The sequence below is a fragment of the Coffea eugenioides genome, chromosome 3 (genome assembly GCF_003713205.1).
Source record: "Coffea eugenioides isolate CCC68of chromosome 3, Ceug_1.0, whole genome shotgun sequence".
NCBI classification, from domain to species: domain Eukaryota; kingdom Viridiplantae; phylum Streptophyta; class Magnoliopsida; order Gentianales; family Rubiaceae; genus Coffea; species Coffea eugenioides.
In genome coordinates, this window is record NC_040037.1 from 22,030,747 (window position 1) to 22,102,835 (window position 72,089).

Sequence of the window (72,089 nt, forward strand, 5' to 3'; positions counted from 1 at the left end):
TGTTATGTTGATGGAGTGTCAACTCAATGTTAAACTCATGATCAAGCTGTGGAATAGCTCCTAAGAGCTCCCGTATCCTTACTCGATGTGTGATTTATTCTCCGTACTTGAACTTGCACATGGAATCGTTGTTAACATTCTTGTCTTGTGAAATTGGCTTTGATATGAACTTGTTTGCTTGCATGGTTTTCTTGACCTCACTGAGCTTTGCTCACCCCATAAGTTTATTTTTCTTAACAGGTTTTGAAGCGGAGTTCCATACTCGAGGAACTTAGTTTCTTTGTAGGATTTTCGCTATTTTGTATAAGAATGATTTGATCTGTGAACCTTATAGATTATTGTACTTGGGATTTACTATTATAATTTGGATGGAAGTATTGGGTTTGTACTTATGTAAGTTTGACTGGTGGATATAATAAACTCCATCTATGGTTTAAGAGTGAATGCTTGTATTTATATTTCGGATTTTGTAGTGATTTTTGGCGAGAGTTAGGCAGGGGTTCCGCCGATACTCTTGGGTTTGCCCTAGGGAGAAGTGGGGCGCCACAGTTGCTATCAGAGTCTAGGTTTAGAGATCTATTTGGGAGATATTTTAGAGGCTTTACTCTTGAGAATAGGAATGAGATAACTTAGTTATGCCTTAAGTTGATGTTTGAGTGAATTAGTGAATTTAAGTTTCTAATCTTGAGTTTTGTGGTTGTTTTGTAGGAATGAAGAACGGTAATGGAGGTCATGCGGCTAATGGTAACGGAGATGCTAACGGTCATGTGGAATCTCTTAGACCTATCTGATATCAAGTACTTGGTGGAGGACCTTGTGTTCGATACTCACCTTTCTCTAGGTTCCCTCTTTGTCCCTGTAGGGAGACGCATTCCTACCCTAATGATCTAGTACTGTCTATTAATGATGAGCGCCGACAGTTAGTGATTACTAATAGGACACTACTTGAGGAGATTGAGGAGTTAAGAGCTATGGTGGAGGATCAGGGTACTAGGATATTAGAGCTTGAGGGGACAGTGATCGATGAGCAGGTTAGAGTTGAGGCCGCTCATGACCAGGTTCAGAGGACTAGGGCTCGACTAGTTAGGGAAGTTGATAAGGTCCAGGAGCAGGCCGCTGGGATTTTAGCTGACACCACCATGCTGATAGATGGGGTGGTAGGTGGAGTCGAGAGCTCAACTCATGAGGACACTTCTGAGGAGGAGCCTTTTAAGGAGGACCCAGAAGAGGAGGTCTAAACTAGCGGTTCTGCTATAAACTAGGTTAGGAATGTTGAATCTTGACTCTTTTGTAGTTGGGATTAGTTGGGGTGATGCTTGTAAAGTTTATGACTTTTGCTGCATGACTGATTGTACTTTTGTGGCACATGTGTGCTATGTTTTTGTAAATGCTCCATGATTTGTTGATTATGTACGAACCTTGAAATGTTAATATATGCCAATTATTGTTATTATAAATGTTTCCCATATTGACATTTGTCTTTAAGTATTCTCTCGTGTAATTGCTTCTATTCTTGCATTTATATATAATTAACACTATGGATACGTGAGGTCAAGGTCGGGGGCGCGAGCGTAGACCGCCCCAACCCTCTGAGAGTATTTGGTCTTCCGGGGCAGTCTTGGAAAGGGGATCGAAAGGTGAAAATAAGGACCAAGTGGCTACCGCTATCAATAGGATGACTGATATCCTTGAATGTCTGGCTGACCATCAAGGACTTGGTCAGCAAAATCAGCCTATAGGCCCTGATCATCTCTGGAACGTTTTCTTAAGTTTGCGCCACCCAAGTTCCTGAGAGGAGCTGACTCGGATGTGGCGGAGAGTTGGTTCGAAAGGATGACCGATATCCTTGCCGCATTGAACTACACGGAGGGAAGGCGAGTGATTTTCGCTATTTTCCAATTTGAGGGCGCGGCTAGGTCTTGGTGGAATGTCATTAGAGCTATATAGAAAAGAGAGCAGACCCCATGGACTCACGCAAATTTCAAGAGGAAGTTTGACGAGAAGTTTCTGCCTCCAATAGTCTAAGAGAAAAGAGATGATGATTTTATTAGACTGAGGCAGGGATCTATGAGTGTGGCCGACTATGAGACCCAATTCACGAAACTCTCCAAGTTTACACCTGAGTTAGTGGTCACGGACTGAAAAAGAATAAGACGGTTCATACAAGGGATCAATGTGGAAGGCCTTGGAAAAGGCCCAAAGAGTGGAGAGTGCTAAACTTCAGGTGAAGGCTTTTCATGCTAAGAAGAGGAATGCCCTAAGTAACAGTGGTGTAGGGCAGCTGGATAAGAATGCGCCAGCCCCAAAGGTTGGAAGGGGCATGGGAGGAGTAAGATCAGCTGGAGCTGCAAGGGGATCTTTGGCTAGAAGAGCAGCTAGTGGGCGTGGCCAGTCTAGGGTTACCTCACAAGAAAGTTCAGTATCGACGTCTCAAATGGGATGTGGATATTGTGAAAAGTCAAACCACACGGCGGATGACTGCTGGAGAAAAGCGGGGAAGTGTTTAAGTTGTGGGAATGCCGAACATCAGATTGCCAACTGTCCGATGGCTCGTCGGGCAGGAGGTGGTTCGCAACAGTCTGCTAGGCAGACTTCCAAATAGTCAAGCGTGGGGGATAATCGCCCGAGGGTGCCTGCCAGAGTCTATGTTTTGGATCATTATCAGGCCCCTGAACCTACGAAAGTTATTGAAGGTACGATTCCGATATTCCATCGTCTAGCTAAGGTTTTATTGATCTCGGGGCAACCCCTTCCTTTGTCAATCCTATATTTATGAAAGGTGTAGATGTTAAGTTTGAGAGACAACCATATGATTTAGAGGTTAGTACGCCTACTGGAAATCAGAGATTGTTATCTAGTTGAGTTTATAGGAATTGTGATGTCTGGGTTGATGAGCGGAAGCTGTTAGCAAACCTCATGTGTTTAGAAATTAAGGGTTATGATATTATCTTAAGGATGGATTGGTTAGCTCATTATCATACCCAACTTGATTGTAATACAAAAAAAGTGGAATTGCATTTGCCTGGTGAGCTGACTTTAAGATTAGATGTATGAGGTAGATTTGCATCTTCAACTCTTATTTCGGGGATTAGAGTTAGGAAATTGCTGAGTTAGGGAGCAAAAGGATTCTTAGCTTTTCTGATCAATACTACAGGAGATAAGGTAAAATTAGAAGACGTGCCAGTGGTGAGAGAATTCCCTGACGTTTTTTCTAAGGAATTAGAATCCTTACCGCCCAAGTGAGAAATAACTTTTAAGATTAATGTGACTCTAGGAACAGCACCTATTTCCAAGACACCTTATAGGATGGCGCCAACTGAACTGAGAGAATTGAAACTTCAATTGCAAGATTTATTGGAACGAGAATTTATCAAGGAAAGTGATTCATCTTGGGGTGCGCCAGTGTTGTTTGTTAAGAAGAAAGACGGAAGTTTAAGGTTGTGTATAGATTATCGAGACTTGAATAACGTCACCATTAAGAATAAGTACCCTCTACCGCACATCGATGAGTTTTTCGATCAGCTGCAGGGAGCTATAGTATACTCTAAGTTGGATCTTAAACAGGGTTACTATCAATTGAGGATCCAAGTGGAGGACATACCTAAGATAGCTTTTAATTCGAAGTACGGGCATTTTGAATTTGCCGTGATGCCTTTCGGGCTGACTAACGCACCTGCTACATTTATGGATTTAATGCATTGAGTCTTGAAACCATATTTAGATCAGTTCGTAGTGGTGTTCATCGATGATATCCTAGTATATTCTAAAACTCGGGAGGATCATGAACGACATTTGAGGATAGTATTGCAAATCCTAAGAAAACATCAATTGTTTGCGAAGTTTAGTAAGTGTAAATTTTGGCTGGAAGAAATGACATTTTTGGGTCATATTATCTCTAAGGATGGAATCGCTGTGGAGCCGACTAAGGTGGAAATGATGTCAAATTGGAAACAACTTGAGAATTCAACGGAGGTTTCGAAGTTTCTTGGGTTTAGTTGGTTACTACCGTCGTTTCATTAAGGATTTCTCCAAGATAGCGGGACCTATAACTGAATTGATCAAGAAGCATGGCAAGTTCATATGGAAAGCTAAGTGTGAAAGGAGTTTTCAGGAGTTAAAGAGACGATTGACTGAGGCACCAGTTTTAGCTCTACCTAATGAAAATGATGGTTATGTGGTATTCACAGACGCATCGAAAGAAGGTCTAGGTTGTGTGTTGATGAAGAATGAACAAGTTATAGCCTATGTGTCGCGAAAGTTGAAACCCCATGAGCAGAATTATCCAACTCATGACTTGGAGTTAGTCGTCGTAATATTTACGTTACGTAAATTGAGATATTTCCTATATGGGGTGACATTTGAGATTTTTACCGACCACAAGAGTCTTAAGTATTTGTTTTCTCAGAAGAAGTTGAATTTAAGACAGCGTAGGTTGGTGGAATTGGAGGACTATAATTACACAATTAATTATCATCCGGAAAAAGTTAATGTAGTAGCGGATGATTTGAGTTGTAAGTACAAATAGCAGGATTGATAGTAAATGAATGGCACATGCTAGAGGAAATTAGTGTTTGGAATCCTCGTCTGCAGTCCACGAAAGTTGTTTTGGAAAATATTGTATTAAGGTCTACTCTATTGGATAAGATTAAGGAAGTACAAAAGAAGGATCCAAAAATACAGAAATGGTTAGAGAAAGCTCAGAAAGAGGAGTTTTCAGACTTTAATATTAGAGTCGAAGGAATTCTTAGGTATCGAAATCGACTGGTGGTATCGAAAGATGAGGATCTCAAAAGAGAAATATTAGAGGAAACCCATCGTTCTAAGTATACGGTACACTCTGGAGGGAATAAAATGTACCAAGATATGAAAAATCTCTATTGGTGGGAATGCATGAAAAGAGAAATTGTCCGGTTCGTTCAGACATGTCTAGTATGTTAGAGAGCATCAGAAGCCTTCTAATTTATTGCAATCGTTAGAGGTGCCCGTGTGAAAATGGGAAAATATTACCATGAATTTTGTACTAGAATTGCCAAGGACGCAAAGAGGACATGACGCGATTTGGGTCATAGTAGATCGATTAACTAAATTTGCACACTTCTTGCCCATTAGTATGAAATATTCAATGAAAAAACTAGCAAAGTTATATGTGGATGAAATTATAAGGTTGTATGGAATTCCTGTGAGCATAGTGTCGGATCGTGACCTACGCTTTGTTTCTCGATTTTGGTAAAGAATGCAAGAGACATTATGTACCAAGTTGAACCTCAGCACCACTTATCATCTTTAAACAGATGGGCAATCGGAAAGGATAATTCAGACTCTCGAGGATATGTTGAGGTCTTGTATTCTAGATTTTGGAGTTAATTGGAACCAATATTTGACCTTAGTAGAATTCGCCTACAATACCAGTTTTCATTCTTCTATACGAATAGCTCCATACGAGGCTCTCTATGGCCATAAGTATCGGTCGCCGATTTATTGAGATGAAATAGGAGAGAAGAAGGTCTTAGATTCGATCGTGATTCCTTGGATGGAAGAAGCTCGAGAAAAGGTCAAGTTGATTCGACAAAGGATTCTAACCACCCAAAGTCTCCAGAAGAGTTATGCTGACAATAGAAGGAAAGACTTGGAATTCGAAATTGGAGATCAAATATTCCTTAAGATTACACCTCTAAAGGCGAGTTTGATGGCGAGAAAAGGGAAAAAATTACAACCGAAATTTGTGGGACTGTACACCATTCTGCAACGAGTTGAAAATGTATCTTATAAGTTGGATTTACCAGCGAGCTTATCCCGTATTCACAATGTGTTCCATGTGTCGTTTCTTAAGAAGTATCACCCTGACCCGTCCCACATACTTCAACCGGAGAATCTAGAAATTGATGAGCCTCTGACTTACGAGGAGAAACCCGTGAAGCTTTTGGACTGGAAAGTGAAGGAATTAAGAAACAAGCAAATTCCGATAGTGAAGATCTTGTGGAGAAATCATGGAGTCGAAGAAGTTACGTGGAAAATTGAGGAGGAAGTTCAGAGGAAATACCCCGAGTTATTCTCTAGTTCAGGTATGAATTTCGAGAATGAAATTTTTCTAAGGAGGGAAGGTTGTGAGGACCAACATTATCATTTATATATATATATATATATATATATGTACATTGCAATTTTTAAATCAATTTTATTGATTTCATTTAGAAATTTATTTGATTTTATTAAGTCAATTGCATCGACACGAAAATTTTCAAAGTACATTGTGCACGTTTAGATTTTTCGATAATTGCTTTAGTTGGATGTTTAAATTTCGCACGCGAGCCTAGAGTCGACTTTTAGACATAAGTTTCGAATGTTAGGACATGTATTTGAGGTATATAAGTGAGAGAAACTGCGATTGTAGTGTCTCGTCGCGCGAATCGACTCCAACGTGACGAAAAGTTACTTTATGTCAATCAAATGTCTCTCTCGTCTTTCATACTTTATTTCTCATCAATGCCCCAAAGTCAAAAGTTTACATCACTCAAACTCTCTGCCCCTTTTCTCTCTCCATTTGGCCGAACTCCTCTTGCTCATTTCCTTCTTCATTTTGCTCCCAAAGTTCTTCTTCCTCCTCCATCCAAAATCACCAAGAGAACTTGCTCAACTCCTTGTTAGCTTAACTTTGAACTTGAGGACTATCTTGGAAATGAGAGAGGGTCGGTTGTTTAGGGCTGTCTCGGAGAGTTTCTCACACCAAAAATCTAGGGTTTTCTCTTGTGTTTGGAAGGTATAAAAATCTCTCACAAAACTCTTGGTTTTTTGTTTCATTTCTAGGCTTTGAAGTTTGTAGCTTCCTTCTTATTATTGTTGGTTGGATTTGGTTGGTTGAAGTGGGCTCTATGAACTCCCACCTTGGTTAAATGAGGGCTGCCATGATGCTTATGTGTGTTAGTGTGTTTGTGATGAGTTTTGATGTTAGAAACTAGAAAAGGAAAAGAAAGAGAGAAACCGAGAGAAGAGAGGGAGGTGCTGACCGAATGGTCAAATCTGTTTTGGGGTGTTTTATTCCGAACATTTTGGTGCTATTAAACCATCAATTGCTCAATAAATGTTGCCAGAATCTTGGTTTAAAAAATAGAGCGAATTGGGGCTGATTTCGTTAGACAAAACTTTTGGAAAAGAAAGAATGATAGGGTTGGCAGATTTGCTTCGAAGAATTTCACAAACTTTGGTCATTTTGTTAACTGCCTTTCCATGCGATTTTTTGCCTAAATTTTGGTAGAGAGTTAGTCCATATATTGAAGTTTAAGTGTACCAAATTTGGCATAATTACAATACCATTTCCATGCCCAAATGATGCCCCAAAGATTACTCTTCAAAACTGGAAAAACGTAGTGACAGGATAGCTTTACACCCTTTACTCTATCGGCCATATCTCTTTGCTCGAGAGTTGAAATTGAGCGCCGTCAGCAGCGTTTGAAACTAGACTTCAAGAGCTTTCCAATGGTGTATTGCTTGCATGCTAACTCATTTCCTATAAATACCATAAATTTCGCAAAAATGGCTGTTTTACCAAACTGTTTTCATGTCTTTTGCTCGTTTTGGTGACTTGTGGCTCAATTTAGCCTATTTTACTCAATGAATCTTGGATTGAGCTCTTCTCAGGAATTGTAGTACTCTGAGATTAGTTTCCATAGCCATAGTCTTTGCCTAATTCCGATGAGTGTAGCCTTAGATTTGGTCCAAACAAGAATTAGTGGCAGTCCGGCCTTGGAAGATTTTAAGTGATTGAGGTGAGTCGATTAGTTAGTGATTAATGATTAACTTTGGCTCAGGTGACCGAGATCTTGCTAAGGAAGAATCTACTGAAGCTTAACTCTTGTCTGCTTGCTTGCTTGTCTTCTAAAGTGAATCATTGGTGAGTATCAGGTGCATGACTTGATACCATACTTGTTACTATCTTGCTTGTACTACATGTTTGAACTAGATACATGTATTGAAATTGTTAAGGTGGACGTGTACTTTATCTCGTCCTACCTCTTATACTTGTTTCGAGCTTGCTTGCTTGAACTTGAATAATGAACTTGTACTTGTACTTGATTGATGATGGTGCGTTGTCTCATCATCCTATTTGATACTTGAACATGTTGGGGACGCCCAAAACTCATCGGTAAATCTTTTACTTTGGGCCGGCAAGGGCTCGACCGAGAGATTGGCAAGCCTTGGGTCTTGACTTGTTTTCGTCGGTTGGAATGCATTCGCCGACTAAGTATACTCGAGTATTACCAACTTGCTTGTTTGACGGGCGGGCCCGGTACAGGGGGTGAAATGGTGGATGGAGAATGTTGTAAGTGGTGACTACGAACCGATCTTGTTATGTTGACGGAGTGTCAACTCAATGTTAAACTCATGATCAAGCTATGGAATAGCTCCTGAGAGCTCCCATATCCTTATCCGATGTGTGATTTATTCTCCGTACTTGAACTTGCACATGAAATCGTTCTTAACATTCTTGTCTTGTGAAATTGGCTTTGATATGAATTTGTTTGCTTGCATGGTTTTCTTGACCTCACTGAGCTTTGTTCACCCCATAAGTTTGTTTTCCTTAACAAGTTTTGAAGCGGAGTTCGATACTTGAGGAACTTAATTTCTTTGTAGGATTTCCGCTCTTTTGTATAAGAATGATTTGATCTATGAACCTCATGGATTATTGTACTTGGGATATTACTATTGTAATTTGGATGGAAGTATTGGGCTTGTACTTATGTAAGTTTGACTGGTGGATATAATAGATTCCGTCTATGGTTTAAGAGTGAATGCTTATATTTATATTTCTGGTTTTGTAGTGAGTCCTAACGAGAGTTAGGCAGGTGTTCCGTCGATACCCTTGGATTCGCCCTAGGGAGAAGTGGGGTGTCATTGAATATAAAAGTCAAAAGAAGTATAGCATCTAAGTACAAAAGGATTCTTCCAAGTATAATTTTGGGTCTCGGCTTAACTTCTGGCTACTCCCCACTCCTGTCTTCCCCTCCTATAAGAAAAACAAACTAATGGGTTGAGCAAAACACAGTGAGGCTTCCCAAGCAATTAATAATCAATAAATACGTAACATTAATCAAAATTAAGCAAGAAAAAACATTTCACTGAACAATCACTTTCAAAAGGATACGGTGCTCACATTAGAGTCACTTCAATACACTACACACTTCAAAGACTCCACCTTATATCCTCCAAAATAGTAAACACTTCTCTCACTTAGATGGCGATAGCAATTCAGTAATCTGTTATTCTGTGGTAATACTAGAGCATACCGAAACACTTATCCAAAACTACCGTCTTATCCGACCAACCCCTTTTGCTAGCTCAAATAGTCCGTTGAACAAAGGGTTTTGGAGCCCAATTTAGTCGGTATGATGAAGTACGTACACTACTTATAGTCATACACACTTACAATAACACTTGGTCAATTATCAACCTTCAAACTCAAACTAAGTTGAGTGCAATAAAGTACACTCCCAACTTAGAAGGTGAGGGGCAATTGAAAACACTTCACAATAAAGCACTAGCATAATCATATAAACATCGTTTAAGTAACACATAGGCAATTTAAACACACAAATGTGATAACACTCACCCAAAGTATTTTGACTTTATTCCTCGGTGCTTGAACCCTCCTCCGATTCTCCCTCGGCTCCTGAAATATTTATAAACTTATTAGTCTACTTATTGTTTTTCTAAGTGTTGAAGTTAAGGCCCACATGATTATTTTGACTAAAGCGTATATATGTAATCCAAGATGTTTAAATGTATACATATATATATATATATATTTAGAGGGAGATTTAAGGTGATTATATGGCAATAAAAGTTGGGATTTAGGTTCTAAGGATCATTTAGAATCGAGGTTCAAAGTTAGTAAGTTTCTAGAATTTGGCAATATAGAGATCTTATGAATTTCCTTGATGTTATCCTAAATTTTGGATGAATTTTATAAGTAAGGTAACTTAGAGAAGTTTTGGTCAGTTTTAGTTCATTTCTACCCTAGAAATTCAAAGTTAGAGACTAGAACCTAATTACTAAGTTTGGATTGTTCAAAACAAATTTTAGCAGGACATGCTTCGTGTTTTTGGTTCAAGGTTCATTATTTCCTTTGTTCAAACCTCCTAACATCCAACCTGCACTTCACCTTTATACCTAATAAGTTGTTCTTAGTTCAAAATTTGATTAAAATCTCTTAAAATTTTCAAAAAACAGCTTGGATTCCTCAACTATCCCAAACTGTCCAAAACGATCTCATAAGCTCAACTAGCCCCAAGTTTCTTCCCCAAAACTGGACATTTCTTCTCAAATTAAGGTGTAATATACCGAGCAAAACCGTGTACCATAGGGTTATTTTAACCAATATTTGCATAAATTTCAGTTCACAAGATGGAAGTTAAGATTGAGAAGAACACAACCAGTTAGTCAGGTTTCAAAACTAAAATTTCAGCCGTGTATCTTCCAAGATTTTCCTTGAATCTACCAAGTTATTAACCAAATCCAACATGCAATCACCTAACACACTGAAATGAAAACATGTAGCTTCGAAAATCTAGAAAAACTTTCCAAAAAGCTCTGTTTTAAAACAAGAATTATAGCTAGACTCCCAATCAGGCAACTAACAATAGTCTCACAACCATACAATTCTTATATAGACATTCCAGCCCCATCAAATGAATTTTCACCCAAGAAAACTAGCATGCAACACTAAATAAAGACGGTACTTAACATATAACAGGAGTTTCCTAGCTTAAACTCTTAGAAATTTTGTAGGAAAGGTTGAAAACCAAGCTTTCTTTCCGCTTGGCCAAAACTGGAATTTCCAGCAAGAAATCAGCTATAAAATTCTAATTTTCACCATAGAAACTCATATGCATCACCCTAGAAACATTATACAGGGCTTAAAGCATGAATTCCAGTTATAATCTACCAAAATTTTTGGAGTAAAGGACCAAAATTGCAGCTTTTTCCTCTCGTTCTGCTGTCCAGAAAATTTCCTGCCTTGATATTGCTCACAGTTCTATCTTTTCTTGCTTAACCTCTCAAGTATCACATGCATGATAAAATTCCAGTAAGGAAGGATATGGAGAATAAATTTTAATTACTACTTCAGCAAAACGTTTGGAAAGAAGGTTGAAAATTTTCAGCTATAGGCCATCGGCTAGCATGCAGTTTTAAACCAGATTTTCCAGCAACGAGTATCTTGCAACTTGCTTAACAGAATTTCAGCGTAGTCTCTCTTCAAAACCAACACTTGATTCACCTATTTTCTAGTAAAACTCTACATGCAGATGGATATAAGGAAGTTAGAGTCTAAATGAAATGTGTGCAAACACAACCCCTCATGTTTTAAAAAAGAAACAGTCGTAATTTTGCAGCTTCTATCTCAGGTTTAATACCACCACTAAATGCAAAACGTTCCAATTTTAATGATCTTTTCCCTCCACTAAATTCTTGTTTTCTTTCTGTTACTTCATTCCAAAACTTCATCAATCCGAAATAGAAGGAAAATAAAAGGAACTTAGTGATGCTCACCTCTAGTTCCTCACAGTTTCTCGGTTGAAACAATTCTTCTGCTCCTACTTGATGCTCTATCTACTGAGTTGATGTTCCTTGTTGTCTAACTAATGCTCAGAAATTGCAGGGAGAGAATTTTTCTCAGCTTTTGGTGAGTAGAAAAAGGAGGGGTGGTCGTTTCTTTGTGTTTCTCTCTCTGTTCCCGGTGAGTAAAGGAGGAGGAAAACTAGATGGTTTCGTTCTCTTTTCTCTCGGCCAACTATGCAGAAGGAATGAAAGAAATGTAGTTGCTGTTTCCTTTCTTGTTTCTCTCGGCTCTTGTTAGCCAAGAGTGAAGTGATGGCTTCTCAATATATCATGCAAGAGGAGAAGTGTCCTTCATGCACTCACTCTTTTTTTTTTTTTTCTATTGCTACGACAAAATCTAACTAATACCAATGTTTTATGGGGTAAAAGATACAATTTCTCCTAAGGTGTATCGATTCATTTGTTTATTAAAAGGAACAATGAATATGTAAATCAATCAATAAAAAAAAGGAAAGTAACATGCACTAATTTTTAAATACGACATGAAAATTTTCAGGCTCTCACACTCTCTCCCCCTTAAAAGAATTTCGTCCTTGAAATTCTCTTTTGTGCTTGTAAAAGCTCAAGATAAACTAACGATAGGATCCCGTTAAACTCATGAAATTACGAATTTTAGTAGGGTTTTTCGGCCGTTTCCACTTAACAATAGTCTCTACCTTAACTGGATCCATAATCATTCCATCCTTAAAATGATATACCCTAGAAACGACAATTTCTCCCTTCAAAACTCACATGTATTGAGCTTAGCATATCACTGATGCTCCCTTAAAGTTTGTAATACTATCCTCAGAAGATGCTTATGTTCCTCCCAAGTTTTCAAATATACCAAAATTTCATTGATAAATATCATCATGAATTGATTCAAGTGTTGCCTAAAATTCAATGCACTAGGTCCATGAATGCCGTGGGGGCATTAATTAGTCAAAAGGGCATTACTACAAATTCATAACGTCCATATCGTATATTAAAGGCCATTTTAAGCACATTTTCCTCCTTAATTCATGGTTGATGATATCCCTGCCTGAGATCTATTCTTAGGAAATACCACAGCTCATTGTAATTGATCAAATAACTCCTAAGGTCAACTAGTGCCATACGATAAGGAGTCTTAAAAATGAGATCTGCTTTAGGCATCAATTCAATTTTAAATTCTACCTCTCTTTCAGGAGACAATGATTCTAATTTCTCGGGAAAAAATCTGAATAATCCCCTACCATTGACATATCCTCAACTTTCACCTTGTCTTTCAGGGTGTTAATTAAGTAGGCAAAATAATCTTGTGCCCCTTTACTCAACATTTTTCGAGTTCAGATCTCCAAAATCAAGGCAGAAGAAACTAATCTACCCTTCACATCCAATTTTAGGGTTATTTCCCCAAATATACAAAATTCAACTAATTTAGTTCTACAATTCAACTTGGCGTGATATCTAGTTAAACAATCCATACCTAAAATGACATCATAACCCTAATGTCATCACTCCCCAAACTCTATATCTCTCACAACCAGTCTATATACAAACAAGTAATAACTAATTATGCATACATACAATTGCAGTTAACTACAACTCAGAAACACATTCACTCCATATATCATTACCACAAAACAAATTCATGATCAATTAAATTACACCACATAACAAAGTCAAGGCAGAGGAAGCTAATCTATCCTTCACATCCAATCTGAGGGTTGCTTCCCCACGTATACAAATTTCCATTAATTTAGTTCTACAATTCAACTTGGCGTGATACCTGGTTAGCAATCCATACCTAAAATGACATCACAACCCTGACGCCATCACTCCCCAAACTCTATATCTCTCACAACCGGTCTATATACAAATAAGTAATAATTAATTATGCATGCATACAATTGTAGTTAACTACAACCCAAAAACACATTCACTCCATATATCATTACTACAAAACAAATTCATGATTAATTAAATTACATCACATAACAAAGTCAATTACAACATATATCAAGCTCAAGTACACTTTAATAAGAAGTCAAACAAGTCTTTAGTATAAGTACATTCAATATCCAAACAAACATGGCAAAGTTCGAACTCAATCATCCCATAAAAAGTTTTAACCTTGTGGTTTATTAGATCAGTCCAGAATAGAGTTGATGGATTCCATCTCTTCAGCTGGTTCAACTTCATTTTCAACCCTAGGAGCTTCTTCTTGTTGGCCTTCCCTATCCAAATTCAGCCCTATAACCTCTTCAATCACAACCTCCCATTCTACCAAAATTCCTTCAATTTTGTCACTTACCTATCTTAGTACCCTAGTGAGGTGGTCATTAGTCTCCTGCAACTAATCATGCAATGCAATAGTTTGCTCTTGCTCCTCTATCACTTTAGTTTCTAGCTCTAGAATCCGTCACTTCGCATCCTCATGAATTCTCTCATTTCTTACATCCTAATATGAGCTCTCTCATTTGCTATTACTAGCCTCTGTCTCTTATCCATTTAAACTAGTATCACTCGACCCAGATAAGAGTTAGTCCTTGAACAGTCACAGTGACTAGTTATCCGATGCCCTAGAACATACTGCCGAAAGGGCGCACTTGGTCCATTCTGAAACGTGATAATGACTTGCAAATGGTAACATACTAATCACATGGTAGATTTGTCAAACAAACCTCACCTCAAGTTGAAAACTCTCCTCACGGTTTAAAGCTATTCAAGCCGTACAGTTCTTACTTAAACTACTATTTCACTCAAATTTCAGGGCTAAAAAATACCATATTTTTAGGTAAGAGGTGGCATATAATCCATTTATCATTAAAGGACTAGTAAAATTAGTCACCTTAAAATGGAGAATTTGCACTAATCTTCAAGATCTCACCACTGCCTTTTCACCTTTAGCTTTCAAAACTAGTCTTGGTCTCTTTAGTTTTATTTCCCCAAATTCAATCATGATATCTAATCACATCATAAAACAATATACTAGATCCTTCCCAAATACACCATTTAATGAAATATCTAGTACTCAAATACAAGAATATGAAAATAGGATAATTCACAACTCAAACCAACCAGCCTTAAGAGTAAATCAACCACATTTGAAATTCCTGCCCGATATACAATTCTAATTTTCCCAAGTATCATGATAAAATTTTATGCCTAATGTACTAACATTTATGCTTCAATAGTCCTATCCTAACTTACGCTCAATAAGACCAATTAGTCCCTTGCACTCATTCACGTAATCGGGACCGTAACACCACGTGGCCCAAGCTCACCCTGCACAGAGACCACTCGAGATTGCTATGATATCACCTGTGACGACCCCCCTCCCCCTAAAGCGTACCTTAAGGTTTAGCGAACTGCCGGCCCGACTCTCGCAAGACTCACTCACTCGCATTAATTTGAGAGACAATATTTCACTGACTAAAGCCATTAACAGTCCATCATACTTAAGCACATCCCAAACAAAAGTAAAGTTGTCTAAACCTTATATATATATATATATATATATATATATATGTATCCTTGAAGATAAAAGTCAAAATAAGTATAACATCTAAGTACAAAAGGAATCTTCCAAGTACAATTTCGGGCCTCGGTTTAATTCCAGGCTACTCCTCACTCTTGTCTTCCCCTCCTGTAAGGAAAACAAACTAATGGGTTGAGCAAAATCCAGTGAGATTTTCCAATCAATCAATAATCAATAAACACTTAACACAATCAAGTACAAAAAGAACACTTCATTGAATAAAGTAAATAACACTTCATTGAACAATCACTTTCAAAAGGATACAGTGCTCGCAATAGAGCCACTTCAATACACTACACACTCCACCAAACTTCTTTTTATAATCTCCAAAATAGTAAACACTTCCCTCACTAAGATGGCCATATCAATTTAGTAATCTGCTATTCCATAGTAATACTCGAGCATACTAAAACACTTACCCAAAACTACCGTCCTATCCGACCAAGCCCTTCTGTTGACTTGAATAGTCTGTTGAACAAAAGGGTTTTGGAGCCCAGTTCAGTAGATACGATGAAGTACGTACACCACTTATAATCATGCATACTTATAATAACACTTAGTCAATTATCAACTTTCAAACTCAAATTAAGTTTGTGACGCCCCCACTTCTCTTTAAAGCGAACCAAAGGGTATCCGTGGGACGTCTGCCCAGCTCTCGCCAGGATTCAAGGCAATTTCCGTTCAAGTTTAACGTAATACTATTCAACAACACCAGATAAAGTAAGAAAGTACGAAAAACTTCAAACTTAACATTACATAAAAATTATCCAATCCTTGCCTCAGATTTTCAAAAGTACATCAAAACCTGAAATGTACTACATCCAAATACATCAAATATCCAAATCATACATTAGGTTCTCAAAAGTTCAACTAATAAGAGATCTAGTCCAAAATACATTACAAACCCTAATACAAGAGTACATCAAAAGGGAGTTCCTTCGAGTCTCATTCCAAACCAATTTCTGTTAAGGAAAACAAATCTACAGGGTGAGCAAAACGCTCGTGAGGCCAAGAACACACATACAAGCGCATAGTCCAAGTAACAAGCCCAAATAACAGGTCAATTGGTAAAGTGCAAGAAATTAACAATTTCAAGAAAATGTAAACAGAAACAATTCAAGGATATGGTAACTCTCATGAGCTAAATTCCACTTGCTTTGTCAAGGTCAATCGTATACCTTCTCGCGATGACTCTCCGTCAACCAGGTCGGTGATGCCCCCACTTCTTCCTAAGGCGAACCAAAGGGTATCTGCGGGATGTCTGTCCAACTCTCGCCAGGACTCAAGCAAAAATACATTCAAGCTTATAGCGGTACTACATATCCAAACCAAATATTATAAATGCATCTAGTGCGGAAGCGTTCAAACTTAACAATATCCATCCATTATCCAACCCACACATCGGGTGTTCATAATACATCGTAAATCCCAAAATATACCTCACATATATCCGAATGATACATTAAACTTTCAAAAGTACAACCATAAAGGGGTCAAGCCAAATTACACTTGAAACCCTAAGCCAAAATACGAAAAGGGGTTTCTCCAAGTTCATTCCCTGTCCAGACATGTTAAGGAAAATAAATCTACAGGGTGAGCAAAACGCTCGTAAGGCCAAGAACACACATGCAAGCACATTGTTCAAATAATAATCCCAATTTATAAGTCGAGCAATAATAATTCAATAATTAACAATTTACTGGAAAGGTAAGCAGAAACAATTCAAGGATACTGGAACTCTCAGGAGCTATATTCCACGTGCACAATCAATAATCTCCACGAATTGACACTCCGTCAATCGGGTAGATTTAGTCCGTAGAACTCCACTTAACCTGTCCCCTTTCACCTTACATACCCGTGTTTCGGGCCCGCCTGTCATTGGTTTGTGGCGATACTACTCGAGTATGCCAAGCAAGACCTCTCATTAGGTCAAGCTTTTATGTCTCATGGCTCGCCAAGGTTCCCGACCAAGCCCATGCCGGCTCGAGTCCAAGGTTGGCCAATGAGATTTGGGCGTCCCCATGAACATTGGTGTGTCGAGGAGATTCACTCCAACGATGTATGCAGCCATAGCATATCAAATCATGTATCAAGCATTAACATATCCAAGCAATCGATGTATTCAAGTAATCGATATATTCAAGTAATTTGAGCACGAATTAAATTGTTTCGAATGAGAACGAGTGCGATAAAGTACACACTCGACTCCATTTTTCAAATCTCATAGCATTGATAACAATAGCATGTAACAAGTTCACAGGAGTTCAAGTAACATGCACTTGACACTCACCAAATATTTAGAGTAAGTAGGGTCAAGGAAAGTTTAAGCGTCCACCGCGGGATCCTCTTGAAGGTCCTTGTGTGCGCCTGAGCAAATAATAGTAAATTATTATTCACACACCCCAATTATCGAAGAAAATTTGTGTACTAGAAGAATCTAGGAAATGTCGTGAAAATGAACCCAATTACTTGTAAATCGAGATTCGAGTGGGGTTTCATAAGATACAAGAGCATTTGAGTTTTTATCTTGGAAATCAAGGATAAAACGTTTGAATAATATCAAAAGAATAAAGAGTTCTTGGAAAACTCTATTTCCTTGAAAGTTGGAAATTTTCAGTTTTGTTATGAATCTTTGAAAAATCGTATCTCTCTCGATATAAGTCCAAAATTGGAGAACTTTATACCGCTGGAAACCTCTTGGAAAGTACTAAAAGTTCTTAGAAGACAATTTTCTATGAATCTAAGTGGTAGGTGTCAAAAAATGAGCTTGAATTTACTGCCTTGATTCACAAGACAGAATTAAGTTGGTTTTTGGCCAACTTTGAAAATTTGGCAAAATTCACACGTTGCTAACCAGTCTCTGGAATTTGTAATTCAATTAGAGTTGCAAGTAAGGTTCATAACAAAACAAGCGGATCAAGAATCGGAGTTTCGAGCACCGAGATACGGTAGTTCAAAGTTGGAGAAAATTCAAGACTGGAGAAAAATTTCTAGATTTGAACTTCCAACATTGGAACTTTAGTTAGGTATCAAAAAGAACTTGGATTGGTACCAAATTTGGTAGTATAATACTCCTGTATGAAGGGTATCTCTCTATAAAATTTCATGGAAAAATACTTTCGGGAAGGTAGTCAACCAATCATCCAAAGTTTCGGAAAAATTCTAAGGCAATCTGCCTTGAGTTCTTTTGCTTTCCATTTCCAAACATTCGGCCAAGGAAAAACTTCAAACAGGGTTCATTTGTGTAAGAAAAGTCCAAGGAAAATTCATGGTACATTTGGTAGGTGTTTAACACCAAGAATTTCAATTAACAAGATCACAACAAGTGGTTAATCAAATTTGTCCCCAAAACTAGGGTTTTCCAAAAACAGGGCAGTCCTCTTGTTTTAATCACAACTCAGTCAATTTAACTCGGAATTGAGCATGGTTTATGTCGTTGGAAAATACATTCATAGGGCTATAATATTACAGAAGAAATCATTTTAAAATTTGGTACACAACTAGCTCGAAATTGAGCCTAAAGTTGCTGCCTCAGCACTTCATTTCAGCAGAACAGAGGAACAGAACAGCCTTCTTAAAACGATTGGTTTGGCTCACACACATGGAACCAGAATGTGCATTTTATATTCAATTAAATCTGGGAATGTCTAGTTTCAAACTCCACTGACGAAACTCAATTTCGACGTCGGAGCACCGAGTTATGGACAAAACTCTAACGCTGGTCAGTGCATTACGGGACAGTTTTCCTGATTGCTAGCTCTAGGAGAAAAATTCATTTGACCAACCAAACCTCAATATTTTTCAATGAAAATTTTTACACAACTAATATAACATGTAAACAACACAATCAAGCCATTAGAACCTCAAAATATTGCATTAAAGTGGCCGAACAAGTCAGGGGCAAAATGGTCAGATTTGGCCTTTTGCTCTCCTTGAAGTTTCCACTAATTATGCACCAATAATCCAACATTTTAAACACTAATGCAACATTATAAATATCATAAACCCAAAATCAGTCCTCATCACAAAGGTGGGAGTTCATAGAGCCCACCCATTTCATCTTACACCATAAACAACTAACTAAGTGCAAGCATGAGCTTAATCTTGCTATATAACCTCCAAAAGATAAGAATCCATGGGTTGACCATTACCTACTCCTTTGGTGTGCAAGATCAGAATTTTTCGGCCCTCTTGAAGTTCCAAGAAACCGTGAAAGCTCCCCTCTTTCTTAGCTAGATATAATCTCCAAGTGGTTTGCTAAGTGGTCTCCAAGTTTGGTGTGATTTGGATGAAATTTGGTGCATGGATTGAAGATGAAAAATGAAGAACAATGGAGAGTTCTTCACCCTTCTTGTTGCACGGCCAAATGAAGTGAGGAGAGAGAAAGTGTTGGTTCAATTGTGGCTTCCTAAAGAAGATTCATTGTGTGGTGCAAAATCCATCTCAAAGTCAACTTGAAAATAGTGCAATTAGGATGCGTTTGGACTTGATTTTCTCTCGCGTTTGTTGCACTAGTGCACTAAACCTCTAATGCACTTATATTCATGTAGATAATATTCACTCTTAATTGTCCCGAAATAAGGGTCTAAAGTCCTTCAATTAAAATCGCGCGTGTGAAAACGCGTATCGCCAATTTGAACGCTATAACGCGAAACCTTCGAGAAATTCTTATAAAGATTGTACTACTAACTATCACTTGAGTACTTAAACATAAAATTACCTATTTTAGGACCATTGTACAAGTTTGAATATTCCAAGCCTATTGTACTCTCAATCGGATAAAATTTCCTAACGCGTTTTCATTTTTTCGCTAAACAAGCTTCCAAGAAAATAATTTTTGAAACGAGACACTTTAAAAATATAATGAAGCTATAATTCCATGTATTTAGGTCTAATAAGGATAGAAAATAATATTCGGGGTCATTGGCCAAATAAATAATTAAATAAGCTCGTAACAGGAGTTTAAAATAGGTAAATTTGTGAGTTCTTACATGAGTCGAGTATTAATTTCTCAATTAACTTTTCTTAATCTACTATTAATCATTTTTAATTCTCCAATATTAATACACTCCCGATTCAAGTATAGCCTCGAAAGACGTGCACTCGTTGTTCCAAACTAAACGAATTTTTGAAAAGTAAATTTTCCAACAAAACGCTTTAAAAACATAAAAGAGACGTTGTTCCATCTAAATGGATTTAAAATGGTCGAAATAAATAATTCGGAGAAAATGAGTGAATAATTATTTAAATAACCCGGTAATATTCTATAAAAATAAGAAAATTTTCGAGTCCTCACAAGGTCGGTATTTCAAATCCGTAGATCTCCACTTACTTCTCATGTCTGTCCACCTTACAAACCGCTCCGGACCGAAGACATTTATAAGGCGATACTCCACGAGTATGCCAAGCAAGATCTCTCCAATAGATCAAATTTATCATATGAATCTCATGCCTCACCGAGACTCCCGACCAAACCCGTGTCGGCTCGAGTCCCAAGATCGGCCTATGAGTTTGGGCGTCCCCCATGTACATGTGTGTGTCGAGGAGATTCACTCCAGTGACTTATGCAGCCATAGCATAGTATTTCATGTCATTCAAGCATTTGATATATTCCAGCATTTGATATATTCAAGCATTTGAAGCATGAGTTATTATTTTCAAATGAGAACGAGTGCGATAAAGTACACACTCGATTCCATTTTCAAAATCTCAAAGCATTGATAACAGGTAAGCATGTATCAAGTTCACAAGAGTTCAAATAAACATGCACTTGACACTCATCAAGTAACAAGAAGAAATATCACCCAAGACTCAAGCGTTCACCGTGGAATCCTCTTGAAGGTTCTCGTGCGAGCCTGGACAATTAATAATGGACTATTAATGATAATCTCCTAATAATGAGGAAAGTCGTTCACTAGTACGATCTAGAAAATTTCTCGAAAATTGAGCCTAGATTTCCCTTGAATATCGATGCTTCAAAAGGGTTTCAAAACTCGAGTAAAAATGGATCATTATCCTTAAGATCATTGGATTGGAACAAGTACGTGCAAATAGATTTCAAAACGAACGACCGAAGTTGAAACAGGGCAGGCCACGTTACAATTCAGCTGGGTTCTGGCCGAATATCCGGCCGGATTGGAGGCAGTGACCAAGCCCCCTTTTTTTTCAAATTCCAACACCAATCCAGCCGACTATCCGGCCAAGAACTGGCCGGATTCTAGTGAATAGTTTCCCGCGCAGATTTCTTTTCAAAAGGTCAAGAAATTTTAATTTTTGGGTATTCTTTGAAAAATCATAACTCACTCCCTGAATGTCCAAAATTAGAAAACTTGATACCGTTGAAAACCGTATTCCAAGTACTACAAGTTCCTAGAAGACACCTTTCCATGAATCCAAGTGGATAATACTCAGAAATTGACTCAAAGTTGATAACCTGAGTTATCAAAACAGATTTAGGTTGATTTTTGGCCAATTTTGAAAAGTCGGCTAAATTCACTCAATTTGAACTAGCCTTTGAAATTTGGTAATCTTCTAGCGTTATAATCCAAGTTTAAAATGAAACCAGCGAAACGAGGATTGAAGTTTGGAGCACCAAGATATGGTGGTTCAAAGTTACCAAAATTCCCTTGTTAAACAAGGGTTTTCCAAACTCAAATCATGAACCTTGAAAATTTAGTTGAACAGCGAAACGGACTCGGAATAGCACCAAATTTGGTATGATTATACTACCATATAAGGGATATTCTTCTACCAAATTTCATAGATAAATAAGCACTGGAAGCCACTTAACGAAATCACTCAAGTTTCCAAAATCTCTAGGCAAAGCTACCTTATGTGTGAAAGTTTCCTTTTCGAAACTTTTGACCAAGGAAAATGCCTAAAACATGTCCCATTTATGATGAGCAATCCAGTAAGGATTTAAGACATTTTTGGTAGGTGATTTACACCAAGAATTTCAAATACAAGGCCCAAACCAAGATTAGTTAAGAATCAGTCCAAAATGAAGAATTCTACCACTGAGTCAGTTTCAAACTTTGGCTGCAACTCACTCAATTCAACTTGGAATTGAGCGTTGTTGGTGGCGTTGGAAAAAAAATTCATAAAACTACAATTTCTCAGAAGAAACCATTTTTAAAATCTGTCCACAACTAGCCCAAATTTGAGCATCAACTTGCTGCTCAAAACAGAGCTTCAGTGAACTAACGAAACAAAACAGCCAAGTTCAAACGGATGGTGTGGTTCACTCAGGTGGAATCAAGTCATAAATTTTATACTGTTAGAAAGATGAGAATGTCTAGTTTCCAGTACCACAAATAGAACTTGATTTTGACATCATAGTAACAAGTTATGGCCGAAACAAAAAGACTGCCTGGACAATCTGGGAAAATTTTCCAGTTTTGCTAAACCTTAGAAATCACTACATTTGACCAACCAAATCATATTATTTTTCAATGAAACTTTCTACACCATCCATATAACATGTATACATCATAATTAAGTCATTAAAACCTCAAAAATTTGCACAAAAGTGCACGAACATGGCAGGGGAAAAACGGTCACTTTTTCCCATTGCACCTCCTTTGAGTTTCTAACCACAACATAGCATTATTCCACTGATTTAAGCACTAAACCAACATGAATAGCATCATCATTCATCAAACAGTCCATCCAACTAAAGTGGGAGTTCATAGAGCCCACACAATAATTTCCAACATAACCAAGGCTACCCACATGCATGCATGAGCTTATAAGTGCTATATTACTCCCGTAAACCAAGAATTTCAAGGTTGATCATTGATTACCTTAGTTGATGGCTTAAGCACAAATTTTGGTCCTCTTAGAGCCCACAAAAACCGCGGAAAGCAGCCCCCTTTTGTATCCTAAGATGATCACCAAGTGTTTAGTGAAGTGTGGTTAAATTTTGAGGTGAAATGGAGAAAATTTGGTGAAGGAAATGAAGAGCAAAATTGAAGAACTTGGTGTTCTTCCTTGCTTGGAGGGTGGCCGGCTATTCTTGGAGCGGAGAGAGAGAGAGAGTTTGATCCAAATGAGGCTTCCGAGAGAAGCTACAATGTGTGGCCCGAGATTAAGCAAAAGTCAGCTCTCCCTCGCGCGCACTCGCGCGTGTTTTGTGCTCGATTTCTCTCGAGTTTATTTCACTAGTGCACTAAACCTCTAATGCACTTGTATTCATATTAATATTATCCAATATTAATTGTCCCAAAATAAAGGTCTAAAGTCCCTCAATTAAATCGCGCGTGTGAAAACGCGTGTTTCCAATTTAAGCGCGATAGAGTGAAACCTCCAAGAAATTCTTATAACGATAGTACTACTAACTATCACTTGAGTATTTAAACATAAAAATACCTAATTTGAAAACCATTATATAAGTATCCCAATTTTCAAGTTTATTGTACCCTCAAATCGGTTACTATCTCCAAACGCGCGTTCACTATTCTCACTTAACGAGTTTTCAAATATTAAATTTTGAAACAAGCCACATTAAAAATATAATTAAGCTATAGATCCATGTAATTAGGTCCAAAGAGGTTAGAAAATAATATTCGGAGTAAATGACCAAGTAAATAATTAAATAAGCTAGAAATAGGAATTTAAAATGAGAAAATTTGTGAGTCCTCACCTGAGTCGAGTATTAATTCCTCAATTAACCTTTCTTAATCTACCATTGATCATTCTCAACTCTCCAATATTAATACACTCCCGATCAAGTATAGCCTCGAAAAACGTGTACTCGTTGTTCCGAACTAAACGAATTTTTGAAAAGTAAATTTTTTCTAACAAAACGCTTTAAAAGTATAAAAGAGGCATCATTCCATATAAATGGATTTTAAATGATCGGAATGAATAATTCGGAGAAAATGAGTAAATAAATATTTAAATAAACTTGTAATATTCGATAAAATAAGAAAATTTTCGGGTTCTCACAAAGTTGAGTGCCATAAAGCACACTCCCAACTTAGAAAGCGAGGGACAATTGAAAACACTTCACAATAAAGCACTAGCATAATCATATAAACATCGTTTAAGTAACACATAGGTAATTTAAACACACAAATATGGAAATACTCATCCAAAGTATTTTGAGTTTACTTCTCGGTGCTTGGGCCTTCCTCCAATTCTCCCTCGGCTCCTGAGATATTTATAGACTTATTAGTCTACTTATTATTTTCCCAAGTCGTGAAGTTAAGGCTCACATGATTATTTTGACTAAAGCGTATATATGTGTATATATAATCCAAGATGTTAAATGTGTATATATATACATATATATATTTAGAGGGAGTTTTAAGGTGATTATATGGCAATAAAAGTCGGGATTTAGGTTCTAAGGATCAATTAGAATCGAGGTTCAAAGTTAGTAAGTTTCTAGAATTTGGCAATTTAGAGATCTTATGAATTTCCTTGATAGTACTTGTTGAAAAAGTCTTATTCGGGACAGTCATAATATGGGTCGGAGGTATCAACGATTTGTTTTTGCAGATAGTTTGGTAAGTATTACATTTTATTTGTTGCTTTGTTTTTTAGAAATTTTTATGATGTTTATTTTGTAGGGTGATCGGGTTCAAGCAGTTGTATATTATAATGACGTTCATGTTTTGAGTGAAACTTTACAATTGTACTCGACGTATTATATTGCCGATGCTGCTATTCGTCGAGTCCTTAGTGGCTCATTAATTTTGGATCAGTTCCTTTTGAATTGGTGTTAAGACCGAATACTTTTATTGAAACTGTTGATGAAGGTCTTGCACTACCAATTCATAATGTTTACCACTTGACTCGGTTTGGAGATTTGGAGTTACTGAGGTATTCGTGAGACTCAATTATAAGTATTCCAAATATTGTTGATACTTTTTTCTGTAATTATTGGTTTATATTTGTTATCATAGTGAAATTTTTTAATTATTGTTTGTTGTTACAGCTATTCTCAGTGTTGTCATTCAGGTGCTTCCAATGCAACTTTTTATGTTGGGAGGAAGATATATACGAGTTCAGGAGTTTCTTTAAATTAATGAAGCGTATGTTTTTGTTAAATTGATTTTTTTGGTATGATTATTTATTATTAGATTAAATTTTATATTCATTGTTTTTTGTGTAGAATGATACCAATTGTGTTGCAATTTGGGATGATTTTATCGATACAGATGGATTATATCTTGCTCAAATTGCACTGAACATCCCATTATATTTGCAGGCCTAAGATCAATTATTTTCATGGTAATTGTGATAGCCCCACCTTCTATTAGGGCGTACCCCAAAGGTTAGCGGACTGCCTGCCCAATTTTCGTCAGGACTACTGAGACAAAATTCACATTTACTACCCCAAAATACTCAATTTAACTTTGAGTAATCAATCCATACTATATATAATAGAGTCTCTAATGATTCAACTTAAAGCAATGTTTTAAAAATCGGACCGTTAATTGAACCGGTGAAGTGAAAGGGTCGAGGTTCAATCGGTCGGACTGGTTCAACCCCGGTTCAATGAATTTTTTTAAAAATAATTTATATAAAAATATATATGCACAAAATAAGACATGTAATGGATAATTTAATACTTTATATGATGAAAAGTTTACTATTTTCGAATAACCTGGATTTTTAAAAATAAATTTTTTAAATTATAAGTTAAAACAAATAAATTTCATCTCAATTTCAATTATATCTATCAAAAAAATCTTAAATCCAATCCAAAAATATCATAATATTTGAAATTATACAAAATTCACGTCTATAAGAATTTAGACATTGTGAACTTAAATTTTAATTTACATTTTGGAATTTAAATTTACAATTTAAAAAAGGAAGTTTGGAGTTCGAAGAAAATCAAGAGAATTGAAAATAGAAATGCAAATTTGATAAGAAACAAAAAATGAGATAAAAGTGAGTGGTTGTGGTATTAAATAAATTGGGTTAAAGAAAAATAATTCTTTTTTAACTTTTTTAAATTTAATGGACAAAAACAAAATTAAAATATGGAAGAAAACATCAATAAATTAAAAATAAAGAGGTTTGATTAAAAAATGAGTGGCAAAAGAAAAGATGATAGAGAGAGAGAGAAAGAGTTGAAGATTAAAAAGAAAGAGCCATGAAAGGATGATATTTTGTAAGAAAAATGGAACAAAAGAAATATGAGTATTTGTTTTATATAAATAAGTTATCAAAAAAAACTAATAAGATGTGATGGTGCAATGGTTACTACATTGGTCTTCTATTACAAAGGTCTTGAGTTCGAATCTTAATAACTACATTTTGCAAAACTAAAAAAAAAAAGTGGAAAACTCAAAAACCGGAAATAACCGGTTCAAATCCGGTTCGACGGTTTTCGCGGTCCGACCGGTTTTTGACCGGTTTCTTGACAAAGTCAAACCTAGCATTGAACCGGACCGGAGCCATGGCCGGTTCGCAGTTCAACCGGTCGAACCGGCCGGTCCGGTCCGGTTTTCAAAACACTGACTTAAAGTACAAGCCAGTGTATCCAAACTTATACAAATACAAGTGAGATTTATTAATACAGAGGAGCTTAACAAAAACAAACTATAACTAACTCAACTCTTTTCTTAAAATTCACACTCCCAAGACTTTGCGTCCTGTAAGGAAAAGAAAACAAAGGTAACGGAGTGAGTTTTCGCCCGATGAGGTACCAAAAGGGTTACGCAGTCAAGAATCACATGATTATAATTTTAATCGATCACATATAAGTATCAAATAAAGATATAAGTAAACACCACCCCTTAGACAAAGGAGTTCAAGTAAAAGGATACAGATAGCTCTCAAGAACCAAGTTCCCCATTGCATTAACTTGATCTAAACCCCATTGACACTCCGTAGATCTCCACTTTACACTAATTTTCGTCCACTAAATATACTATTTACCAGGCTCGAACACCAAAAATGAACAGTGGTGGTAATACTCGAGTATACCAAATATCAGAAATATTCATTGAATCAGTAACAGGTTCCTCATGGTTCGTCATTCTATTTCGACCAAGCCTATGCTGGCTCGATTCGATTGATTACCAATGAGGTTTGAACTCAAATTTCACAGTAAGGTCATTGGATATTAACCTCCAAACGACATCAACTCATGCACAAGTAATAGATCCAAATTGCACAGAAAACCAGCCAAATAGTCAAAGGAAACGAGTGTGATAAAGTACACCCTCGCCCCGTTCAAGATAACTAAAGTCACATTCATTCAAGTCATAACTTTCAAGCACAAGTAAATCAGTTAAGCAACAAGTCAAGCGAGTGGTACACTCACCAGTTCAAACAAAAATAGAGTCAAAAGTTTTCTCCTAGATTATGCCCTTGATCACCGATAAACCCTAAGATCAACCAAGATAAAATAATTATGGTCCCCACATCCAATGCCAAGTGAACGGAATTCACAATTTAGGCTCGACAATGAGTCGTATGCCTATCCAAATTAACTTTCCAAAACCCAACATACACAGATAGATTTAGAGTACAAATCAAAGAAAAATCCAAGTATATGTTAGGGTAAAAACTCAAGTAACGTTTTGGAGTGAATGAGAGCATTTTGGACTCAAGAAAACATGAATAACCAACAAGTTTCTTATTCGCTTCATGGCTGGAAATTTTCAGCCGCAAAACAGTGAAAGAAACAACATGTTTCACCACTTCATACTTATGATATTCACTCCAATTCAACATACACTTGTTATTCAACGTTTCAGCAAGTGAAGTCAGCAAGATTATGTCAAAAAGTTCCAAAACTAAAGACTTTGAGGCTAAAAGGCAGCAAAGTTTCTGCCATTCCTATCAGAATTTTTTTCCAGCCATGACACAAGCAAAATCCTTAGGTTTTTCACCTTCCAACCTTCATGGTTTTCACTCAAATTCACCCACAAAAGTCCCAACCAATGTTTGGAACAAGTTTTGGCCAAAACCAATTTTGAAAAGGTTGGAATAACAACAAGATAACAGGCGGCACTATCACTCGACCAACAAGCACAACTTGAGCCAGCAATTTGGAAGATAATCCCAATGAAAACCTTTCCATTTCAACCAAAATGCAACACATAAGCAAAGCTTAAAGGTTTACTAAGCATATTAGGCAAGTACATCACCAAATCAGCCCACAATCAAAGATAGTTTGCTGCCCCAAAATTTGGATAGCACAACCCCTGTTTTGTCCTATATGTCCTCTCCAAATTCAACACAAAATTTCATGGTCAAACCATCCAAATCATGACCACAAATGATAGACTATACAAACTACTAATTTCTAACCATAAAGCCACCAAAAATAGACAAGTATTTGGCTCACATGTCTCCATATCAAAGCTGGCCATCAAGCAAAAATTCAACTCTACAAGCTGGAATTTCTATATACAAGCTAGTAAAACATGTACAAGCTGGAAAAATCACATGGCACGGCTAAAAATTCATAGCAAACCTGATATTAACATATTAACACTGATTTTGCTCAACTAAAACCGAAAATTTTGATTGCCTACACCATTCATGAATTTTTTCACATAATAACCCATAATCAAGGCTTAAATCTCCTCACAAGCAAGATAAAAGAAATCTAATGGGTTGTAGGCATGATTACCTTAAAACCCTATGAAGAGAGGCTGCCAAGACCTTGTTCCTCCTAAATATTTCCATCAAAGCCCCTAGTCATCCTTAGGTATCACCTTTTATGGAGTAATTTGCAAGATTAATGGTTAAACTCAAGATTCAAATAAGAAATTTGAGGTTGAAGATGAAGTTTTCTTTCTTTTTTTTTCTCTCAATGGTTCGGCCACAAGAAGGAGAAGAATGAAGGATTTTTGCTTCAAATTTTCAAGATAAAACCAAGAATAGTCTTAGTCAAAGGACTAACTAGATGGTCGACACTTGTCGGCCTAAAGTTTTTAGCTTGATCTTTTTTTTTTGTCTTTCCTTTGTCTTCAAGGTCTTATCTAAATTGGTTTCCTCTAGTTCACTCTTTGCACTTCTAGTCACACAAATCTTCTTAAATAATTACCCATTTTTTCCACTAAATTTATTACGCAACTCACTAGTGGGTCCCGCTTCTATAATGCGCTACGAACTTAACATGAACTAACTTATACAAAAAAATGATTTAAAAACTTGACTCACTTATAAAGATATTTAGGAAATTAAAGTAATAAAGTAAAGTAAAGAAAATGTATTCAAAGAAATAAAATAAAATAAGAAAAATTTTTCGGGCCCTCACACTCTCTTCCCCTTAAAAAAATTTCGTTCTTGAAATTTCTCATCTTGATTAACAAACAGTTCAGGGTATTTCTTTTGCATTTCTTCCTCCACTTCCTAGGTTGCCTCTTCTACCCCATCATTTCTCCACAAAATCTTCACCAATGGAATTTGCTTGTTTCTCAGTTCTTTAACCTTTCTGTTGAGCAACTGCATGAGTTTCTCCTCATATGTTAGAGACATATCTATTTCAATTTCTTGTGGTTGTAAGATGTGAGTCGGATTAGAATGGTACTTCTTTAGCATCGAGACATGGAAGACGTCATGAATCCTGGATAAACTCGATGGTAGTTCGAGTCGATATGCCACATTTCCAAATCGTTGGAGAATTTTGAAGGGTCTTACAAATCGTGGTTGAAACTTCTTTCCTTTTTCCGCCGTGACACTTCGCAACGGAGTGATCTTAAGAAATGCAAGATCTCCAATTTCGAATTCCAAATTCTTTCTTTGATTGTCCGCGTAACTTTTTTGTCGATTTTGAGCTGTTTGAAGTTTCTGATGTATTAGTTTGACCTTTTAATGTGCATCCTTTATCCATGGCACTGTTGTTGGATCTAAAATCTTCTTTTCCTCCACTTCATTCCAGTAAACCGGTGATCGGCACTTTCTTCCGTAAAGAGTTTTATATGTTGCCATTTGAATAGATGAATGGTAGCTGTTATTGTAGACAAAATCTACCAACGTCATGTGCTGACTCCAACTACCTCCAAAATCTAAAATACACATCCTTAACATATGCTCGAGGGTTTGAATGGTTCTTTCTGATTGTTCATTTGTCGGGGGTGGTATGTAGTACTCAGATTTAGTTTGGTCCTTAAGGTTTCTTACAAATTTTATCAAAATCGAGACACAAATCGGGAATCCCTGTCTGAAACCATACTCACTGGGACTCCATGCAATCTCACGATTTCATCCGTATACAGTTGAGCCAACTTTTTCATAGAATACTTTATGTTTACTGGCAAGAAATGAGCCGATTTGGTTAACTGGTTGACAATTACCCAAACGGCACCTTGGTCTCTCTGTGTCCGTGGCAAACTCGAGATAAAGTCCATTGTGATATTTTTTCACTTCCATTCAGGTATCTCGAGGTGTTGTAACAAACCAGAGGGTTTTTGATATTTGGTTTTAACTTGTTGACAGACGAGACATGTTTGAACATATTGAGCAATTTCGTTCTTCATGTTATCCCACCAATATAACCCCCTTAAATCCTGATACATCTTATCACTATCCGGATGGATTGTATACTTGAATCGATGAGCTTCCTCCAAAATTTCCTTTTTCAACACTTCATCCTTTGGCACCACTACTCGGTTCCGTTATCTCAAAATTTCCTCAGGACTCAAATTAAAATCAGACAATTCCCCTTTTTGAACCTTTTCTATCCATTTCTGTACCACCGAATCTTTCTTCTAAGCCTCTCTGATTCAATCTAATAGAGTGGATTACATCGTAATATTTCCAAAGATCACTTTCTGGCGCTCAAGACAAGGGTTCCTCTCACCAACTTTTTCTAACATATCCCATTCCTTGATCATTAACCCGCCACTTGAGCCTTTCGACTTAAGGCATCTGCTATGACATTAGCATTCTCAGGACGGTAGTTAATCGTTCAGTCATAATTTTCTAAAAATTTCATCCATCGACGTTGTCTCATGTTCAACTCTTTCTGAGAAAATAAGTACTTAAAATTTTTATGATCCGTATAAACTTCAAAAGTTACTCCATACAAATAATGACTCTATTTTTTCAAGGCAAAGACAATAGCGACTAATTCCAAGTCATGGGTCAGATAATTTTGCTCATGAGGTTTCAACTTCCTAGCGGCAAAGGCAATCACATTCCTATTTTGCATTACTACACACCCTAATCCTTCCCTCGAGGTATCAGTATATACAGTGAAACCGTCCGTTCCATTAGGTAGAGCTAGAACTAGTGTCATAGTCAACATTTTTTTCAATTCTTGAAAGCTAATTTTACATCTAGTGTTCCATATAAAACTGCCATACTTCTTCGTCAAATAAGTTAAAGGACCAGCAAGTTTTGAGAAATCCTTAACCGACGATAATACCCTACCAAGCCTAAGAAACTACGAATTTCAGTGGAATTTTCTGACCTCTTCCATTCAGTTACTGTTACTACTTTCGCTGGATCTACAGTAATACCATCTTTTGAAATTACATGTCCTAAAAAAGAAATTTTCTCCAACCAAAACTCACATTTGCTAAACTTAGTATATAATTGATGTTTTCTTAAAGTCTGCAATACAATCTTCAAATATTACTCATGCTCCTTTCGAGTTTTCGAGTAGACAAGGATGTCATCGATAAACACGACTACAAATCGATCTTAGTAGGGTTTGAAAACTCGATGCATCAAATTCACAAATGTGGCAGGGGCATTGGTTAAACCAAAGTGCATGACTGTAAACTCAAAATGTCCATATCTAAAGTTAAATGCAGTATTTGGTACATCCTCCTTCCTAAGTCGTGTTTGATAGTACCCTTGTCGGAGGTCTAATTTCGAAAATACCACTGCTCCTTGCAGTCGGTCAAACTATTCATCAATATGTGGCAAAGGATATTTATTCTTAATTGTCACATCATTCAGCCCCCGGTAGTCTATACACAATTTAAAATTTCATCTTTTTTCTTAACAAACAGTACCGAAACTCCCCGTGGAAATCCGCTCTTTCATATAAACCCTCGCCCCAATAAATCTTGCAACTGCAATTTCAATTCCTTAAGTTCGATAGGTGCTATTCGATATGGAGTTTTAGAGATAGGGGATGTCTCCGGCAACAAGTCAATCTTAAATTCTATCTCTCTTTCTAAAGGTAGAGTCACTAAATCATCAGTGAACACATCCGGATATTCCTTCACTACCGATACATCTTCTACTTTCAACTTATCGATCGGAGTATTCATAAGAAAAGTTAGAAAATCTTGCGCTCCTTAACTCAATAATTTCCTAACCCGAATACCCAAAATAAGTGTGGATAAAACTAATCTACCCCTTACATCTAACCTTAAGGTTGCCTCCCCAGATATGCGAAATTCTATCACTTTTCTCTTACAATCTAGTTGAGCGTCATATCGAACTAACCAATCTATAACCAAGATGACATCGTACTCCTTAATGGCTAAAAACTTATTAGATCCCCCAATAGTTTTCTCTCTCCAATCCAAATTTCGTAATTCTTATAAATCATACTGGTGATCAAATGTTGATCATCCGTAGGAGTACTAACTTCTAGATCATATGGCAATCTAGTAGGGTTCACATCAATTTCACATATAAAATTGGGGTTGACAAAGGAATGGGTAGCACCAGGATCAATTAAAATCTTAGCTAAATGGTGGAATACAGGGATCTTACCTTCTACGATCTCAGATGAATCAGGGACCTAATATTACGCTAGCGCGTACACCCGAGCCGGCACCTTTGTTCTAGTCCCTTCCACTTTCGACTATTTAGGGTTTGTCTTGGTTGACTGCTGGTTCCCACTCTCTTCTCGAGGTGGAACTAGACAATTGGCAATCTGATGCTCGGCACTTTCACAGCACAAGTATTTTCTTTCTTTCCTCCAACAATTGTCCTCTGTGTGATTCGACTTCCCATAATATCCGCAGGAAACACGAGGAGCTGATGTCGAGCCTCCTTGTGAGGCACCTCTCTATTGTCCTCGCCCAACTTGACCTCCTCTTGACGGGGCTCCCCTTGGCATTCTCGAAAGTCTTATTCCGCCAGTCCCCCTTCCAAACTTAGGAGGTGCAGTCTTGTCCCCTTGTCCCGAGCTACTATTAGGTATATTCTGTTTCTTTGCTTGAAAAGTTCTAACTTGTATCCGCGCACTCTCAATTCACTGGGTTTTCTCCATCGCATCACTAAATGTATTGATTTGGGCTACCGCTAAATCCTTTTGAATCTCAACATTCAGCCCTTGAACAAATCGCCTTATTCGCCTTTGCTTGGTTACGATTAGTTTGGGAGCAAACTTAGATAATCTAATAAATTGACTTTCATACTCAGTTACAGTTTGAACTCCCTATCGAAATCTAATAAACTCATCCTCCTTTTTCTCCTAAATCAGAGGCGAAAAATACTTTGCATTAAACCCCTTCATGAAGTTTACCCAAGTCCTCGGGGTTTACTCTCTTTCACACTTCATTCTTATCACATTCCACCAGGAACGGGTTGCTCCCTCGAACTGAAAGGCAGCAAGGTCACCTGTCTCTCCTCAATATAATGCAAAACAGCGAAAATATCAATCATTTTCTCTAGCCACCTCTTGGCCACATCAGGATCAGATCCTCCAAGAAATTTTGGTGGGGAGAATTTTTGAAATCGTTCGAGAGTTCTATCCTCACCCTCCACATGATTTTCAGGATTTTCGGGTTGGTTAACAGGGTTTTGGCCCTGACGATCCACTATATAGGCTAAAAGATTGGTCATACGTTGGATAGCTGTGACTACTTGAGCATTAGGATCGACCCTCAGTTCACGATTCTATTCAGGCACTGATTCGCCATTATCCTGTTCATTCAAGTGGTGCCTAGGTCCGTGCTCATGGCCTCGTCCACTATGTCTACCCTCCATTTGTTTTTAACCAATCTAAGGTCGAAGTGCAAATACAATATTAAAGATATATAAATGCATGGATAAGTCACAAGAAGTATAAACAAGCCAAAAGGAAAATACATTTAACTCAACTTTATAATATATGTCATACAGTAACAGTCAGATACAAGCAAAAGCAATCCTGTTAAAAAGGTAACGGGGTCATAACAAAAGCACAATATTCAAAAACTATGCCTAAAAGTACGAAAACATCCAACTATGAGCTTTCCTAACTACTCCTCACATGGGGTCAAAACATAGCTTATAAGAGCTCTAACCTGGTTCCCAAGCGAGCTAACGGACTCTCTCCCGTGAGTAAAACTAGGTGTATCTCCCTCTCTAGGGGCTCCGTCACCCCGAATCTCCACAGGTGTGTTAGCGCCAATCACTCTCTGGATTAGCGTTTCACACTCATCAATAATACTTACTGTAAGTGCCCGGTGCAACCCAATGAGTACAAACAAATTCACAATGATGCACAAAGATATATCAAATTTAAGCACAATAAAGAAAACTTAATTAAAGAGAAAGGATAAGAAATGCAAACCAAATATCAAACCAATAGCCTCTTCAATTGATGGCGATGCTAACCAAGATGTACAAGTGAAGGCTCACTCCTTCCTCACCCCAAACACACTTTGGTTGAGCCAAGGAGTTTTACAACAATTCTAGTTAACCCTCAACAACCTACACTTGAAAGATCACTCACCCAATTAAGAACTATTTTATACAAATGAGGCAACCTTCACCAAGGTTTTACCACTTCAAGTGATAGGTTCACCTTCACCAAGGTTTTACTCCTCCTAGAGAATAACCTTCACTTGAGCAACCTCACAACCCAACTTCCCCAACCCCTTATACAACCAACAAAGAATCTTTCTACTCAAAAATCTCACTTGTAAGCTTGTATATTGTGTTGGCAAAAGTCTCCGTGTCTTCTTGTGCTTTGGGGTGTTTATAGAAGGTGAGAAATGGCTCCAAAAGGCTCTCCAACGGTCAAATATTAAATGCTGTCAAAACTAGCCGTTGGCCTGTCGGACGTTCGAACCACCTGTCGGACGTCCGAACCCTGCGTCCGAACGTCGTCAGAGAGTCATCAAATCTTTGCGAAATTTCTCGGACGTCCGATGCGATTGATGTGCGTCCGAGGGGTGCGTCCGATCCTTCCGGACGTCCGATGCTTCCTCACGAGCGTCCGACAGAATATCCTTCCTGATGTTCTTCATCCTTTCGGACGTCCGATAGCTTCCTTTCGGACGTCCCACATGAGTGCCCTGTTTTTGCTTCTTCTTTTGTGCCACAAGAATCTGTTCTAACAAATTGCTCACATAAAAACATTAGCCCAAATCTACATTTTGGTTTGTTAATCATCAAAACCAAGGATTGATCGACCAAGGTCAACAATCTCCCCCTTTTTGATGATGACAAACAAAATGAAGATTTCTTTGATCAAATAAGTTCAAATAAAACTCCCCCTTAGAAAATGCCAACATACAAAGAAATTTCAATAAATCCTACTCCCCCTTTTGACATCAATCAAAAAGCAAACTCCCCCTTTATTTTCCAAATCAAGACCATATAGAATGACAAAACTTTCATGATACCAATTGTAATTTTTTATAGGGTTCTTGGGAGTTAGTACAACATGATCTAGCAATCCACATGGATTTCATACCTTTTCTCATATTTTTCTTTACATAGCAATCATTTTGCATATGTCCAAATTGACAACAAAAGTGACACATGATAGAAGTATTTTGCACATAAGTGGATTTAATGCAACTAATTTTCTTACTTCTTATCATATCAAACTTATTTGTGCCTTGAAAAGATTTGCTTTCTTTTGTTTGAGAAAACTTTTGTTTTTCATTTTGGAGAAACTCGTTCAAGTCATTAATTCTTTTCTTTAACAAATTTTGTTCCTCCAACATTTTTTCATAAAACTTTGTTTTCTCTTCCAACTTCCTTTTCAAATTATTTTTGCAATCAAAAACACTTTTTTGATTTTTTAAATCATCATTTTCCATTCTCAAACATTTGTTTTCTTGAAAAAGTTTGGAGTTTTCTTCCAACAAATCATTTATTTTTGTTTTCAAATCTTTATTTTTAGCATAAGATTTTCTCAAACTTTTATGCATTTTAATCATAAGAATTTTCACATCATCATCTTCATTATCTTCATCACAAGAAGAGTGATAAGAACTTACCTCATCTTCTCCAACGGCCATTAGTGCCATTTGGGCCAACTCTTCTTTTTCTCTTTTTGAATTGCATTCATCCCATGTAATTTTGCAATCTCCTCTTGAACATCTCTTGTTGAAGATCTTCTTGAAACTTTTGATGTGAGGAGTTATATCATTGTCCACTTCCATGTTTTCATTACCCATGAAGGATGGGTTATCCCCCACTTGAGATGCTTTAAAAGCTATGCCTCTCTTATACATTCTTGCATTTTCTTCCTCTTGCACTTTGAATTGCAGCTTTAATTCATAAGAAATTAGGGAATTCACAAGAGATTCAATGGACATAGAATTTAAATCATTTGCCTCTTCTATAGCATTTATTTTGTTTTCCCATTCTTTTGGCAAGGCATTCAAAATCTTTCTATTTTTCTCACCCAAAGAATATTCTCTTCCAAGCAATTTAAGATCTTGAATAATGTCACAAAATCTACTACACATCTTATCAACATTTTCAAGAGGATGCATTTTGAAAAATTCATATTGAGAAACAAGCAAAGATTTCTTTTGTTCTTTAATATCTTGGTTACCTTCATGAAATACACACAATTTATCCCAAATATCTTTAGCTGATTTACAACCTTTAATCATACTAGATTCATTTACATCTAATGCATTGTACAATATACACATGGCCTTGGCATTCAAAGAAAGGTATCTCTTGTCTTTTTCATTCAATTCTTGTCTAGTCTTTAATCTACTCAAATTGGTGGTAGAGTCAACTATTCTAGCTTCATAAGGACCATCTTCTACAACATACCATAATTCAATATAAACGGATTGTAAGAAAATCATCATTCTTTGTTTCCACATGCTAAAATGAGAACCATTAAACATAGGTGGTCTATCAATAGATTGCCCTTCTAAAAAGGAAATTTTTATGGTTGCCATGATCTTTACTCCAAGCCGATTGAGCTTAGTCTCAAGGAGACCAAGCTCTGATACCAATTGTAAGTGCCCGGTGCAACCCAATGAGTACAAACAAATTCACAATGATGCACAAAGATATATCAAATTTAAGCACAATAAAGAAAACTTAATTAAAGAGAAAGGATAAGAAATGCAAACCAAATATCAAACCAATAGCCTCTTCAATTGATGGCGATGCTAACCAAGATGTACAAGTGAAGGCTCACTCCTTCCTCACCCCAAACACACTTTGGTTGAGCCAAGGAGTTTTACAACAATTCTAGTTAACTCTCAACAACCTACACTTGAAAGATCACTCACCCAATTAAGAACTATTTTATACAAATGAGGCAACCTTCACCAAGGTTTTACCACTTCAAGTGATAGGTTCACCTTCACCAAGGTTTTACTCCTCCTAGAGAATAACCTTCACTTGAGCAACCTCACAACCCAACTTCCCCAACCCCTTATACAACCAACAAAGAATCTTTCTACTCAAAAATCTCACTTGTAAGCTTGTATATTGTGTTGGCAAAAGTCCCGTGTCTTCTTGTGCTTTGGGGTGTTTATAGAAGGTGAGAAATGGCTCCAAAAGGCTCTCCAACGGTCAAATATTAAATGCTGTCAAAACTAGCCGTTGGCCTGTCGGACGTTCGAACCACCTGTCGGACGTCCGAACCCTGCGTCCAAACCACCTGTCGGACGTCCGAACCCTGCGTCCGAACGTCGTTAGAGAGTCATCAAATCTTTGCGAAATTTCTCGGACGTCCGATGCGATTGATGTGCGTCCGAGGGGTGCGTCCGATCCTTCCGGACGTCCGATGCTTCCTCACGAGCGTCCGACAGAATATCCTTCCTGATGTTCTTCATCCTTTCGGACGTCCGATAGCTTCCTTTCGGACGTCCCACATGAGTGCCCTGTTTTTGCTTCTTCTTTTGTGCCACAAGAATCTGTTCTAACAAATTGCTCACATAAAAACATTAGCCCAAATCTACATTTTGGTTTGTTAATCATCAAAACCAAGGATTGATCGACCAAGGTCAACACTTACAGTCCGATCCCTAACTTCTCTGACCACCTTAGTAAGGTGGTCATTAACTACCTGAAACTGCTCTCTAAGAGCATTCGTCCTCTCCTGCTCCATCGTTATGTCCTCTTGGAGCTCCCGAATCCTGTCAGCTTGCATCCTCGTGATGCCCCTCATCCTTACCATCTTAGTTTGATCCCTAGCATTGGCACTCGTAAGCCTCCTCCTCTCATCTAGTACCGCCAAGACCACATGATTAGCATAAGAGTAGTTATGGCAACGACTACAGCATCTAATCCGACTAGCAGTACTCCAACGCCGAATCGGTCCTCCTGGCCTCTCCTTGTAATCAATGATCGAAAGCTCCTCCGAGACGACTCGCCTCCACCCTCTCTACTGGCTCAGTCCATAACCTACAAGAATAAACACAGTTTACAACTTAGATAAGTTTAATCATACTTAATGATACCCTAACACGTCTAACCTAGGCCCTGATACTAACTGTGATAACCCCACCTTCCATTAAGGCGTACCCCAAAGATTAGTGGACTGCCTGCCGAGCTCTCAACAGGAGTACTGAGCCAAAATTCACATTTATCACACCAAAATGCACAATTTAACTTTGAATAATCAATCCATACTATATACAATAGAGTCTCTAATGATTCAACTTAAAGTACAAGTCAGTGTATCCAAACTTATACAAATACAAGTGAAGTTTACTAATATAGAAGAGTTTAACAAAAACAAACTATAACTAACTCAACTCTTTTCTCAAAATTCATGCTTCCAAAACTTCACCCCCTGTAAGGAAAACAAATGTAATGGAGTGAGTTTTCACTCAATGAAGTACCAGAAGGGTCACGCAGTCAAGAATCACACGATTATAATTTTAATCAATCACATATAAGCATCAAATAAAAATATAAGTAAACACTACCCCTTGGACAAAGGAGTTCAAGTAAAATGATGCAAATGGCTCTCAAGAGCCAAGTTCCCTATTGCATTAACTTGATCCAAACTCGTTGTCACTCCGTCAACGTTTAAAGAAGCAAAATCATGACCGTAGATCTCCACTTTACACCTATTTCCATCCACTAAATATACCATTTACTAGGCCCGAACACCAAACATGAACAATGGTGGTAACACTCCAATATACCAAATATCAGAAATACTCAGTGAATCAGTAACAGGTTCCTCATGGTTGGTCATTCTTTTTCGACCAAACCTATGCTGGCTCGATTCGATTGATTACCAATGAGATTTCAGCTCAAATTTCACAGTAAGGTCGTTGGATATTAACCTCCAAACGACATCAACTCATGCACAAGTAACAGATCCAAATTGCACAGAAAACCAGCCAAACAGTCAAAGGTATCGAGTGTGATAAAGTACACCCTCGCCCCGTCCAGGATAACTAAAGTCACATTCATTCAAGTCATAAATTTCAAGCACAAGTAAATCAATTAAGCAACAAGTCAACTGAGTGGTACACTCACCAGTTCAAACAAAAATAGCGTCAAAAGTTTTCTCCTGGATTATGCCCTTGATCACCGACAAACCCTAAGATCAACCAAGATAAAATAATTGTGGTCCCCACATCTAATGCTAAGTGAACGGAATTCACAATTTAGGCTTGACAATGAGTCGTATGCCTATCCAAATTAACTTTCCAAAACCCAATATACACGGATAGATTTAGAGTGCAAATCAAGGAAAATTCCAAGTATATGTTAGGGTAAAAACTCAAGTAACATTTTGGAGTGAATGAGAGCATTTTGGACTCAAGAAAACATGAATAACCAACAAGTTTCTTATTTGCTTCATGGCTGGAAATTTTCAGCGGCAAAACAGTGAAAGAAACAACATGTTTCACCACTTTATACTTATGATATTCACTCCAATTCAACATACACCTGTTATTCAAGGTTTCAGTAAGTGAAGTCAGCAAGATTATGTCAAAAAGTTCCAAAACTAAAGACTTTGAGGCTAAAAGGCAGCAAAGTTTCTGCCATTCCTACCAGAATTTTTTCCAGCCATGACACAAGCAAAATCCTTAGGTTTTTCACCTTCCAATCTTCATGGTTTTCACTCAAATTCACACACAAAAGTCCCAACCAATGTTTGGAACAAGTTTTGGCCAAAATCAATTTTGAAAAGGTTGGAATAACAACAAGATAATAGGCTGCACTATCACTGGACCAACAAGCATAACTTCAGCCAGCAATTTGGAAGATAATCCCAATGAAAACCCTTCCATTTCATCCAAAATGCAGCACATAAGCAAAGTTTAAAGGTTCACTAAGCATATTAGGCAAGTACATCACCAAATTAGCCCACAATCAAAGGTTGTTAGCTGCCCCAAAATTTGGACAGCATAACCCTTATTTTGTCCAATATTTCCTCTCCAAATTCAACACAAAATTTCATGGCCAAACCATCCAAATCAAGACCACAAATGATAGACTATACAAGCTACTAATTTCAAACTATAAAGCCACCAAAAATAGACAAATATTCAACTCACATGTCTCCATATCAAAGCTGGTCATCAAGCAAAAATTCATCTCTACAAGCTGGAATTTTCATAAGCAAGCTAATAAAATATGTACAAGCTGGAAAAATCACATGGCACGGCTAAAAATTTATAGTAAACCTGATATTAACATATTAATACTGATTTTCCTCAACTAAAGCTGGAAATTTTGATTCCCTACACTAATCCTGAATTTTCACATAATAACCCATAATCAAGCCTTAAATCTCCTCACAAGCAAGATTAAAAAGAAATCTAATGTGTTGCAGGCGTGATTACCTTAAAACCCTATGAAGAGAGGCTGCCAAGACCTTGTTCCTCCTAAATCTTTCCACCAAAGCCCTTAGTCTTCCTTTGGTATCACTTTTTATGGAATAGTTTACAAGATTAATGGTTAAACTCAAGATTCAAGCAGGAAATTTGAGGTTGAAGATGACGTTTTCTTTCTTGTTTTTTTCTCTCAATGGTTCGGCCACAAGGAGAAGAATGAAGGATTTTTGCTTCAAATTTTCAAGATAAAACCAAGAATAGTCTTAGTCAAAGGACTAAGTTGATGGCCGACAAGTGTCGGCCTAAAGTTTTTAGCTTGATCTTTTTTTTGTCTTTCCTTTGTCTTCAAGGTCTTATCTAAATTGGTTTCCTCTAGTTCACTCTTAGCACTTCTAGTCACACAAACCTTCTTAAATAATTACCTATTTTGTCCACTAAATTTATTACGCAACTCACTAGTGGGTCCCGCTTCTATAATGCGCTACGAATTTAACAAGAACTAACTTATACAAAAAAAATGATTTAAAAACTTGACTCACTTATAAAGATATTTAGGAAATTAAGGAAATAAAGTAAAGTAAAGAAAATGTATTCAAAAAAATAATATAATATAATATAAAATAAGGAAAACTTTTCAGGTCCTCACAGTAATGGTCTTTTGAAATACATAAATATTAAATTATAATTGGAGTTTTTGAATTTATGTTTTTTATTCACATTTTTTTTGAATAGGTCTTTCATTGGGAACACAGCATGAAACTATTATTATGTATATTGTGGCAATTCCCCCGGCTGATGAATTGAGACAATGGTTCAAGATATTTGGGAAAGATGGTGGTAATTAATGATTTACTGGAGGTTTAGTTGACGTAATTATGTTTGATGAGTGAAAATATATTAAATATTTTTCTTATTAGTTTGAGTTAATAAACTTTGCGAATTTTGTTCTAAGTATTTGTATGTGAAGTACGAGTGTTTCGATTTGTAACGGAAGAGTTGGTAGGGAGTTTTAGTGTGTATTTATGAATGGTACCTGTTTTAATGTGTTAGTTTGCTAAGTGAGGTTCTAGATAGTTTGGTATTGAAATAAAGCATTGGCTTATGGTTTGTATGAGTTAAAGAGCTAGATATGTATTTGTTAGTTACTCTCTTTTACTTTATCCAAATGCAATTACTGATTTGAATAAGGGCAAAAGCAATTCACTATTCTTGCAATCCAAAACAACCAGAGATGTTTGCAAAGAAGTTTGGATGTTTTGATTTGAAAATTAGATATTTTATAAGCATCTAATATTTGAAGATAAATATTTACAATAAGTTTACATTGAAGCATTAGTCAAAATAGTCCTTGGAATTTATATACATGGACTAAAAGCATTTTAAAAGATGAATATTTACATGGAGCGGAATATTTGGAGAGGTAGCTATTAAGATGCTAGATACTATGACTGCAAACAGTTAACTTCAAAAGGTAAGCAAGATGTTGCACATCATTTGCTTTGAAGAGATCGATAGTCATCTATATGCATACTTGAGAGGTAGGAAAAACAGCTGCAGAGCTGAATATTTACATTGGAAATGGCGTGGCTGCAAGAACTTTGAAAGAGAAAGTGATCATCATTTGTTTTATAATTGTGTTGTAGTAGATATAGAGCTAGGGATATATATACTTCAAGGACAACGAAAGAGTTGCACTGATTCAAAAGGCACAATGAATAGTCAACGAGTTAATCATAGTGTAAAGTGATTAGCAATTTTAATATAATTTTATGTTGCCATATTTTTATGAAAATGGAAAATGCCTTTGGATTTTAATAGACAAAAATTAGTATGGTAATGGATTGCAAAAAGTAAATATTTACCTGAGTTGTGAATGAGATTGCTGATGATCATAACTCAGACTTTTGGAAGCTTGTTTGCTTCACTTTCCTTTGTCACTACACCTGGATTGATATTCCTTTTTGTAGTGAAGGAAGGATATTGATCAGGAGTCAATTCCAAGAAGGATTCTTTAATATTTTCAGCCAAAATTGATGTTTCTGTTCTTGCAGTAGTGGAAGTACTTGTTTCTGCTACAGGTGAAGGGAGTTGTAATGTATCTTGATTGATAGGAGAAGCTTTCTAGATGGACATAAAATTTAGTATTCTCCAATGTAGTGTTTATCTGATTTATATGTTCCTGCAAATGCTATTACAAGAAAAAACAAACATTTAAGATTACTTTTGATTTCAAGCTTTGAAGTTTGATATATTCAGTAAATTAAAATGACAAACAAAAAATCCTTAGGGATAGCAATAGATGTCAGTTAGTTAGTATAAATTTAAAATTATTGCAATTTCATTGTGGCTTTAGGAATCACTATTGATATCAAAACGAGCTTTGGCTTAATTTTTTATTAATTATTAGTATTCAAACATAGCTACCTAAACAACATGAATAGATAGATGATGCATGGAAGAAGATTAGACTTACTGTAGGTAACGATATATCCTGACTCTATCTATTTAATGTTTCATGACCAGCAGTATCATTTAGTTGCTAATAGTTCTAGTGCAAAATATAACAAAAGGAAGAGTGAGAATCCATCGATGTTAACCAGGTCTAATTTTGTAATGATGGTAAGATTTTGCATCATGAAAATGAAACAAAATTTCAACAGAAAACCATCTATCTATGGCTTTTGAAAGCATTGAATAATTTTTGCAACAATGAGAAACCAAAGAAATTGAATACTCACAAGTTAAACTAAAAAATGTAAGCAAAATTTAACATGTCAATTGACAATAATTTTTCCATTGATGTTCTTAAAATTCATGAATACAATATAAAAAAATTGACATGGAGTAGAATAAAGGGTATATACATACCTGCTGTTCTATTAAGATGACTTCATCAGCTGGCATGTTTACAATAGTACTTGCATGTTTATCACTAATTAAGGCAGTTATGATAGTAGTTCCATCGAAAAGACGAATCTCAAATTTGAGCCTATGTCAATATGTAAAATATGTATTAAAAGCCATAAAATGTAGCTAGTTGTGGTTTTATATTTGTGGCTTTGCATTTGTGACATTGAAACTCAGTATTTGTTGGAGCTTCTGTTTCTTGATTACAATTTGGTGTAGGACAATTCATAACATATAAGCTTTGATTATTGATAGGTATTCTGATCTCTGTCTTGACCCAAAAAGGTTTTGTTTGCGTATTGGGCTATTTATAATGACTTAAATTAATAAAATACATGATTTAATAGAAAAATATTTCAGTGAAATATTAATAATACCATTTGGCCAGAAGCATCAATGTATTCAGGTCGGGTATTATTGGGTAACCCATCAAACCCAATTAACTCATTTAGAATTCTTTTCCCCCAAGTCTCTTCTCTTCCCTCACCCCCCCCCCCCTTTCAAATTTTTCATTTTATCATGATGTTAACTACTTTTATTTCATTATTATTATTATTTGATAGTTTTATCTTATTATTTTATTTTCTCTTAGTTTCTTAACTTGCTCATTTTTTAGCATTACCAATTATGATAAGTTTTAGCCTCTTTTCTTATCTTTCCAAAATGAAATTTTAAATTTATATATGAAAAAAATATTAGGGGTTCAAAAATTTTGGATTAAATTTTTATAGTACTTAGTTCAAAATTTTTTATTCTTATTATTCAATTATTAAATAATATGTAATTTTGCGACATAGAGTATAAATGGAAAAAAAATTAGTAATTAGGCTTATTGAGCATTATAAGTAAATATTTAAAACTAATGATGGGTATAAAGAGCGTGATAAATTGATAACTTAGTTTGCAAAATGAATTTAAATGAGTTTACAAAAAATTAAAATAAATGAGTTATAAATGGGTAATTGGGTTACCCAATTCATTGTTTGACTTATTCATTTATACCCATCTAATTAAATGAGTATAAATGGGTTGACTCACTTATACCCATTGCCTATTTTACCCAACACAAACCCGCCCAAATCACTCATTTTGACACCTCTAAATGAGACCTTCACATGATTATCCTTATATGAAGAACTATTGATTGAACTGGAAGTCTTAGGACATGGAGCAGCCTTTTTAATCGATAATGTATTACAATCACTTGCATTGTCCTTTGGCTCTGTACATAATTTTACATTAGTAATTATATAAGTATATATTATATAATCAAAAGATAATTTTACGATAATGAAACAATGCTACGTTTTGAATTGGAATAGGAGAATTACCTATTGGAATGCTCTTAAAATTAGCAATGCTTTTTCCATGGATATTAATAGGAGTCAATGCTTCATCGCTTTCAAAAGTAGAAGAAACAAGGGAACCATATTTATTCATAAGAGATGAAGAGGACAACAGATTCTCAATTGTATCATCTGTGCTCATATTCGCAAAATAAGTGTTGTCATTGTATTTATTGATACGCATACGCTTCGTAGAGGAAGTGCTTGTCTCGGCTAAACTATCTACCATTCGCAATGCTTTCACAGCAATAGTGCAAGTTGTATTAAATGGACCATTCTCCTTTTCTTTCTTAGCTGCAACATACTGCTCACGACGATTTTTTTCACTGTAAACTTCCTAAAGTGTAGCATATTTTCTCCTTCGACCCATTATCAATGATACTTATATACTATAGTTTAACTTATATACTATAGCTCAAGTAAGGAGGACAAAAGAAGAATAATTTTCATGCCAAAAAAACAGGGGAGAAAAATGAACAGATTTTATGCAAGTAAAATACAGCACAATGCACTTTAATGACTAACAAGCAAACAAGATTAACTTTCATGCAAAACTAAAAAGGAAAGGATTGTATACAGGTGAAGAGAATGCAAATAGATGGAAAGAAATTTACATAATACTAGTTTTGGGGTGCCACGCATTGGCGTGGCACTGCCCAGGTTTGTGTTTAATATGTATATATAATTTTGGTGTTATTTATGAGAAGAGTGTTGTATGCTAATACTGATGCAATGGCGTGACAGGGTTTAGTTATTATGGGCAACACATACAAAAGAAAAAATAAAAAACTAATAAATAGAAGAGAACTTGAAAGAAAGAAGAGAAGAAAGCTCCCTATAGCCTAACCGAAAGCGAAAAACAATGGAGTTAAAACTGACATCACAGTCACCCAGCGAACTTGGATCAATCCAGCATTTGCTCAACAATGACCAAACGTACCATGCAGCAGCCAGCTGGACAATGACTCAACGCACCATATACACAATATAGCGCCACGCAGTCACCTACAACAGCACCCACTAACATGCACCCGATTCAATAAACCTCACTAAAAGGCAATGCCCAGGTTTAAGCTTAGCCTGTATAATTTTAGGGTTCTGTTTATAATGCAATGCATGTAATGGTATCCAAATGGAAATTCATGTCCATGTGGTGCGAATATTTGTCTATAATAATGATATACGTGTTATTGAATCTGGAGTAAATATACTTACAGGAGTGATAATTAATTGTATTAGGTTTGTCATGCCTAAATGATTTTTGTTCATAATTTGCAAAGGATTATTTTGTTTTATTTTTTATTGTTCCTTTGATATGTTATAATTTCTTTTATGGGTTATCCTAATTTTTAGGCTCATATAATAACTTAGGTAGTAACTAAGTTAGTATAGTTAAATTCTGATTTTTTTTAACACTCAATTGAATTCTAATTATCATCTACTATTAGCTAGTCAATAGTTTTACTATAGTTAAATTAGTTAAATTTTTCATTTTGAATTCAAAATTTGATTTTATTATAGTTAAATTAGTTAGCTAGTCAATAGTTTTAGTATAGTTAAATTAGTTAAATTCTAATTAGCTAGTCAACATTCAATTAAATTCTAATTATCATCTACTATTAGCTAGTCAATAGTTTTAGTTTAGCATAGTTAATTTAGTTAAAATTTTCATTTTGATTTTATTATAGTTAAATTAGTTAGCTAGTCAATAGTTTAAGTATAGTTAAATTAGTTAATTTTTTCATTTTGAATTGAAATTTTGATTTTTTTTAACACTCTAATTGTAATTAGGAACGATTAGTTCCTTGAATTGGCCAATATTACACCAATAACCGGTCTAATGTGGCTAATATTACACCTATTTGATTTTATATCATATATTTCTAATTGTAATTAGGAAAATTTTGATTTTATTATAGTTAAATTAGTTAGCTAGTCAATAGTTTAAGTATAGTTAAATTAGTTAATTTTTTCATTTTGAATTGAAATTTTGATTTTTTTTAACACTCTAATTGTAATTAGGAACGATTAGTTCCTTGAATTGGCCAATATTACACCAATAACCGGTCTAATGTGGCTAATATTACACCTATTTGATTTTATATCATATATTTCTAATTGTAATTAGGAAAATTTTGATTTTATTATAGTTAAATTAGTTAGCTAGTCAATAGTTTAAGTATAGTTAAATTAGTTAATTTTTTCATTTTGAATTGAAATTTTGATTTTTTTTAACACTCTAATTGTAATTAGGAACGATTAGTTCCTTGAATTGGCCAATATTACACCAATAACCGGTCTAGTGTGGCTAATATTACACCTATTTGATTTTATATCATATATTTCTAATTGTAATTAGGAACAATTAGTTCCTTGAATTGGCCAATATTACACCAATAACCAGTCTAATGTGGCTCCATGCAATCACCAACAAATGAAGAATAGTTATTGGCACCACCGTAACCAAAGGGCCCTCAAATTGGTGTAAATTACTGCAATAACCCACTAAGAGCACATCCCACTAAGACACCCTAACCAAAGGCCCCTCAAATTGATGAAAATTACCGCAATAACCAAACCACAATTGCTACAGTAACTTGAGCTTGGTACTTTTATATCTTGTAAGATTAGAAGATGCAGAGCAAAGAAAAATGTTCACAGGTCTCCAAACAAATACCTACAATTAAACATGCACTAATTTGAGTATATGCATAGTATATGATAATACATCAGACATGAATTAACAATTGTCAATCAAACAAACGCGTGACATGCATAAAAAGTGAGCAACGAACTACAAAGCATGAAGATAAATACATTAGCAAATCAATAAAAAAAAACAATCATAATGGGTCTCATATTAAGCAACTACCTAGCTGCCTCCAAAACACAAGACCTCTGGAACAACTAAATCACAGGTGCAACAAAAGTTGGGTTCACACTCACTGGAAAGAAGAAAAACTAATAAACTTCAATTCCTAACATGCAAATAAATACCAGTGAATTGTAAGCAAGAAAAAATAGTAATCGCAGCTAACCAAAGGATTGAACAAAGCCAAAGTGACAGAACCGTCAAAACTTACCCGTTATTCGGAACAAAGAGGAACCTGCAAGTCAAAGCCTAGCCGTTGTTGTTCCAAAATGCAAGAACTCTGGAACAGCTAAATCACAGGTGCAACAAAAGTTGGGTTCATACTCACTGGAAAGAAGAAAAACTAATAAACTTCAATTTCTAACATGCAAATAAATATCTGTGAATTGTAAGCAAGAAAGAATAACAATCACAACTAATCAAAGGATTGAACAAAGCCAAAATCACAGAAGCGTCAAAAGCTTACCCGTTGTTCGGAACAAAGAACCAGAGGAACCTACAAGTCAAAGCCTAGCTGCTGTTGTTCGGAAAAAGGAACCAGAGAAACTTGCAATTACAGAGACAAAAGCAATGCACTATCTCTTGCAATGCAAAACAACCAAAGGACACCTAGCCAAATGAAAAAAATGGTCTAGATTTTCGTCAACTTCATCCAACGGTCAGAATAGGGAAAATTAGTGTCCACTAACCGCTTCAAATCATGTATTAGGCAATTCGAAAGAAGCCAAGTTCCCAAATCACACCTCTAATAAGCAATATTAACAAAGAAACCGGACAAAGTCTTTGCCCTTCACAAAACCCATATTTACAATTAAACCTGCCAAAAAATACTGTTCACAACACACATTGACGGTTTATATATATGTTATGATCTTAGTTGTTAGGATCACGATCCGGATCGTAGAATCGTACGATCCTACTATTCGAATTAAGGCTAACGATCCAACCTACGATCTTGATACGATCCTATAATTTTCAATAAATTAAATAACAATTTTAGTATTTTGACTATATCTTTGTGTAGAAAACTCGAAATTGAGTGTCGTTTGTTCTGCTATAAACTATATTCAGAGTGCTTTAAATCCATGTAAATAATTAAGCCCAATTCCAAACCTAGAAAATTTGATGAATATTTAAATTTGACTCATATAATTCACTAAAGTGAATAAATGATCTTTGTTATAGGTTATCACATGGAGCTAGTGTTTTGTGTCTTTATTCTAATAAATTAATATGGTTTAGAGCCTTTAGAAATGAATTAACCTTAATTAACAATATAATTATATTGATTGCACATGAATTACATTATTTGTTACTATATTTATGAATTGCAAACTTAAAAATTATAAATATGACAATTTATTACATTTTTTGTAGGATCAACCGATTCTACGATCCGATCCTACGATCCGATTTTGCAAACCAAAAAACGATCCTAGGTAGGATCCCGATTTTGAAAACCTTGGTTATGATATATATATATATATATTACTAATTAGTAATTAGTTGCTACTAAGTAGTCTAGTATAGCATTACTAGTGACAGCTCAGTGACACTAGTTTATTACTGCATTACGTGATTGGTTGGAGTTTGGGAAGTGGAAAGGGTTAAATATTAAATATCTCCCTATCGTTAAATTAATGTTCATATTAACTTCCCCTAGTTTAGAAACTTACATCTTAGCTCGTCATGATTTGCCAGCAGTATAACTGTTAGTTTTTTTATCCAATTTAACAGTCAAATAGATATAATTAAATTTTTTAAATGAAATAATTATGAGATTACCTAATTACCTTGTAAAACAAGGTCAAAATTAGATCACAAGGAAAATCTGGGGTCAAACTATATAGACTTTAGGGTAACTATAAAATATCACAAAAAAGCTTCTTCTTCTCCAATCGTCTTCTTCGAACGATTGCTCCGCGCCACCAGAAACCACCACCACCATCAGTGACAGAATCACATGAAATGTATACTTAGGACACCGCAATTTGCATACATTATGATTTGTGTGCTCGAATTTACACAAAAATTTACCAGAAGGGCGCGAAACAGGCAGCAACAATCACGGGTTTTCGATCTTTTCCTGTTTAAATCACCCATCAATGTTCATAAAGCTTACAACCAAATGATCCAGAAATCATTTACCACACAATTATACCGGCACCAGTGACAAAAATATCTTTTATACTCAAAATCAAGAGATAGACCAGCCACTCCTCGGATTTTGAAGATGCGGCAAATTGGGTCATGTAATTCTGGGTTACAAGCTTCTTTTTTTTGTTTTTTTCAATTGCATAATTTTGTGTTTTGGAGAATGTGCCCTGACATGGTTTCCTTGAAGAATACTACGGATTGTTGTAAATAAAAAAGTATTTCAAAAGATTTTGTCGCATGGTAAAAGATTGGAGAGATTTCTCATCATTTATAATGCTTTTTTTTTTTATTGAATTTGTTTTTTAAATTGATAACTAATGTGCATTCGCGTCCATAAAAGGCAAATTGAGTTAGGCCTATTTAGTACGAACGGATGGATTTGCACCCCTTCTTGCATAGGTCCAAGTTAGTTTTACACGTATTCCAACGCTCACAATCACAAAAGTGCACGTTTTACGTGGCTCTTTTCTGACACCTATAAATACCAAATACTCCTTATTTGGAAAACACACTCACACTCACAGCTCCAGTTGAATTTCCTAATACTTTTTTATTCTATTCCTTCTTGTTTACATAAGCAGAAGAAGATTTGTTTAATTTTGGAAAAACATTTCAACTTCCTGAAATAGTTTTTAAAACAGTGCTATTAAGACTCAAGCTTCCTCAAATTACGTCTGTGATTTTGTTAGCATTGTTCGGACTATTTTTCCAACACTGATGTTCTACTATTTGCTTTCGAAAGAGAGGCTACACCTGCTTCTTTGAAAATAGAAGGTGAAGAGGAACCGCAGTTAATTTTTGGTCCTAGAAAATTCTCCTTTTGTTGTTGTATTAGCTTGTTGTAACTGCTTATCTGAATCCTAACATGCTGCAATTATGACTAGTATATCATAAACTGCCTTGTAAGGAAGTACCTTAAAGCAGTATTTGTCTACGAAAAGGTAACCTAACAATGTTGTATTATTTCTAAATGAGTTCATCCATTGAACTGTATATAAAAATCTTAGAAGGAAGCACCCAACGAAATTTGATCTTCTCCCATATGCATAGAAAAATTATCTCTTAACGAGATTGTATTTCAGGTTGAAAATGAAAAATGGACTCTTTTCTTTTAGAAGATTCATCATGATTCTTCATCAAAGTAATGAGAACCTATCTGGGCTGTGCAATCCTTAGTCTGTTTTTTGTTATGGGTTCGGTGTCTTGTGCAAATAATCAATGTAAAAGCAGACCTGCAATCCAGCCATAGCTTTAATACATTGATCATGGACAACCTTATGAACTCAGAATTTTAAATTTTGTGAAGTTCATAATTTTTCTGATTCCCCACCACAATTTCATTCCTGAGGTATCTGTCATGATCTGATACGTAGATATTAAAATTTATTTTCGAAAGTGCCACATGAAGAATATCAATGACCAGAGGTGCTCTGGCTATCATATTGAGCTCTGGCTGACCTATTCTTTGTCTAAGCATGAATTTGCCTTGTATGTCTTGCATACTGGAACCCTTCATTATGCCCATCTTTATCTACATTTAAGATCAAGTATAAATTTTTTTGACAAAAAGGGTTGCTACAGAGGAATTTTCATATTGTTACAGTAGTGCAGCTGAATATTAAGACAAATCACAGGACAGACGATGAAGCTGAGACTTGTACAGCATTTTATTGGTGTATAATGCTCAAGATCATGAAATTGATTTGCCTAGATGATGTTTTTGGCATTTAGAACAAAATGTCTCACTCCAAAGAGTTCTTCCTAAATGGTCAGCAACTTAATATTGCAGGAGATATTCTTGCTATCAATTGTTCTTGATGGTAGCCAACCCAAAGAAATAGAAAACCTTGAACACATTTTTTAAAATTGCTTTTGAGCTGATCCTTGAGGAAGTAATGAGATCTACGTGCTGGGCTTTTCTGGTTATAGTGGTCGTGGTCCTTCTTTAATATGCTTGAGAAAATTGAAGGATAATGTCTAAATGCAGTAGTTTGCCCCCTTGGGGCTGCGCATGCTTTATGGCTCCTTAGAAGCTTGAAAAGGCAAAAATCAGGCACCACCTATCCATGTTACTTGATTGACTGGAAGCTTAATTGTATTAGTTCTTGCGTTGTGAATAGAGAGCCTGGTCAACTTTTATACGACATAAGTTCATTTTCCTTCATTAACTTTTTAAAATGCATCCAATTCAAACAATGCACTCCCCACATTTTTTTTTCTAGTTTTAATCTAGTTGTTGCAAAATTAACTTACTAAGTTGGGTTAGTCTGTTTTCTAAGTTTGTTAACACATGAGCTTTTTTACACCAACAGGTTAACAGGATTGAAGTGCAGTATGACAAAACATCAAAACAGGTTGACGTTCAGGCACTTGAGGAAACCCTGTGGACCGTATAAGAGAAAAAAATCTGGCAGAAATGCAGGTAACTTAACATTTTCCTTAAATCATGGTATTTTACCTTTAATAAACATTCCGCACAGTTGTCTATGCGGAACTTCTAGAGCCCAAGTTAGCATACGTTACCTTTAATACCGTAGACGAATATTCAATATTTGGCCAACATAATGATGACGAAGATGATCAACTCAATGAATATTAACCATAATTGCAAAATATCAACTCAGCATCGATTATCCCAGCTAAAGTATTTAGAACTATAGAAAATGCTTTGTCGACCTTCCTTTGGAGGTCATCACCCGAGATGTCCAAGTATCACTGGATACGGTGGTCTCTGATGTGTTATCCAGTAGACGAGGGAGGAGTTGGCTTTAGAAGACTTCAGGACGTCTACAGAGCATTTTCATTCAAGCTTTGGTGGAATTTCAGAAAGGGGATATCGTTATGGGCTCAATTTATGAAAGCAAAGTACTGTAGACAACAACATCCCTGCCAGGTAGAAATCAAAACAACGGACTCGGCACTCTGGAAAAGGATGGTGAATGTGAGTCGACAAGTGGAACTTTCTATGCTATGGGTGGTCAAAGATGGAGCTTGTCATTTTTGGTACCACAATTGGTTGGGTAATGGTGCATTATTCCTCCAAGCCACGGTTATCCCAAACTTATCTTTTAGTAACTTTATCAGTAATGGACATTGGGATACGAGTCGGTTATGTCAGTCACTGCCAAGTCAAATGGTGACCTCCATTTTAAACCACCCGGTCCCCGAAGAAGGGGGTGAAGCGGAAGTCATATGGATGCCTACTTCTTCTGGAAATTTCTCTCTTGCTTCAGCTTTTCGGGATATTAGGCAAGCCCGTAACACGTCAATGGTGTTTGATAGAATTTGGCATCCTTGTCTTCCTTTGAAAGTTTCTTTCTTCATGTTAAGACTGTTGCTGGGGAGACTGCCAATACCCGACAGGTTACGTAACATTGGTTTTCATCTTCCATCAAAGTGTTTTTGCTGTCCATTGGCATCTGAGGAATCAATCGAACATTTATTTTCAAATGGCAATATAGCATCAACAATTTGGAATTATTTTGGAGCTGCATGTGGATTTGATTTATCAGGGTCATCTTTGAGACTCCGCATAGTGGGTTGGTGGTTGAATTCATACGATTCTGAGATACGTCGGTTCATTGGACGGGTTCTTCCCAGTGTTGTGTGTTGGCATATTTGGAAGGCAAGAAATAAAACAATGTTTGACGATGTCCAGATGAGGTCGATTGCCATTTGTCATGCCATTTTTTCCGAAATCCAATCCATGGTGGGAATTTTTTTCAAAAAACCTCTCCGAGTACCATCATTTTATCATTTGTATGACTGGCCTAATTCATCGGAGGTTAGGTTTACATATAAACTTGTACGATGGGAAACGAAGGAATCTGGTCGCCTTACACTTAATACGGATGGATGTTCTAAAGGTAATCCAGGAGTGGGTGGAGGCGGTGGAGTTCTTCGGGATTCAAATGGCCTACCTTTGATTGGTTTCTCGGCATATTTTGGGGAAACAACATGTCTCCATGCAGAAGCTCGTGCCCTCCTTATTGGTCTCCAAATCAGTGCACATAGGGGTTATTTGAATCTCTATGTGCAATCTGATTCGTTGATATTAATTGGAATTCTCCAGCATCGCATTCATTGTCCTTGGCACATTAGACGGGTTATTAGGCAGATTTGGCAGATCATGGAAGATCCAGATCGATTTTCCCATTGCTACAGGGAAGCAAACACAGTGGCTGATGTGTTGTCCAACGAGGGCGTATCTCATCCACAGCAGCAACTCAGGATATATGAGACATTTAATACATTTCCACCTATGGCTCGTGGAGCAATTCGTCTGGATAAGCTAGGAATGCCTTCAATTCGAAAAATTAGGCTTGTGTAATAGTTTGTTTTCTTTTACCTAAATAAAAAAAAGATGTCAAAAAAAAAAACCATAATTGCAAATAGCAAGTTCATGCTGTTCATTTGTCATATTATCCTCATCTCCCAAGCCTTCCAATAAACAGTTAGTATGAATGGTGGTCATAGGCTGAGGGCTTTTTATCACATTGTCTTATGTTCTTTTTCTGCATTTTATTAATGGAAACAGGAAAACACAGAAGACCACAAAATATCTTTTAAGCAAATTTTAGCCACTTTTCCAAGTGACTGCAAAGCAGCATCATCTGTGTGAGACACCTCTCCTCGTTTGTGTTTCGTATGCTTATTTCATCTCGCAAATGAGCATGGGTTGTGGATCCAAGGGTCTGCTAACTTGGATGATCTCAGTATTCATCTTTAGATTCATAATAATATGGCTTTGGGAGACGCATTTTCAAGCTTCACCGGCTCATCTGCACGTGATTTCTTTTGGAAGTGCATATTACTTTGTATATTTTTGTTCTTCCTCCTCTCATCTTCCTACTGTACCATTGATATGGTTTAGACTGGGAATCAACCATCTGTCCTAAGAATGTACCTAAGATGTAGCATCCATAGATGCAATGTAATGTGGTGCTTGACTAACAAATTTACTTTTTGAGTGGTGGATACCTCATGGTTTCTGCTTAAACTTATATCAAATTTGTTGGCTTTTGTTGCGATGATCTGTCAGAAAGATTGTCATTATTTTCCTTACCAAACACAATCAAATCCTCAATTCTTGCTTTTCATTGTCATCTGGTCACTTTTTGAGGACTGCATTTCCTAGGCAAGGACTAGAATCAAATGGAGAATTAGTCTAATGTTGCTTAAACTCACGATAACTTGCACCTCTCTTTATCTCCAGTTGTTTCGTTTCATAAAGAGGATACATGTTGTAGCACGAATTTGTGATAGTTTGCATGGGATGGTTCTGAAATAATGTAGAATTACATCAAAGTGAGTCAATTTAAATTCAATTATACGAACCTTGATGCAGCTACCATTAAGATAGGCATTTGATGATTCTCTTGTAATAATCACTTTGTTATTGTATCAGTATCCACATCACATGCGCCAGTATTTCTTTTTGTTTCTTTCACCTGGTTATGATATTTTTGGTACCCATTTCTAATCCACAGAAATTCCTTTCAATTTTTCATTTTTGTTTCTATTAAAAAATCTTGTAAAACTATAGATTGCGTGATCATATAAATCAAACCATGTTATTAGTAAGTAACAAAGTACTAGCCATAATTTGCATTGGATTGTATGCAATAAAAGGTCTATCCTTGCATGGTTTGATATTACAACTAACATGCATGCTCTGTCAAAGATTAAAATCCCCAATGTTCTGACTGGATATTTGAGATGATAAACGACATCAAAAGTGCCATGTTCAAGTCTCTCTACCTTGGCTCATCGACTCGTCAACCTTGCCATCCACACAAGATATGTAGGAGCTACAGCAAATTGTTCTCTTATATTAATAGGTTTAATTGCTCAAATATTGGAATCTGTTATTCTTAAAAAATATTTCATCGAGACATCAAAATCTGTTATTTAATGTTCAAAACTTTTTTGTCAAGATCTAGGAATATGCTCTCACTAATGTCTAGAAGAGCTATTAGCCCCTTAAACAACAAACACTTAATTTTTTTGAATTATATGTCCCTTTTATATATCAAAGAAACAATAATGTCCTTTTAGTGCAAAAGATGATGCTTCAAATTTTGGTTCAGTTACAAAAAAGAGCTGGACTATGATCCAAGAATAAAAGTCTCACTTTCAAGTTTAGATAGTTTGCTGATTAGTAAGTAGGGATACTTTCAAAAACCTCTCCTGAGGTTTCTTCTAATATCACTTAGCACCCCAAGAATTCTAAAATCTCACTTACCTTCCCTATCAGCTTGCCAAGGTTAGATATCCCTTTCAATGGTCATAAATTGATGACATTACCCTTGCATTCTTAATAATTATTTAACCAAAAATCCCAAATTAAAAGAGAATTTTTAACCCAAAAACTATAAACAAAAATAACGAAATGACCATTCAATATTAGTCCATGATCCTCTGTAATTAGATGGTGGTGAGATAGCAAAGCTGGTGGTTAAGTTAAATTTAGTAATGTCAACTGTTGCAAAGGATTTTGGTAAGTGATTACACCTTAGGAAAGTTTGCAGGACGGATTTAAGGAAGTCAAGAGAGGTTTTGAGGAAGTATTTTTTAATACATGATGTAATCCAAATTGTACTTTAAATTAAAATTATCTTTGTTATTTGTGCGGTTTGTATGTAAAGCCTACTATATATATAAGCCAACATTAAAAATATTAATAAAAAAATGATCTCATGACTAAATATCAAAATATTGCCTATGTTAAGAATATAAGCAATTTCTGGATATTTTCAGCTTCATCTTTTAGCCTTATTTTAATTTATATTGTTGATGTAAGTTTCATACATAGGATAACATAAGGGTAGTATTGGAAGAAAAGCAATTTCTCTCTTGCTTTTCCACAAAAGGGGCTAAAATGTCACAAAAAGTGTCAATCTAAAAGAGATAAGTGAAATTTTAGAAACTTGTAGGACGCTAAGTGATATTATAAGAAATTCCAAGGGAGGTTTCTGAAATTATCCCTATTAAGTATTTGTAGCTCTAAAAGAGTTGAAAAAAAATTTAAGAAAGATATAGTGTAAATAATAGTTTATCACTTGGTTACCATTTTTTTCACATAAGGTGCATAAAAGAATTCGAGGCTTCTAGATTATATACCTTCCAAAACAAATTTTTTGCGATATCCACAATCACAAAGTAAAAAGCAGAGATTGTTCAGCAACCAAAAGTCTATTCTAGCACCGCTTCAAATTTGTTACATGCTTTTCACAATATTTTGCGAAGAGAAGTTTGTTATCTCCATTTAAAGTGGCAATCATCCTTTGATTGCTTTGTATATTGTTGGCAACTATTCAAGCAAACAATAGAAAGGATGGTGAAAAAGAAAATCATATTTTCCATCTGGACTAACATTTTTTGACAACGTATTAAAAGATTTTAAATTTTCATCCAGAAAGAGGTTAAATGCATTTTAGTACTTGAAAGTTGAAACTATCGAAAATCCAATCAGTTATGAATTTTTATTTTTTTAGAAGATACCAAAATTAAACTTCATCTTAGTAAGAATTTTAAAGGGATAATTTTAGAAACCTCCCTTGAAATTTCTGACAATTTCACCTAGTATCTTTGAGATTTACAATATTACACTCATCTCCCTTGGCCTTATAAAATAATCATAATAACCTTAACATATCAATATTTTTCATGCAATCAAATAATCCGATCCTAATCTTGTGCATATGAATGCATTACACACAATTAGACATTAAATGGAAACTAAAATAAGGTTCACTCAAGGAATAACCAATTATGTTGAAAACACAATTTGAAACATATTACAAATTTATTTTAGTTTTGTTTGGAGGATTTACAGATGAGTAGAAGAAGATGTGAATTGAAGGTTTAAGAAGGACAAGACTAGTGCTGGTACTCCAACATTTGAGAAATAGGATGTTATATTAATGCAGTTGGTGAAATTTTTTTGGATTTAATAGTGCTGATTTTTTTGTTTCATTTGAGGTTTTAGAATTTAGGGACTGATAGTGGTAGTGGTCCTATAGATAATGGTACTAATTTGGAATGTGAAAATGTGGAAGGCTTGGGATAGTAGAGATTAGAGTTGAAAGTGGTTTTGTGATGTTGTATATGTTCCAAAATTTTTTAAGAATTTTATGGGAAAGTAAAATGAACTTCACAATTTTATGAGGGCGTTTTAGATTATTCATTCAAAATTTTGACCACTGAATAATTTTTGTTGCCATAATAGTAACTTAAAGAAAGGTATGTGTAATTTTTAAAATCTCAAGAAAACTAGGTGAAATTGTCCAAAATCTCAAGGGAGGTTTTTGAAATTATCCCAATTTTAAACAGCCCTTAGAGATTCTGTCAAGTAATGTTTTGTTATAGGATGAGGTTAAATCCACACTTCCACAATCTAAATTCACACCCTTACAACCCAGTTGACCAAAAGACCTATAGCATTTATGGAGCTTGGTAGAAACCCTTTCGATAAAAAATTAGGGTGTTAAAAAAATGTATAGGGTGTTAATTTGGACTTAAAATTTACATAATTATGAATGGTTTTAAAATTTCTGACATTTTTTTATTCACTTTGATGGCATTTATTTTTTCCTCTTATTTGATTGTTTTTGTCTCTTTCCATCATGTAAGAGGGGATGAGAGATTTTCTTTTTTAAAATTGTGTTAAGAAAATATTTTTACCTTTTTGGCACATTGCACTTCAAAGTTGATTGAAGTATAATTTTAGAAAATACTAGCTGATCAATATATAATTAGGATGATGGTATTAAACAATTTAAATTGATTAAAATTTGTAATTGATTTTTTAAACTTTGTATGAAAGACAAGGTTTTATATTGAAAGAAGTTTTTATAAAACTACTATGGGCTTTATTGTCATTTTAATACTAGGAGTGTGGATTTAGTGCTACCCTTCGTTATATTCACTATGCCACTTTTTTTAAGAATACATAATCAGGCTAACGATTAGGAATAAAATTTCTTAAACAATCTTTTTAAGTTGAATTGGCAACCCCTTTTTTTTTTATCCATTTTTAATCTTTCCCTTTTGTGGTAGAAAGAGTAAACCCAACCATACTCAAAGACAAAAAAAAAAAAAGTGAAATTAAATATGCAATATAAACCCAATTATAATTGGAAAAGAAATGTAATCCCTCCCTTCCAAGATTTAGCAAAGTGACGTTATGCAAAGTGTTTGAACCAATCAAATTGATTCATTTTTAAAAAACACATCACCCCAACCAATTCAAAATCCCAATAGTATTCGTAAAAATCTTGTCAATTTTCTCACCATGCAAGTCTATAAATTCACATACCACCAGCTCACAAAAGCATATCATATCCAACCTTCAAATAGCAATACATTATTTTTAGTTTATCATTCTTGATATTTTTTTCACAAATATATTCACGACAATGCCTTGTTCTTCTTCCGTGAAGAATAAAGCTTTCTGGCTTCTTCTTCTCTTCGTTTCAGGTATTAATCCATAAGAGTTTTCTTCTTCATCTTTTTTTTTTACCGTTCAAACATGGCTGTTTGTTATTATGCAAATAAATCTTAATTGTAATTAGTATCTGTTACTAGGCATCCCCAGATTCATTTTTTTTTTTGGCCATGTTTATTATTATGTGAGTAAACTTCGTTGCAATCATCATTAATAAACCTCATCAATTTCTTAGTATAGCTCTATTATCTTGGTTGGTCTTCTGAGTTTTTCGTTTCAATGGTTAACTAAGATAACTTTTCTTTTCTCTTTCTTGGTTTGGCTAATTATTAGTTTTAGAAATCTACAACTGGAAGTTGAATCATTAGTTTGTAGCTTAAAACTAAATTCTGATTTGAACAATCTCTAGTCCTAAGCATGGTAACGAACGCTAGCATGATTCTTACTCCTTTTTTTCTTTTTAAAACAAAGTTTCTCATCAGTTGTTAATGTTACATTACTGAATTATGTGATTCACACGACTTTGTTCGACTTTTTGATTTTATATTTTTCTTGGGTTTTTTTTTTTTTTTTTTTTGCATCCGTACTTTCATATAAGCATAGATAGTCAAAATTCAAAACTAATAATTTTACGAAATATTCTTCGAAAGGAAAAAATCATATGAGCTTAGAAAGAAAAAAAGATCAGTAGTGTAACAACTAACAAGTAACAATTCGATAATCCAATTCCTTTGTGCCAATCTGCAACAAATTTCCCCTACCTGGAAAAAGAATATTAACCTGTTTATTGTTTTATTGGTAATAATTACCCCTGTAATTGCTGTGCAAACCATAAAGATTACAAAGATTAATGTCCTTAAGAATTTTTCGAGTTTTTATGGCAATGATATTTTTAGTATTTATTACTATCCAGAAAACCAACCTCAATAATTGCATAGCTTGTTTTACTTAAATTTGTGGTAAAGATGAATGGGAAGTCTCTAATCTATTTTTTTTTTTTTTTTGGGAAAATTTTGAAAAATTCTTGGCAGGGATAGCATTAGCTGCAGAGGGTACTCAAAAGCAAAATCTTGGGACAGTGATAGGCATTGATCTTGGGACTACATATTCTTGTGTCGGGGTGTATCGAAACGGCAACGTTGAGATCATAGCAAACGACCAAGGAAACAGAATCACCCCATCATGGGTTGCATTCACTGATACTGAGAGGTTGATTGGAGAGGCTGCAAAAAATCAGGCAGCCCTTAACCCTGAATCCACTGTTTTTGATGTTAAGAGGTTTATTGGACGAAAGTTCAATGATCCTGAGGTTCAAATGGATATGAAACTGTTACCTTGTAAGGTTGCTAACAAAGATGGGAAGCCTTATATTGATGTTAAGATGAAAAATGGTGAGATGAAGTTGTTAAGTCCTGAGGAAGTCAGTGCTATGGTGCTGCAAAGGATGAAGGAAACAGCTGAATCTTATTTGGGAAAAGAAGTTAAGAACGCAATTATTATGTTCCAGGTACATTATCAATTTCAGATACTTCGAATTCCGCCCGTTTTAGTCCACAAGAATCAAAAGATCAGTATAAACAAGAACAGTTAAAGTTGGTTTTTTAATCTCATTACAATTGACTGTGTATTTTGTGTTTGCAGCTTATTTCAATGATGCACAAAGGCAGGCTACAAAAGATGCAGGAACAATTGCAGGGCTAAACGTTGTTCGGATTATTAACGAGCCAACAGCAGCTGCAATTGCTTATGGTCTTGATAAGCAAGAAAAGGAAAGGAATATTCTAGTTTTTGATCTTGGTGGTGGTACTTTTGATGTTAGCATATTAGCTCTTGATGGAGGTGTTTTTGAGGTTCTTTCCACCAATGGCAACACTCATCTGGGAGGAGAAGATTTTGATCAGAGAGTAATAGACTATTTTGTGAAATTGATTAAGAAGAAATACAACAAAGATATCAGCAATGATAAGAAGGCTCTTGGGAAGCTCAGAAAGGAATGTGAGAGAGCTAAGAGGGCCTTGAGTAACCAGCACCAAGTGCGCGTTGAGATTCAGTCACTCTTCGATGGAATTGACTTCTCCGAGCCACTAACAAGGGCAAGATTTGAAGAACTGAACATGGATTTATTTAAAAAGACCATGGCACCAGTGAAGCAAGCCTTGAAGGACGCAGGCTTGAAGAAGACTGACATTGATGAAATTGTATTGGTTGGAGGGAGCACTCGGATCCCTAAGGTGCAACAACTGTTGAAGGATTTCTTTGACGGGAAAGAACCAAGCTAGGGGATCAATCCAGATGAGGCTGTAGCCCATGGGGCTGCGGTTCAAGGCGCAATCCTCGGTGGCCATGGTGGTGAAGAAACTAAAGGCAAGTGATTCTTATAGAGCTCTTCGTTTAAAGAACCATTGTTCAAATTTAATTGGTTTAATTTTGGGAATGAAACTGAATATGACATCCATTTGGTTCTGTATTTTGTTTTCTGTAGATGTACTTGTCATTGATGTTACTCCCTTGAGTCTGGGCATTGAAACTGTTGGTGGAGTCATGACAAAATTGATTCCAAGAAACATCGGCATTCCAACCAAGAAGTCTCAGATCTTCACAACTTATCAAGATCAGCAAACCACAGTTTCAATCAGGGTAATGGCAAAATACGGATCACTATACTGAGTAATTAATTGGAAGATATCTTTAATTTGCTCTATAAATAGCACTAACAAGAAAAAAATTCCTTGCTGGAAAATTGTAGGTTTATCGAGGTGAAAGGAGCTTAACAAAAGATTGTCATGAGCTAGCAAAGTTCGACCTGTCTGGCATTCCACCTGCTCCAAGGTAACACAATCTCTTAGATCATCTGAATCGTCAAAATTTTTCTGTTTAAATAATGCAACAAACTGAAAATCAATTGATGATGATGCAAAGTATCATTGATTTTATTGCAAGCTGGATATGAACTACCTAAATAACGTTTATCGTGGTGTTGTAGGGGAGTGCCCCAAATTGAGGTCATGTTTGAGGTGGACGCGAATGGCATACTACAAGTAACTGCAATAGACAAGGCAGCCAAGAAATCGAACTCAATTACCATCAGCAACGAGAAAGGGAGTCTCACACGGGAGGAGATTGATAGGATGGTAAAGGAAACAGAAGAGTTCGCAGATCAGGATAAGGAGGTGCAGGAGAAGATTGATTCTAGAAACAAACTCGAGAGCTACACTTACAACATGAAAAGCACCATCAGGGATGATGACAAGCTTGCAGCCAAAATTGATTCTGATGACAAAGAGAGCATTGAGACAACATTGAAGGAAGCACTTGAATGGTTGGATGAAAATCAAAATGCAGAGAAGGTAGGCTACGATGAGAAGATGGCAGAGTTGGAAGCTGTGTTCAATCCTATCATAAGAAGGGGGAAGCTCTGCTGATTCAGAAGATGAACCCCATGATGAGTTATGAATTGTAGTTCAGGTGTTGCGAATTGTTGCATCTATCACCAAGTTATAATAGCATTCAGCTGCTAGGGCAAGGGGCAGGTTCAGGTGGGCTTCGGTCAGTGAGAAATTTCTAATTTTGTGATGAATTTTAAAAAAATTCTACAAAAGGGGTGATTTTGATTGGGTATTCCGTAGGGGGGGTCTTCGCATTTTGCGAATGCGAGCTCTGCTGAGCTCGCATTCGCAAAATGCGAGCTCTGCTTATTGAGCTCGCATTCCACGAATGCGAGCTCAATAGAGCTCACCCTGATATTTTTTTTTTTTGGGCTCTCATTAAATTTTTTCCAGAAAATAGTAAGAGCTAAATAAAATTTTTCAAATAGCTCGCATTTGATAAATTTGACCTCCAAAAATTGTATTTAATTTTTTTGTTAGATTTCGCATTTATAAGTATGACTTTCAGAAAATTAAATTCAAACTTGCTAGAAAAAAATTTAAAATGAAATTTACGAGCTCCCACCAAAATGTATCTTTTTCAGAAAATGTTGTTTGTTTTGTAGAATTTGCCTTTACTAAAATGCTGTCGGTAGTAAAATCTTATTTTAAAAGCTCTACTAAAATCTTATATTTCGGAGAAATGTTAAAGAAATGTTATTTAAAATCTGTAATTAGCAGAGGAATAAATTTTTTTATTTTAAAACTTGCACGTGCCTAAAGTCATCAAATATGTGTTCTAAAAAAAATCATATTTCTTTTATATTAAAAAAAATTGGTAATTGTACGGTTGAAAATACGTTATTTTATTATAATACATTTAAATGGTGGAAAAAGTACACATGCATAGTTCTTTCTATTTCATATATCAATGAAAAAATAGAATGAAATTGTTAACATGTAAGGTATTGACTATATTTTATGAATAAAATACTAACTTTTTTTCCTTTTTTATCAAATAAATTTTTTTTATCAAATTCTAATTTTCCTTTGTTATTAATGAATCGTATTTATTTGTTGACACCGACGAATTTTAGTTATAAGAATCTAATAGTTAATAGTCATTAATATCTGTTACAATTTCAACTGTAATTTTAGAAATTTCATAACGCAATGTTATTTAAAAAAATTATATAAGTTATTTTTATGAAGTGCATGTTATTTATTTTCTTTGTTTTGCTGTTCGACAATTCCGAAATCTTTGTTTTGATGTTCGGCAGCTATGTTTCGATATTGCGTTCTGCTTCTCCCACTCACTTTTGTCTTCTTTTTTTTTTTCGAAATGGGTCTTGGCGGTATGTAGTGCGAGGATGCGAGCTCAATGTGAGCTCGCATTCGCGGAATGCGAGCTCAGTGAGCTCGCATTTTCAGAATGCGAGCTCAATGAGCTCGCATTTCCAGAATGCGAAGACCCTCTTTTGTGGAAACAAACCCAAGAACCGCCCTCGTTGTAGAATTCTTTTTTTTTTCCATCATAAACTGAGAATTCACCCTTCGGTCAGTTGTTTCCACCACAGCCAAATCTTATAACAAGGACGTCAAACTTAGACAGCATGATCGGTTAACATTTTCTTCTGAAATTTTCTTACTTATTCAATTAGAGATTTTCGTTTGGATCACAATCAGTTGTTTCAATTACAATTTGAAATTATGGCTTCCATTTTCTGATCTTTTTATTAAGAATAGGTTGAAGTTTTGGCGTTCTACAAAGCCAAAAACTAAAACAAGTAAAGAAACAAAAAGATACCGAGTCTCAAAATAATCGCGAGTTTATATACATGTAGTTTATGTTCAACTATAAAACAGGTCTTGGGTTTCGAAAGAAAGAAACATCGCCTCTGGGGGGGTTGGGTTCTCGTGGGCTTAGCAGCAGGCTCCCTCGTTGTGGAGGTTTGGGGTGTCATTCCCTGAGATGTATCCCACATCGGGGTTGGGAGGGTTTGGGTTGGTAGTTATAAGTCTCCTGTGGGACCTCAAAGGATACCGGCTTTTGGGGTTCCCTCGGGGTTTAGGTTTGTAAAAATTGACATAAGCTTTTTGCGTTTCGAAAGAAAAACTATAAAACAGGTCTTTCTTTTCTTTTATTATTTGTTAATTTTTTTTTTGATGAAGAGTTAATAGACTGGTCAAATCTAACAAAAAAAATATGAAAAGTTTGAAATGCATAGCTAATAAAATCGATTCAATTGGCATTTACATAATTGGAATATTACATCTATTGAGGAGTAGATAAAGAATTCATCAAAAGTTGTTCTTATTTGCTAAAGAAAAGTTAAATCATACCGTTCAAATTAGGGAAAATCATTGAAGTAAAAAGCCCTGTTTTTGGTCTCTCACACTTGCAAATAGGCCATTTTTGGTCATTCACATATAGAAAGATGGAAAATCATCCCTCACATTTGCAATATGAATAAAATTGAATTATCTATATATTTTATATTTTATATAATTAAGATATATTTATGATGTCATTAATTACACCATCTTTGGTTAGTATTTCGTCTAAATAATGCAAACCTTAATTATGTATCAAAAAATTTCGGGGGTAATATGGGATCAACACATCGTTCCCTCCAAATAAGAGGTCTCGTGCTAGCACCTAATCCCTTTCCCCAAATAAAACCCAATTCTGAATTCAAATAGTGTTTTGAAACTCACGCTAGACGCTAACTTGGTTGAAATCATGGTCAAAAGACAGTGGACTTTACTGGTTGAGTTAGGGTCTAAAAATTAGAGAATCGAATGATGTAATAATAACATCATAGATACGGTTTAATTATGTAAAATAAAATTATATAACTAAAGGTTTAATAAAATATATTTGTAATAAATGTGAGGAACCATTTCTATCTTTCCATGTGTGAGGGAACAAAAAATAACGTTTTATAAATGTGAGAGACCATTTTACATCTTTTCATATATGATGGACCAAAAAAGGACTTGTTACAAATATGAGGGACAATTTCATTGATTTTCCCGTTCAAGTAAACAACGAATTATGCTGTTACTTCGCTGTTTTTCTTTCTTTTTTTTTAAGATACAATGTACAATGTAAAATTGTAAAGATACAACGTCCGAATATACATTTTGAAATCAGTGACCTCAAACTTTTTTTTTTAACTGTAAGTGTATATAAGATTTACTCTTATAAAGATTAATTTTTCCTACACTAATAGTGTATACACTATCAGCATTAGATGAAAGACAACTATATAAAATTTAAATTTGAAATTTAACTTTTGTACACATATCATGAATCAAACGATGATAGTATATACACTATCAGTGTATATAAGATTTACTCTTGTAAGGATTAATTTTTCCTACACTGACAGTGTATACACTATTAACGTTGGATGAATGATAACTATATAAAATTTAAATTTGAAATTTAACTTTTGTACACATATCATGAATCAAACGATGATAGTATATACACTATCAGTGTATATAAGATTTACTCTTGTAAGGATTAATTTTTCCTACACTGACAGTGTATACACTATTAACGTTGGATGAATGATAACTATATAAAATTTAAATTTGAAATTTAACTTTTGTACACATATCATGAATCAAACGATGATAGTATATACACTATCAGTGTATATAAGATTTACTCTTGTAAGGATTAATTTTTCCTACACTGACAGTGTATACACTATCACCATTTAATTTATGATATGTGTATAAGAGTAAAATCTTATATACAATGACAGTGTATGAACTATCACCATTTAATTTATATTGATAATGGTCCAAGCCGGGCTCCCAATTATTTGCGGCTAAGTGGGCCGATTTTGGGTTAGTCCGGCCCTATTAACAATCCTATTTCTCGGTAACCGCCTACACGGTGCCTTAATAGAAATTTTTTGCCCTCCATTCCCAAATTTCCCAATTCTGCAATTTCCTAAACCCTAGAAATCATTTTCGACGTCGATTCTCCTCTCTTCTGAGAAGATGGCGACAATCAGCTTAAGGAAGGGCAACACAAGGCTTCCACCAGAGGTGAACAGAGTTCTCTACGTCCGAAACCTTCCGTTCAACATCACCAGCGAGGAAATGTACGATATATTCGGGAAATACGGCGCCATCCGGCAGATTCGAATCGGCACGAACAAGGATACTCGCGGCACCGCTTTCGTTGTTTATGAAGATATCTATGATGCTAAAACCGCCGTCGACCACTTGTCTGGCTTCAATGTCGCCAACAGATACCTCATCGTTCTCTACTATCAGCAAGCTAAGATGAGCAAGAAGTTTGATCAGAAGAAGAAAGAAGAAGAGATTATTAAGTTGCAAGAGAAGTATGGGGTTGGTCTGGCCGCTAAAGATAAGTAGATAGCCGAATTAGCTTTTCTTCCTTTTAATTTAGGGTTTTTACGGAATTGATGTACTTTTTTTTGGGGAGTGGGGGGGTGGGTGGGTGTGGTGGTGGGGTGGTTGGGTGAATCACTGTTATCTGGTGTTTCTGTTAATGTGATATTTGTATTACAATTTTCTGGATATGATACTGAATTTCTTGGTGTCTATATTTGAATCACCCAGTGCTATATATGGTATAGTTAAATATATATATATATATATATATATATATCTGATAAAATTTTATTTGTTCGTAGAGTAACTGAGCTTGATATACGCTCTTGAAGAATTATATGCAGAGCGAGATCATCAAGCACGGTAAAGAAAGTTTCAGAGATATGTAATCAATCCCAAAAATTTTTTTTTAAAAAAAATCTAATCATCTGTACAAATAATTGGTGGTTTGAATGTGCAGCTTGTACTTTTGCTTCTTGGATTATGACTAAGTTTTATGGTTAAAATTGTGTTGCTGGTGTTGATTGTTGTTTTGTCGCTTTTAGTAGAGAGAGAAATGTTTTGCAAGATTAGTTGTTTGGCAGTTATGAAGCAAATACCAAGATGCATTCAGGGCTCTTGGGATAACCTATGACTGCAGAAGAGTGCTTGAGATGATGATGAAAAACCTGTACAAAAGGGGGAAGGTATCATCAGCATTTCAGGTTTTAAAACTAATGGAGAAACAGGGTCGCTACAAGAGCTTGTAGCCATAAAACTCTGATTTTGCACTCTGGGAAGCAAAAGTTGAATATTTGAACTTGTGGACTGACAGATGAGGTGAGAGAGAGGTGTTTTTAACTATATTTTAACTTACAACACTGTAACAAGTTGCTTTTGTGAAGTGGGAAGAATAGAAGAAGCTACTTCTCCTTTAGAGGACATGTTATGAATACAGCTCCCAAGTATTAACTTGTTCAAGTTGTTTATATAAGCCTGTTGCAAAGTTGGTAAATTTATGCTCACTCAATAAAATGATTGCTTATGGGTATGGGTTTGATCCTGTGTGGTTTATGCCAGTGGTTGATGCATTAACATGCATATAGCTGCAGAAGACAGGGTGATAAACAAGGTTTTCTAGCAGCCGGGCTGATAAATTTGAATGGTGATGTCTGTCATGGTGTTGGCTTCTATGATGCTTGCACTTTAAATCTTTGGCCTAATCAAGTTTTTATAGTATTGCTGCTGGAATTGGGATGTTTTGCAAGGGATTAACCCCTTGACTAAGCAGTCCATTTCTTCCCATCTCCCAGACGCCGTTTTTGGTTGAGGGTGATGGCAGCATTATTTGTTACCCAAGTGCAGAAGGCAAAGTCAAATCTCTTCTGCCTGGTTTGTGTTTTGCAAGTCCTCAAAGCAGCCTTGGTTTAGGAATCAGGAATGGAATAAGCACCTTCTTCTGGATAGTCTTTCTGTTCACGTAGCGGCTGCTCAAACTCCTTGCTTCTGCCTGATAAATTTTTTCATTGTATGAGGTATTAGCATTGTCTCCAGGTTCTTCTTTTGCGCTAAATGAGGAGAGATCATCTCTTCTTACATTATCAAGTCTCTGCTGCCATTTGAGGTAATGAATATTAGTGGGCTATTGGTGGAACTAAGACACCTATTGCAATTGATGGAACTAAGACACCAAATTGCATAATATTGGGAGGCTGTACTCTTGCTACTTGGCGGACCTCATTCTTCAATTGGGAACTAAGACACCAGGTTTTGTTTTCTGGAATATTGGGATGGCCAAAAAAAAAAAGGTTGTATTTTGAGTTAGTAGTCTCTTGTGCAAACAGAAATGTATCTTGAGGCACAACAGCTTTTCCATTGTACTTTCAAGCTTTCCCTTCTCTCATCAGGTTCAATCTGATCTTGATTTGTTTGTCTGTGCCCTGTCATCAGCGTCGAGTAGAGTTATGGCAGTGGTATGGCATGAACCTGGTTTACTACCGTACAAGTTACAGATTGATCAGGGTTTAGAGGGTAACCCAGAGATAGCTGGCGGTTGCAGAGACGTTAGTTTGCAGGATTTACATTGAAGTTATTTGGGACCTCTCATGTCCTTTTGGTGTGCGTACTGATGTGGAAGCTGAAGCTTTAGCACTTTTAGGGCTTCAAGCTTTGTGATCTTTGCAACATTTGCTCGGTCGAAATTGAGATGATCTCGAGTTCTCTTTAACAGCCTATAACCATTGTCAATCTCCATGGCATCCTTTGCATTTCATCTGTTTCAAATACCATTGCTGATTGTTGCTGCTTGTCTGTGTCCTTCCCATTGTACTAGTTTTGGTTTCCACGCATTTGTGCAGTGGCGCCCAGGTGTAACCATTTTTGCATATCGTTGACTTTAAATTTTGCAAATTGGTAATTAGTGATAATTATCTAAGTCGGATGTTGAAGTTTTATGATGTTGAGTTGAATATGATAAAGATTAAAATATATGCAAAGAGCATTGATTCAACAGAATTGAAAGCCAATTGAATGCCAAAAATCTGTTGGTGGTATTAACAAAGTTCAAATTCTGCAACACTGAAAATTTCGATGTATCGAAACCATATTACGAGTATAATAACTGAAGGCAAATGTACATTCCATCCATATGTCAAAACTAGTTGAGGCCGTGCCCATCCAAAAGCATTTAATTACAATCATATTTTTGGAAAAATATAGCGAAGTGTTTATATCTCTTTATAGTTATATTTAGCGTACACATGTTTTTAGAATTTTGGAGTTGACAATGTAGTGTGCCGTTAATAGTAAAAAGAACAATGCTTATGTTTTCTTTTTTCATGAATATTCATTTTTTTATTAGCTTTTCGCAGTCAAAAGGAAAATGTGCATGGTTGTTTAAAGAATATGACAATTTTGTTAATTTTTTAAGAAGTACTTATTGATTGATAATCTGTGGATTTTTACAGCATAGAAATAAATTAGCTGGTGTCCGCAATGTGGACAGTTTTTTTGTTTAGGCAGAATATCAGGAGTATCAACTATGAAATCCAACAGTCCTCTTCCTTTCTTGCAAATTCTTCCTAAAACCAAGTAATAAAAAATAATTGAAAGCATTAAAAATTTATGCGAATCTTATTCAACAAAACTTGTCGGAAGGAATCAAGTCTAACCCGAAGGCCATCTTCTCATCAGAGCAAGCACTTCTTGATTTACCGTGGCCTGTACAGACTGATTACCCGGAACTAACGCCGATGTGTAGAAGTTAAAATATAGTTATGGATTAATTTTTTTTAAATTGACAGTGTATACATTATCAGTTTTAGATGAATGACAACTATACAAAATTTAAATTTAAAATCCAACTTTTACACATGTGTCATGAATCTAACGGTGATAGTGTATATACTATCAGTGTATATAAAATTTATCCGTTAGTTATCACAAAACTTAATTGAAGTTGAAACGCAACTTAGCTGATACTAAAAATCACGGTACCTGAATCTTGATGCATAAGAACAGAGCTATTGTCACAGGAAGCAGAAGGCTGGACCAAAGGTGGAGCCTCTACCACTGCATTATTGTCGTACTAAGATCAATCTTGAAGCTCGCCAAACTCTGCATCTTGGTCAAGTTACTTTTGGCCCAGAGCAATGAACATTATTGATCTGAAGATGATGTGTGACCTACTTTTTAATTGCCAAGAAATTTATAGGGAGACTTGACCAGATCCTAAATGAAGACTTTAAAAGTAGAATTTGATTGAATCCCGAAGTTGGCTTTCATCCAATTTTCGTTAGAGAGAGAGAGAGAGAGAGACAAATTGTTGGAATCATTATAAAGCAAAAGGCCAATTGGAAGGTAAAGAAGGCCAACAAGGGTGTTTAGTTAGTCCAATATTAATCTCGTTTAGCCAATCATATTTCGATCCCATTCTATTTTTTTATTTTTGTCTTTTCCATTTGAGTACAGTTAAGAAGACATAATGAAAGAACACAAAGACCAATTACGTCCAAGTTTAAACTTCAGGAACCAAATTTAACGAGTAGAAAACAGATAAAAGGAACTACATTCTCTACCTGGTAACGTACAAAATAAATCCCGTTCCCAGAAGAAACAAAATGAACCGGTAAAAAAAAAAAGAAAAAAGAAAAAAAGGGATAACACCATAGATGGGATGAGACTGCGTGTTGTCAACTTGCTTTCTTTTCTAAATATGTATTACTCTAGAATTAATATCAAAAACCTCCCTTGAGGTTTCTCTTACTATCACCTAGCACTTCTAAAGTTTTAAAAAATCACTTACCTCCCTTATTTTTGTTATTGTGTAACAAAATTTTTAAAAACCCTAAACTACCCTTTAATTGCTAAATAAAAATATTCCTAAACCACTTTACTTATTTCAATAAAACCATAACCTAAAAAATAATCTCTAGTAATACTGCCAGGTCATAATGCTATAGGCCATAAAAATATATTTCAAAAATAAAAAGATATTTACAAAGAAATACACTTGCGCCAATGAATTCTATATGCTCAAAACTGATTTTTTATGAATTATATATATTTTTCCAACTTCATCTAAATCAGTGCCCAAATCTTTTAAATTGTACTGATCATTATAAAAAATCAACTCAAAATAAGAA

The 72,089-nt window shown here is 35.6% G+C and overlaps 2 protein-coding genes and 1 pseudogene across 2 annotated transcripts; all 3 read left to right on the plus strand.

Annotated features, from left to right (window-relative positions):
• Positions 1-5,530: 5,530 nt before the first annotated feature.
• On the plus strand, positions 5,531-25,334 carry LOC113766311. The gene is made up of 3 exons (XM_027310516.1): positions 5,531-6,062; positions 25,056-25,078; positions 25,233-25,334. The coding sequence occupies exons 1-3, from the start codon at positions 5,531-5,533 to the stop codon at positions 25,332-25,334; spliced, it is 657 nt and encodes a 218-aa protein (XP_027166317.1).
• A 34,359-nt stretch (positions 25,335-59,693) lies between these two features.
• Positions 59,694-63,175, plus strand: LOC113766312 (annotated as a pseudogene).
• A 3,835-nt stretch (positions 63,176-67,010) lies between these two features.
• LOC113765489 (splicing factor 3B subunit 6-like protein) lies at positions 67,011-67,679 on the plus strand. Its single transcript, XM_027309695.1, has one exon. The coding sequence runs from the start codon at positions 67,108-67,110 to the stop codon at positions 67,486-67,488; it is 381 nt and encodes a 126-aa protein (XP_027165496.1). The 5' UTR covers positions 67,011-67,107; the 3' UTR covers positions 67,489-67,679.
• The last annotated feature ends 4,410 nt before the right edge of the window (positions 67,680-72,089 follow it).

Bases quoted from the DNA above. Each gene is read 5' to 3' on its own strand.
- LOC113766311 (XM_027310516.1), top strand. From the start codon at position 5,531: ATGGAAGAAGCTCGAGAAAAGGTCAAGTTGATTCGACAAAGGATTCTA. The intron at 6,063-25,055 runs GTATGAATTTCG...TTGTTGTTACAG, and splicing joins CGAGTTATTCTCTAGTTCAG to CTATTCTCAGTGTTGTCATT. The intron at 25,079-25,232 runs GTGCTTCCAATG...TTTTTTGTGTAG, and splicing joins TTCTCAGTGTTGTCATTCAG to AATGATACCAATTGTGTTGC.
- LOC113765489 (XM_027309695.1), top strand. From the start codon at position 67,108: ATGGCGACAATCAGCTTAAGGAAGGGCAACACAAGGCTTCCACCAGAG.